Source organism: Helianthus annuus, chromosome 5, assembly GCF_002127325.2.
Source record: "Helianthus annuus cultivar XRQ/B chromosome 5, HanXRQr2.0-SUNRISE, whole genome shotgun sequence".
Taxonomy (NCBI): domain Eukaryota; kingdom Viridiplantae; phylum Streptophyta; class Magnoliopsida; order Asterales; family Asteraceae; genus Helianthus; species Helianthus annuus.
This window is the reverse complement of record NC_035437.2, coordinates 12121912-12192980: the sequence shown is the minus strand read 5'-3', so window position 1 is coordinate 12192980 and position 71069 is coordinate 12121912. Positions and strand designations below refer to the sequence as shown.

Below are 71069 nucleotides of genomic sequence, written 5' to 3'. Positions count from 1 at the left end.
AACAAAATGTCGCCTTTTACGAAAAGTAGACCCAGTTAAACGCATTTTGATGCATGTCTTTGTGAAACAACAATTACCTATTGTTTATCATTTGCCTTGTCCAACTTTTCTCTAAGTCTAATACTAACATTTTATATTCATATTAGCAAACAGAAGAAATATAAACATACATAATACAAAAGATTATTAGTTGAAGTGAAATTCATAGCGTCTTTGTATCAACATGTGGTAACAAAAGAAATTCCAAAAAAAAGCCAAATCATAGAAGTTTCGCAATATCAACATGTGGTAACAAAAGAAATCACAAAAGTTTGCAAAATAAAACCCATGTGGGTAAAAAATAGATCATAAAAAGTTCATAACAGTCCGTATAACCATAACAAATAATATAATAGTAAACAAGAAGGGTTAAGATATAGGAAAAAAAATTCATAAGGCACTTTTTTACAGTGGGCAATATAATAGTAAACAAGAAGGGTTAAGATATAGGAAAAAAAATTCATAAGGCACTTTTTTACAGTAGGCAGTTAAATTCAAACTTATCCGCTACAGTGATTTACACCATCATAAATGAAACTTACACATTGAAAAAAAAAACGGCTCGCAAATTTTTCTTTAGATTTTTTTTCACAGACGTCTCTGTCAGGTGTTACTTTACCTTTGTGTAAAATTTGGTTGAAAACTCACACGAGAAATCATGTTCTCATAAATTCTCTCAACTCAAGGATGGTTTGCATTTGAAAGTACGATAGTATATATGTCCTAGAAAATAGTAAATTTATAATGCCTTTACACAATTATTGTTCTAATTAGCGTATGTAGTATTTTCTTATTGGTTGTATTTGAATATATATTTTTTTATAGTGGATAAAAAGTCAATGTACAAACATGAGAAAATCACAAAAATAACCTAGACCAATGTGACCGAAAAGAAATTACAATTTGGTAGAGGTTAGATGTAGTGGCTTCAAGCTGAAAGATGCTACATAGGCTTTTCCTCATTCTTTTTTCTCACAATTTTTAAATGGCTATAATTTTTTAATACGATAATTAATATTTAAAAAAAATTACACAAAATTAAAGAAAATAAACTGGTCTTTAATTTGGTGCAAATTTTTAAATAATATTACCATATTGAAAAAACTTATGCCTATTCAAAATTCGTAAGAGAAAAAAAGAAAAAAAAACGTCTATGTAGCCTCTACCTCTAGGGAAACGTCTATATAGCCTATACATATGTGCAGAGTGCAGACGTTTCCAAAAGGTAGAGGCCACATAAACTTGAAGAAATCTTGAAGATCTTCAAAGAACTGGCACAAACTTGAAGAACACTTAAAGAAATCTTGAAGATTTGAAGTTTCGAAGAAGAAACGAGAGAGAAATCGATGGGAAGTGTTTTTTGCCGATTAGTCTTCACCTATTTATACCCATCGCATTTAATGCGATGGGTAACCGTGCCGAGCAACGTGCGCGCGTGTCCAACCACAGGACTACATGTTAGGCGGGGAAACCAAAGCGACAGTCACCACGCGCGCGTGGGCATCACTCTCCTGACAGCAGACGAAACGGCGCGCCTGACACAGTGACAATGTGTTAGCGGTCCCCTCAGCAGTCGCTTTCGCCACCAACCTGTCAGAAGTCTACTTTTTCACATTTCAAGAATTTTCCCGTGCAAATAAGCGAGATGACTTCAGAAGCAAACTAAATATCTGCGCCGTGTAAATTGTGACACAAAACACGTGCGCCACTTTATTTAGCACAAAAGATGCCTTCCTGAACACCAGAGCAAGCGCAAAGACTTAATTTTTATTTTCTAGTCCAGAGCTCCAAGCACTTGCCTCACGCATGGAAGCAGCACTGGACTGGGAGGACTTGAAGGGGGTATGGTCCTAAATCCCGCCCCGGCCATACGAGTCAACCTCAAGTCGCGCACGAGACCATACCCAATTAAACTGAATTGCTAAATTCCCCGACCTCGCGTCGGCTAAACAGACGTGTCCCAAGTCGCCCGCGAGGTCAAGACCAAGACTTCTTCAAACTCTCTAAAATAATCAAACAATGAATTCTTCGTCTTCGTGGTGTTCGTCGTCTTTGGGTGAAGCCGTACATTTTTTTTGTAAAGGCTGTAATGCAGACGACACAAATAATCATTGCGGAGGAAGGAAAAGAAGAAACCACGTCACAACCACGAACTACGCAAACGGCCATAAACAGAGACCTAGAATGTTAGTTTATATTTGTATTTATAGATTTTATATCGCTATTACATTTTGTATTAACAATTTATTTTTATTATAACTTATTATATCGTTATTATATTTTTATTTGTAACGTACGTGTAGGTGCCCACGATAGATTGGTGATTGATTACTTTGCCGACGAACCCTTGTACACGTACTCGGTGTTTAGACATCGGTTCCGAATGAGTCGCCGTCTGTTCTTAAGTATCGCCGATGATGTGTCGAGTTTTGACCAATTTTTTACATCACAATTCGATGCTAGAGGCAAAAGTGGGTTCACCACCTTACAAAAATGCACAGCGGCAATCCGCCAACTAGCTTACGTGACGACAACCGATGTGTGATACGAGTTTTTAAAGATGTCCGAACGAATTGCACGAGAATGTTTGTACAAGTTTTGAAAATGTGTGGTGAAGCTGTATAGCAAGAAATATTTGCAAAAACCAAACGCCAACAAGGTCCAAAAATTGTATCAATTCCACAAAGTAAGGCCTGGTTTTGTAGGAATGATCAGAAGCATCGATTGCATGCATTGGCCGTAGTGGAATTGCCCTAATGCATGGCAAGGTCAATTTATGCAAGGCGATCATGGACACCCAACAATAATGCTAGAGGCTGTTGCGTCACAAGATCTGTGGATTTGACATGCTTTCTTTCTTTGATGTTTCCGGTTCGAATAACGACCTTAACGTCATCCATTAATCAGAGATCTTCAATGATGCCATAAAAGGAACTGGTCCAGATACTAGCTTTACGGTTTCGGGGGTGGAATACAGGCGTGGGTATTATCTTGCTAATCAAATATACCCATCCTACTCTACAGTTGTTAAAACTATTTCGCACCCGTCAGACGAAAAAGGAAGGAAATTTGCCAAGCATCAAGAGGCCGCGAGAAAGGAGATTTAACAGTGTTTTGGGGCTCTACAACAATAATGTCACATCGTTGAAAACCTCGAACGTGCTTTTACACCAAAAAAAAAGTTGTGATACTGTATGTATGCTTGTATCTTGTTGCATAACATGATCATCGAAGACGAAAGTAAAGCGATTTGTGAATTGTGAGTACGGAGAAAATGCGGTTAACGAGAATTATGTTCCGGTAAGCGAAGAATAATAAGATTTAAACACGTTCTCATTATAGCACGACTACATACATGAAAACCTTAAAGCGGATTTGGTGGAATACACATTTGGAACTTCGCACAAAACGAACCCAAAGCCGACTAGTGTTTTGTTTAGTTAAGTTTTTTTATGTTTAGGTTTTATTTCTTTAATTTAAAATAATGTATGCTATATTATTAATTTTAGTATTTAATTTAATTTCACTTTTATATATATATATATATATATATATATATTATTTAACAAAAGATATATTTTTTTTAAATGGAGGCTCATCACCCACATCCGAGATCCATCACTTGGGTGAGGTGATGGCCCTCCGATGACGTGGCGATCTAAGTGATGTAAGTGGACCATCTCTATACCCATAGCCTTTAACATATATGTCGATTTCCATGAACGAACACCAAGTCAGTTTGCTATCGTGATTATTAAGCCGCTTGCCCACTTCGATCAGCTATAGAATAGTTTGCTACAGTGATTATTAAGCCACTTCAGATATTGAATTTAATGTAGTTGACTTGCTATAGTTCATTAAGCGATAATACATTAGTTAGTAGCTTTGACTCCAATTAACTAACTAGTCATGTCTCCTTATCCCTATTCAAATAGCTTGTGACTCGCTTATAATTAGTTTGAATCACAGATTTGTTGATGTCTCTTTGTCTGCTTTAATGTTTTATTTTTCTAAAAGCGAGCTGCCTCACGTTATAACCAATCCGAGTATAAGCCCGAATTTGGCTCTTCCAGACATTTCAAGCCGAGCAAAGTTAACTTTGTATGACTATGAGCTTAATCTTGACTTGTCGTAAACAACCCTACCTCGTGACAGGGGCGGAACCAATGTAGACTTAGCCGTAGCACGGGCTATGGCTCAAGCCCGTATTCGCATTCGCAGTGTAATTTTTTTCGGTTTTATACATAAGACACCCCTAAACATATACGAGGATACCCTAAGATTTTGAAACATGATATTATTCATTAAGCCCAAAACCTTTAGTAACTAAGCCAAAATAATTAGTTTTATATTAGTAATAATTAAGCCCAAATTCTAATAACTAATAAAACCCAAATAACAAAATAATCTATTTGAACAATGGTTTGTGTGGTCGAAAATAATTTTTTCATAAGGTAAAAGATGACGATGTGATGGAGCGATTTCAAGCTATATAAAAAAGAAGAGAATAAATCTATTAGATATTTGCTTTACTTTATTTTTTTATTGTCGTTTTTCTAATATTGTATGATTGCACGGTAAATTTTTTTTAAGATACCCCTGATTTAATAGGTTAGTTCCACCACTCTCGTGAAGTTTCTAATAAAAGCTATTACTTGTTGCCCAGGCAAATCTAAGTAATCATATATACTTTAATATTTACTACGTATATATCTACACATCCTCACGACCTAAAACTTCAAAACTGAAATTCTAAACCTAACCTGTTATAACAGAAATAATAACAATAAAAAAAATACATAAACAAATGAATTTACACAACTTCATATAGCAATTCCCGCCGTTCCCGTAGTCCGACTCCAAATCCTGAGTTCATTCTGAAACGGTGTCAAATTCAAATCCAAACACAACCCTCTCCTGCCACCATCAACCTCCTTCACCTCCGCTTTCGCCGGAATATTCTTTTCCAGCTGAGTATCACCACGGTGCCGCCTCATGTGACCTCCCAAAGCCTGCCCAAGCTCAAACTCCAATCCACAGATGGAGCATTCATGTGTCTTCGCCCTCGCAGGCGACTCTTCCATCGTTTTAATCTTCTTGTGGCTCGTACGGTGCCCGCCCAATGCTTGAAACGACGAAAACTGCTTGTTGCAAGTCTTGCAATGGAAAACCCGTCCGGATCTCTGAGATCCGGACGGGTTGACACGGTTGAGGAGCATTAAGCAGTTTGCCATAGCTAAGTTTTCGATCTCTCGATCGTCTTGCCAACTTCTCTTCATGTTTTGTTGGTTGAATTGACTAGAAAAGATTGGAGTTTAATTAATTGTTTGGTACGTTGATTGACTTAGGTTGCTGTTTGTAAGCGCATATATATAGTATCATGATCCGAGGAACACGCACTTATATTCGTGTTCGCATATGAAAAGGTGGGTCGGTAGAGTGACGGCTTCACTCGTCAGCTATGACGTTAGTTTGATTTTTGTTTCTAGAATTTGAAATCATTGACTTGTTGTTGGGTCAAAATCTGGGTTAATAGTTTAAACTTAAAAACCCTAATTTTAGAAAGTCCGCCTAGCATCATGCATTTATGACTAGAACACACAAAAAGTATAGGTTTGGGTCCGTTAACACCACATATTTTGTTAAGCATGTCGACCTAAAACACGATTTATATTTAATAAACCAGTTATTTGAATACGACCTATTTAATAAGTGGGTTAACTGATACCCTGATAATATTTAAAATTTTCTTTTAACTCTTAACTTTCAAAAGTGATTTTTTTTTCTTTTTAAGCATTTCGTTAACTCTTCCCTTTTAAGATTTTCAGTGTTTCAATTTTTTAATTTTAAGTATTTGTTTTAACTTTTTCAATAGCATTTTCTTCATTATTCAATTTGTTTTTTTTTTCTAATAATTTGTGTACGTTAATTTTTAAAACATCCAACTTTGCAACTATGTTTATTTTTTTTCAACATTACGATATAAATTTTATTGAAAATGTTTATATTTATCGTTTTTGCTTTCGATAATTTGGAGCCCTATAGCTACCATACTATATATTGTACCGTATGAACAACATCAATACCGATATTCATTATTATGGTTTCCAATTTCGATAACTTTTCATTTATACAACTTTGTTTGCGACGATAAATGAATACGGGTACCAGTACCAGTACCGTGACGATCTGAATCGAGATAAATGCCGTTCAAACATTGGTGTCGGTACCGATGTTCGTTTTTACCGGGTTCAATTCGTCGATGTAAAATACGATTTGATTTTTATATCGAGTGCATGTATCGAACCGAATCAATACCAATCAAATGCCTGCGGTAATGTACCGTCACAATATGCATCTTTTAAGTCGGAATGATTAATTGCTTAAATTTTCATAAGTCATTCGTTATTACTCATGTTAACCAACAAACATCGAACAAGTCAACATGAACATGTCCCAAACCTGACACAAATAGATACACATGTTGGGTTAGTTTTGAAGAATTCAACTCGCCAATTTGAAGCCCATAAATCTGTCAACCTAACACGATTGACACCCTTAGCAAAATCTCACTTAAGTGGTTAACTTTTTATGTATTTGTTAAAATTTAATTTAAATATAAATATATTGTCTTTTGGCCAAAAGAAAACAATAGTAGAGAATTTTATATTGAAGCCTTTTATTTTACTTTAATTTTTTCATTATATGGTTATGGTATTTTAGTAGTTGGATTGGTCGGAGCCAAAGTTAAGTTAGTTGGTGGCATGGATTTGTGTTCTAGATGGGGTACATATCACGCCATTTCAAGTTCTAGATGTGGTTATATATTATATATAAATAAATTAATTGCGGACAGTAATCAAATGAGTGCACTGAGCACCTTACGTTGTATTTGGAATTTATTGCAGATAATAATCACGTGATCTAACAATTTGTGTTTTTTTTTAACGAAACGAACAGCACACATTGACACACACATAGTAGAAACCTTCCAGTGACTCTTCTGCTCTTACATACAATTTAGATTCAACTGAACATACATTATTTATTGTTGCCAAAATGCACTCATATCACTACCGGAAAACACAGACTATTCACGACGGAACAAACTACAATCTATTGATGATCACAACATAACAAATAATAACCTAAAGAAAGAAAAAAAATAATATTTTATATAGGGTCTACATATTCACACACCTAACTGCCTATTTCGACACCCTTCAAGATGTCTCGTATAGGCATATACGAGGCGTCTAGGGTTACTTTATCCGACCAACCACTGAACCTCGTACCACGTCACATCAGTCACATCAGACGGGGCGTCTAGGCCTGTACGAGGAAGCAATACGAAGAGACCAAGACGCCTCGTATAGCCCTATACGAGGCGTCTTGAAGACTGATGTGACTATGTGTCTGGCATGCGACATAAAGCAATATGGGGCGTCCAGGGCTATACGAGACGTCTATGTTTCATATAAACAAGAACTTAGAGTGCATTGTTGGTCCACCCGAGCATTCCTACTGTTTCTTCTATTTCTTCGAAATATATCCCCTTGTTTGCATTAGTGTTCTTATCACTTTGAAGAGTTGAAATGTCATCATACTGGGACGGCAACTATGTCTTTGGAAAGTATTCTAGCGACGCATGGGTATCCGAAAACGTTCCGGTAACAGTTATTAGTTTAACTGTTTTAATTACTTGTTGTTTTAGTTAATTATTTACTAATGATGATACCATTTTTTGAAGGAGTCTGGCGTTCCCGATTCTAACGAGCAAGAGGAGGTTGTGTCTAGTGTACAAGGAAAACAAAACAGACCGTTTTGTAGATGTTTTCCTTGTACACTAGACACAACCTCCTCTTGCTCGTTAGAATCGGGAACGCCAGACTCCTCCAGAAAACGTTTTCATCATTAGTAAATAATTAACTAAAACAACAAGTAATTAAAACAGTTAAGCTAATAACTGTTACCGGAACGTTTTCGGGCACCCATGCGTCGCTAGAATACTGCCCAAAGACATAGTTGTCGTCCCAGTATGATGACATTTCAACTCTTCAAAGTGATAAGAACCTGGCCCGACTTTGTGGGCTGGGCAGCCCGGGCAGACGCCAAGGCCCAAAAGGTTTATAGGGCCCAACAAAAATTTAGGGTCAAGATTTTAAATGAGCATTGTTATCTTAAATGTTTAATAAATGACTTTAGTAGCAAAAATGAAGCTAGTTTAATGGTTAAGATACTTAAATTTGAAAACCAAGGTCATGAGTTCTAAACCCTTCCTTTACATTCTTATTTCCTAAACAATTTTCAGTTAATCCCATGCATTTTTTATTTCCTGAGATGTTTTAAACTATCAATTCACTTAATTAATTGACTTTTCGATCTTGTTAACAAGATGATTATATGATTAATTAGTTAAGGTTTTGGGTTATAATCTTGAGGTCATGAGTTCAAACCCCATGATTAGCATGTCGTATTGTGGTTTCTTGATATATATTTGATGAGTTTATATTATACCAATTTTTTGTTTCGCCCGGGGCCCAGATTTTTTTTATTATTCTCGGAGACGGCCCTGATAAGAACACTAATGCAAACAAGGGGATATATTTCGAAGAAATAGAAGAAACAAATGGAATGATCGGGTGGACCAACAATGCATTCTAAGTTCCTGTTTATATGAAACATAGACGCCTCGTACAGCCCTAGACGTCCCATATTGCTTTATGTCGCATGCCAGACACATAGTCACATCAGTCTTCAAGACGCCTCGTATAGGGCTATACGAGGCGTCTTGGTCCCCTCGTATTGCTTCCTCGTACAGGCCTAGACGCCCTGTCTGATGTGACTGATGTGACGTGGTACGAGGTTCAGTGGTTGGTCGGATAAAGTAACCCTAGACGCCTCGTATAGGCCTATACGAGGCATTTTGAAGGGTGTGAAAATATACAGTTGGATGTGTGAATATGTAGATCCTTTTATTTTCTGATAGTTTGATAAATGATGAACCTCACTTAAGGCCTCAATTTATTGCAAGGGTGTGGTCACCAACTCTCTAGAAGGATCTGATAGTCTAAATATGCAACGCTTTTGTGTATATTTTATTGAGACAAAATAATATGATCAAACTAAATGAAGACAACATCTCCACCGCAGAAACTAGGGCTGGCAATAGATATCTGTATAAAACACGATTAGATCTGTTTACTGAAAAAGTACACAACATGATTTTTTTACTTTTTAAAAATAAATATAATTATGAGGTTAGGATCCATCATTTATTCTTCTTGGTACATAAAACGTAAAACTGTGTTATAAACATGAGATATAAAGTAGTTAAACGAGTTGTATTAATGTTTAATACTTGTGTTACACGCGTCGTTAGAGACCTGTTAAACCCGATAAGACACGATTTGCCAGACGTAGCAGAAACAACTAATTCTTAATAATGATACGGTAAAATATATATCTGACACAAATAATGTATTTTTCTGATGTAAAACTTCACAAACCTGAGCGGATGACCGGAAAGAGAAATAAATATCCAACGGAGATCTTTCAGCCAGGAAAGAAACAGCAATGGACCCGACTTGAAAGAGTGACAGGAAGAGGGAGGCTGAGAGTAATACCAACTACCCATGGAAAAAATTAACCGAGGAGGGGGAGGGGTTGAGTGGTGGTGGGGACTTGAGGAAGCAGTCACCACCTACACATAGACGTATTGTTTTCACAAGTATTATGTTATGCATCTTATAAAAGAATGGTACATTGATTAACTGACTCAAACGCGAAGATTGATTACATATTTTCGAAAGGTTGATGGGTGTGGTTCGGTATTACTATACTACTAAACAGTCATCATCATTCTTCACCTCAGCATCACGTCAGCAACCCTTTCATCGTCTTTCGCTTCTACTATCCAGGGTGTGGTCACCATCCCCTTCACTATCCATCCGTTCCCCTCCTCTCTCCTCCACAAGCTCGTGAAGATTGTTCAGGGGAGGGTTTCATTTATTGGTGACCCATTGTACAGGTACGTACGTTTATTACAGTAATTATTGTGATTATGTGTATTGTTTATTAATTTCTGTTTCTGTATTTCGCTAACATTATCTGCAGGTATATGCACCATATGCTCGTTACTTCTATTACAGGTCGAGGTTACAGCCGTGAGTGGTGTACGACCACAGATCTTTTTTTTCTTTTATTGTTTGTTGTATAGGAGGCCGTGCGCACTAGCACACGGTCTATCCCAGTACTTCGCCTCCGCCCATCACCGGCAGAAGCACGGATTTTTGTATGGCGGCGCGTACATGACCATCATTGCCCGTTCATTGGGCCTCGTACCGGAGCAGGACCCACATTTACGGGCGCCCGTCATGCCGACGCGAATGGGTTTTCAGTCGTTGTGGGGGATGGGACTGATTAAGAGGTTCGACGTCATTGGCATGCGGTTTAAAAACTGCGATGTCACACCCTGACTTTTGCGGAAGCGTGATTATGTGTGACTTGCTTAATATCATTGCATTCAACCATAACAAACAACTATATGATAAAGCCAAGATGTTCATCCATAGATAGTCTTAAAAACATTACATGCAACATTGTTTTAAATCCCAAAACACAGAGTTCGCGTTCAGAATACAACACCAACAAGTTTTAAGTTCCATAAGGACTTCACAAAAGACACTAATGAAAAGTAGGCTTTGGAATATGCATCCTATCCAGGATAGGATACACACGCCAAACCATTTGACACTGGATGACATCTTTTATTCCAAACAACACTTGAAAAGTTCAACGCCCGCCAGATCCGTACTTAGTTTCCTGAAATACATGTAGTTTGAAAACATCAACAAAAGTTGAGCGAGTTCATGTGTTTAGTGTGTGAGCTCGAATAAACCTTGGAATCATTATAAGTAAGTAAGTATGCATGTTTGTAAATCCCGGTATGAAAGCAACAAGGAAAACAGATCATTAATGGTTTGCAAGGCCATTAATATGTGTGACGTGATGCAGGAAGACTCAAACCTAGCAAATTTTGTCTCCGGCAATAAGACATAGTCACCTCGTGGGCCAAACCCCGGTCCACATGGGTGTGAGCTCGCTACACCCAAAATAGATCTACCACTCATGTCGCTCGGTCCTACAACGAGGATTAATGGTCTTAAGCGTTGTACCCACCACTCACATGATCTAGCAGTACCCTTCCTTAGCTAACCATACCACATATAAACGTTTGTAAACAGTTTGTAACATGTACTTCACCCCCGAAGTTATAAAACTGAAAACAGTTAAAAGAAAAAGGGGACATGAACTCTCAGTTTTGCGTTCTTCGTAATCAACTGTAACTCAAAGCTGATACTCGTGTGCACGACTACCTACAACGTACTATGATCTATTAGACGAGCGGGTCGTGCCTTGACTTAGTATTACTTAGTGTCTTTGAGTTACGTTTCATTGTGTCCTTAATATTATTCCAAATTATATAATTATTTGTTAAAATAATAAATATTTTAACTTAAATTATATTTATTTCATTTTGGAATAATTGTTAAAATAATATATATTTTAACTCGTTATCTTTATGAATTTATACATGTATGTCCTTCCCAAGGATGGGTGTATTTGTATTCGTATTCTTATACTTGTATATTTTTGCCATGTATTAGTGTCGTATTCCAGAGTGTATTTATACGTACGAGAATACGTATTTTCTTGTAATTGTTAAGTATTCTTATACCTAATTTTGTATTAATTTTTCCGGAATAATATTTCTAGTAAAAATACATCAATATTTCCAAAATATATATTTTGAGAATTATTGGTTAGAAAAATTATTTATACTTTTTCCCTTGGCTAAAATATTTACAAATCTCATACAAGTCTCAAAAATAATATATCTTCAAGTCTAACTTAGAAAATATATATAAACTTACTTTTCACTCAAAAATAATATATTTCAAGTTTATTTAAGAGAATACATTTTCTCTCAAAAACAATGTATTTCATATTTGTTTGAGAAAATATATATTTCTTCCAAAAATAATACATCTTCCAATAATTCCAAGAAAAATATATATATTTTTATTTGCCAAAAATAATATATTTTCTCCTTGTCAAAGATATGATATATTTTGTAATAATTGTAAAAATCATATTTTTGTTCTCTTGGTGTCCAAAATATTATTTACCAAAAATATACTTGTGAATAAATTTTTTGGAATATTTTTGGTGAGTTATATTCCTTTGTTCGGTTCCACCAATAATTTTGAGTATTCTTTGTATATTTATTCCTTGGAATTTTGGTAATATTTTGGATTGTAATTTTTGGTATTTTGATGAGCTATATTATTTCAAGTCCTAAAATAATATAACTAATACACATAATATACAAATAATCACACACATGGTGACATCTAAATATATATTTTCCTAAATACATATTTAGTCACTTTTATTTATAAAAACCAACCTCCAATATTTATAATTTTGTAACAAAATTTATGGCAAACTTTATGTGAAAATCCACGGTTTGAAATATACTTGTAAATATTTGTTTAGAAATATTTTTCTAAGTGTTTTAATTTTTAGAAAAATTTTGCCATAGTTTCCCTTAAAAATGGAGGTTTCCATGCCTTCAAGGCATATCATTTTCTTTTGTAAATCAACACAACCAATCAACAAATCAGTTTATACTTTCCATCTTGCCAAAAACAAGCAATAACTACTACTTCATGAACTTGAAAATTTATAAAAATGTGTAGTAACTTACTAGTGTATTTAGTAAGTCTTGTTACCCTTTAAAGTGTGGTTGTTTCTTTAAAAACACAATTTTTATAGAAAATGGTTCTTTACAACTTGTGATCACATTTTCTAAAAAAGTTTCTTCTTGGATTTTTCTTGTTAAATACATGATCCTACACTTGTTTAACGTTTAAAAACATGGTTGATTTCTTTAAGAACCAATATTAAGTAAACTTTGTATTTTTAACTTGATTTCTTGAGAAATCATCCTTGAAATCTTAGATCTACAAGACTTACATCTTACTTTAATCATCATTTAACAAGAAAACAATTTATTCTTTCAAGTTCATGACTTATGTGAGGATGATTATGTTTTTAATCATCATCTAGCAAGATCATATGATGATCTACATCATTAACATAAACAATCAATCATCAAGTAGCACATTCATCACTAAACAACATGATTTCTTAAGATATTAAGCTTATGTTCATGTTTCATGTTCTTGTTTCTTAGTGTTCTTTATGATTATCATCATGCATCTTCTTTTAACCACTTAAACAAGATGTAAAATGAAGAGTATAGTGTTCTTACCACTAGCTCAAGGCTAGGGATGATCAAAAAAAGAAAAGAAGTGGATAAAAGCAAATGGTAAAGGTCCTTCAACTTCCGAAAGCTTCAAGCTTCCTTGTGCACCTTCTAACACCTTTGTATGTATGTAGAATGGTTGATTGATGATTGATGATGATGGATGGGTCTGTGTTGTTCTTGGCCGTGAGGTAAGGGGAAAGGAAGAAGGAGAAGTGAAGTGTGGTGAATGTTTGAGAATGAATGGTCTTGAACTTGTGTTTTAACTTATAACACTACAACACACATTTACCTATTGTATAAAATGCTCATAAAGAGGGAACATAATCTAATATTAAATGTAAATAAAATCTTGACTGGGCCCTTGTGTTGGCCGTGAGCTAGGTGGGGGTTGGGGGGGGGGGGTCTAGACTAGGGGTTAACTAGATAGTTAGGTTATATAATTAAAAATCAAGTATTAGTTAGGTTTATTAGTTACTAGATGTTACATGATGTGTTATGATGTTCGGGGACCATAACTGGCTTGGTAATGTTAAAACATTGCTTCTAGTGAAAATTTGGTGTTTCGGGTAGTGTCCGGTTGTTCGGTTGGTTACCGGTTCGTTAAGGTGCTAAACTATGCAGTTTAGTGAGCTTTATGTTACCTTTTGTGAGAGTTTTGATTCCCGACACTTAGGAAAACATTCAGGACCATTTAATCATATTTCTGCATGATATTAGATTGTTTAAATGCTGAATTTGCTGACTTTCTGCAGAATTCTGCAGTTTACGTGAGTTTTAGGCACTTTCCGGCACTTAAACTATCTCTAGGAAGGCAGTTTTGTGATCTTTACTTTCCTACACACTATACTAGTGTAATACTCGGTTTCTGGCTCATTCTGTGCCTCAATACAATGTCTGTCTATTTGCTGAACTCCGTCAGCATTTTTTTTTTCTGATTGGTCTGACAATTGTGTTGCCGGTGCTTCGTGCATCATTCGAATTAACAAAGTTTGCATGCAGTAATGATATGTCATTTGTAATACATGATGCACATGTATGTATATGGCAATAATTGGAAAGCAATTCAAGTCATTAATTGTAATTCAGCACAGTCATTAAGCACTAATCATTGTTTAGTAATTGTACGGATACTGGAATTTTGACAGTTGTCACACGCGAAGGGGGCTTATGGGTAGAGGAGCCCTTACCAGAGCAGTTCGATCTAGTCTATCCTCCGCCAGATCCTGCTGCAGTGCTCGTGCCGGGCCCTCCGATGAATTTAGACGGTCCAGTGATGCCACAACCACCACAACCTCCCGGGGTGCCTCAGTTTCCACGTCACGTTATTCCAGGTCATGCCCCGGGAGCTGCAGTAGATCCGCAGATATGAGCTGAGCTTGCCAGGCTCAACGATTTGATAGGTTGGTTGGTTCGGGAGGCGCAGGTGAGACGAGAGAGAGAGAGGTTACCCCTGATACCGCTCCCACCACCTCGAGCACCACATCAGCAACAGCCGCAGCAGCCAGATCCAGATCCAAATTCGGAGCCTGAGGCATAGACCAGTTGTAGTTTTTATTTTTGTTATGGATGTACAAACTTATCTTATATATTTTTGTTATGGATGTACAAAAGTTATCTTATACATGTCATATTTACGTTTGTTTTCAGTCATTTGGTTACTTAATGAGTGTTGTCTTAAATTGATATAATACGGAAACAATATATGTTTTGAATATAATACGGAAATAATATTTAAACGAGATAAAATTTTAATCGGAAGAATAATATTTAAAAAAGTAAAATGTTAAAAACGATATAATATTTAATCGATCGAATATATTTAAAGAGCCGATTAGTGTAAAAAATAAAACTTTTTTTTAAAAACAGAAAAAAATTCTTTAAAAAAACCTCCAAAAACTATCAAAATACCCCACCAAAACACCCATTCTTTCAACAAAAAAAAAACCAACACCTAGACGTCTCGTATAGGCCTGTACGAGGCGTCTAGGGTTTCTTAAACTTTGTGCCTGACATTCCCTGCAGACCCCCTTGAATTCTGGTGCCTAGACGCCTCATATAGCCCTATACGAGACGTCTAGACACCAAAAGTGTCCAAATAGCTGCAGAGGGTGTCTGGATAATTTATGCCTTTATATATCGTTGGTGACAATCTACCCACTACCCATCAGTAACAAGAAAGAATGAGGGTTTTTTTGGTTCGTAAAAACTAATGAAATTAAAAGTGGAAGCTGAGTTAATTCCGTTAAAAATTGTGTTTGGTAAATTAAGTTTGGAATTTATTCCACTCATTTCTCTCATTCAAGGGAAAGTTACTTTCCTTCGTATGTATGTGATGGAATTTTAAACTTGCCACTAGAATATATCGATTCTGGATCAAATGTGTGTTCTGTGCGGCGAGTATGTCGAGACGTGTGATCACATTTTCGTGTCATGTCATCATGCACAAAGGGCTTGGCAGAATATTGCGGCTTGGTGTAACTTACCGCCCGTTATTGCTTTTGGAATCAATGACCTATTGACACTTCATGAAGTTAGCTCGGACGCGATTGTTTTGGTTGCAATATGGAGTATATGGAAAATGAGAAATGATACCGTTTTTAGACAGAGAGTTCCAAATGCTATGAAGATGTTAGACGAGATTAAATCTATAGCGTACCTTTGGGTCAAGAATCGTTCAAAAGAGTTGACGTTAACATGGGAAGATTGGAGTAGATTTCGGTTTCGTGACTAGTTTCTTAATGTAATTATATACTAATAAAATTAGAAGTGAATGAATAGTGCTACTTATTTACGATATTGCCATTTGATATATTAATTAAATAAATAGTGATTTCAACATATATTAATTAAAACAAATGTATTAATTAAAACAAACTAAATCAATAGTGATCTAGGAAATATAATAATATGGGGTATGGGGCGGGGGTTGTGACGTGGGTTGGGTATAAACGCCCAAGTCATCACCTCGGGTGAGCTTGGGTTTCGGCGTGGCCCCTTAGGCGGGGGTTTCAGCCCGGGCGTTGGGCGGGGCTATCAAGATGACATGGCGTGATCTCATTGGCCAAGACAAGTAGCCGTTTGGGCTAGCCGTTTGCCAACGGCTATGTGTTTAAAAAAATCTAGGAAATATTAGAATATGTGGTATGGGGCGGGGGTTGTGTCGTGGGTTGGGTACAAACGCCCAAGTCACCACCCCGGGTGAGCTTGGGTTTCGGCGTGGCCCCTTGGGCGGGGGTTTCAGCCCGGGCGTTGGGCGGAGCTATCAAAATGACATGGTTGGATCTCATTGGCCAAGACAAGTAGCCGTTTGGGCTAGCCGTTTGCCAACAGCTATGTGTTTAAAAAAAAGATTTAGGAAATATTAGAATATGGGGTATGGGGTATGGGGCGGGGGTTGTGGCGTGGGTTGGGTACAAACGCCCAATTCACCACCCCGGGTGGGTTGGGTTTCGGCGTGGCCCCTTGGGCGGGGGTTTCAGCCCGGGCGTTGAGCGGGGCTATCAAGATGACATTGCGGGATCTCATTGGCCATGACAAGTAGCCGTTTAGGCTAGCTGTTGGCCAATGGCTATGTGTTTAAAAAAAAAGATCTAGGAAATATTAGAATATGGGGTACGGGGCGGGGGTTGTGGCGTGGGTTGGGTACGAACGCCCAAGTCACCACCCCAGGTGGGCTTGGGTTTCGGCGTGGCCCCTTAGGCGGGGGGTTTCAGCCCGAGCGTTGGGCGGGGCTATCAAGATGACATGGCGGGATCTCATTGGCCAAGACAAGTAGCCGTTTGTGCTAGCCGTTTGCCAACGGCTATGTGTTTAAAAAAAATCTAGGAAATATTAGAATATGGGGTATGGGGCTGGGGTTGTGTCGTGGGTTGGGTACAAACGCTCAAGTCACCACCCCGGGTGGGCTTGAGTTTCGGCGTGGCCCCTTGGGCGGGGGTTGTATTTGAGGGTAAAAATCGGTGAATACCGGTGCCGAACCGGTACCGAAAATACGTGACGTTTTAGTTTGAGTTACTTTTTGTTATTTGACATGTTTTGTCATTCTTATAGAACGATTTGGTTTAGCGCGCCGCAACGCGCGCGCATAGTAAACAACTAGTTGTTATAGATTCGGTGATGAAACGTGTATATACATTTAGTGGGTAGCATCTTGCTACAATGAATAATATATTTTGTCGGCCGTTAAAAAAAAAAAACTAGAATTCATAAAGGTTACCAGAAGCCCCTGATATTAAATATTTAAGAATAAATGTTTTTCCTTTTGAAGGACATTTTGTCTTTTTTTTTTTACTTTTCAACTCTTTTAATAGATTTACCGACCAAAGGCGGACTCGGAAATTATTTTCTGGGGGTACGAATGAGAGGTTCAACCAAGCTTTCAAAGGAGGCGGTCGGGATTTTAGCCTATAAAACACACTAAATTTTTTTTTAGAGGGGCGTCCGCCCACCCAAACCCACACTTAGATCCGCCCCTGTTACCAACAAACATGCATATAATTTTGGATGTAATTAATTCTAATTCCATCAAATATCAATTCCTTTGATACATCCTAATACCGTTTAAAAAAATCACAAACCAAACGACCCCTAAGGGTATCCGGTGTGGGAGTCGGCAAAGGTCGGCAAAGTGAGTTTACCACTCGGTAAACACCACCACCAACACTAATTTACCGCTCAAACTTTACCAAATCGGTGGTGGGTTGTCGATGCGGTGAAGAGTGTGTGTGTGTGTGTGTGTGGTGGGGTGGGGTCCATGCAATCTCTCAACCAATCACACCCTTTTCCTTTTAAAAAAAAATTTACCACTTCAGCAAGTGTCTAAACCATTGTCAACACTTTTCAGCAAAGTTTAAACACTTTTCACTGATTGACGTGGCGCACTCTGATCGGTTGATTTTTTAGTTTGCCACTCTCAAGTGTTTAACCACCCCTTAGACCCTAAGTTTTAAGGTAGTTGTTTATGATCTGTCAGAAATTAGTCAATTACTGAGATTACATTTTTCAAACATTAATTGATAAAATAGAGAGGTGGGGGTTAGCTCCAATTGACAAAGTCATTTGAGTTAACATGTTGCTCCCCTTGAGGTTAAGGGTTCGAAACCCGTCGAAGATGGATTTGAGGTAATTTAAGCCGTTTAAAAAATTAATAGAATATAAGATTGGGAAAGAAGAAAATCTATTAGCTAGTAGCGAGCTTGGTTTTAAAAAGCGCGCCTGAGGCGCAACTTCTGGGGCTTTTTCGCTTAGCGTCTAGTGTAATTACAAGAAGTGCAAAAAAGACGCAGATTTTAGGGTTTTTGTGGGGCTTTTTGGCCTGAGGCGCGCGCCTTAAATATAGGCATTGCAGCTTCGTACGAACCCACATAGGGTCTCTTCTGTCACACCCCCAAAATCTACATGCGGAGTACCATCCGCTTGAGGGCGTGACTGACCAGGATCCAGCCACCAATTATACTGAGCAATTTAATTAATAGCAAAAGTAGTATTCACCAATCACAGGGTTAGCAAATATCATAATCAAGTTCAAAAGTTTTAAGTTCAATAGTAACATAAGTAGCGGAAGCATAGACAAAACAGTTTAAACAAAGTTCATAGTCCGAGTTTATTTAGAACCCAACACATGGGTTAGACGACCACTACACATCCCCAAGTAGCAAGCTCCTGAGTCACTGGGTACCTGCAAAGCATGCAGTAGGGTATCAACAAAAATGTTGGCGAGTCCACGAGTTATCCAGTTTTTAATTACCAAAAACTTGTTTCACCAGTTAATTTATCCGTTTATACATGCCATGGGGAGCTACCCCATAAGTAAGCGACTAAACTGTTTTTCCAATACCGAATACTAATTAACCCCACGTTTCCGCAGTGCCCCGTTTGTCAATGTTCTATCATCATTGACGGTTGTCAGAGTCTATTAGTTCACGCCCGTTCCCAGTAACAAGGGTCGGTGTGAGGCTGGTTAGACCTAAATAGCGCTATCAACTAATAACCCGTTCGCCAGACCCCGGCGACTAATCGGTATAATGTAGTAGGGACTTAAGTGATAGAGTTTCGTTTAGTGTTGCTTGTTGCATTCCGTATAAACCGTAATTAACCAAGAGTTCCCAGTAACAAGGGAAGAAAAGTAAGTTTGTTCCCAGTAACAAGGGAAGTAAGTTTGAATCCCTCACAGGGGGGGGGGGATAGTGTTGTTTTTAGTTTTGTTTCCCAATCCACCGGGAATGCATGCTTTAAGTTGTGAACTCACCTTGGGTTGCTCGGCAGATTAGCTTACTTGGTCAAGCTTGCTGGTCACCACGTCCTAACATGGTTACCAGTATAGGTCAGGTTTGGGGTACAAGTAATCACGTATATCCTACATGTATCTAACACATAGAATGCATGCAGTTATCTATTAAGTTATTGGGCCTGCTCTAATAATTACACGGTTAAACAGCAACAGTTAACACATAGTCCAGTAAAACACATAGTCCAAACATAACAATTGTGGCCCAATAACCAAGGTAGGCAGCCCAGTCGAGACAAGGTGGTCTCGACTCGAGAACGTGCGGTCTCGAGTCGTAACCATGAGATCTCGAGTAATGCCGGCATGAGTCGCAACCTTGGGAGTCTCGAGCTTAGTCTCGAGTCTAGATCATGAAGTCTCAAGTCGAGACCTTGCCGGTCTCGAGTCCTTGAAGTCTGTCTCGAGTTGTCACGTTTTGATCTCGAGTCGCAACCGAAGGTCTCGACTCGCAACCACGGTTGCGTGCACATGAAATCCTTCTAGAACCTGTCCAACTCGTACTATCCAATAGTATTTCAATTTCATGAGATTGTGTACTATCCAATAGAATTCCATAAACATGTTTTCTTGTCTAATTCTATTACAACATGGATCAAACACAGCATATTCAAATATTTATATGATCTTCAAACGGTTCCTTCTACACATTCATCATGTTCATCATTTTGCAAGCATGTTCATTCAAGCCGGTTATGAATCCAATTCAAAATGCAACTCAGTCAACATCAATGGCCTTATTTCTAACACATCATTTATGGTTCAACATTAGGTCTATGTGTTTTTATGCACTTTTCATAAGAAAGACTATGCACATCATGTTTAAACAACAATCTACATCATCTAATTACTCTTATCCTATTAGACCATACAATCATATGCAAATAATACTTGCCATGTATAACATCTTTTAATCCACATCTTTATCATACAAAACCATGCAAGTAGACATCTAAACTAAACATGTGTTTTATTCATCAAGCACACACCTTCACCAAATGTTTTGCAAAGAACATAGATTAAAACATGAAACTAACCGGTTAGAGGTGTTAAGGGTGTGAAAACGAGTAGGTTCGATGAAAGGAGATCCTCGAGTGAAGAACACGAGCCGATCCGAGAGCCCTTGATGTTTTTGGTTGTATCCGAGAGATGGGGAGTGTTGAGGTTTAGGGTTTTTAGAGAGAGATAGAGAGAGAGAGAGAGTAGAGGAGAGTATGTGTGAGAGTGAGTGTGAGTTGTCCAAAGAAATGGCAAGGTTGGCTAGGAGCATGAGTTATATATTAGCCCTAAGTCGGTTCACCCTAGTGGGTTTTCGAGTGGGATAAGGAGAAGCATGGCCCAACCGGCCCAACTGTTTGTTGTTCACTCGAGACCGGGTGGTCTCGAGTCGTGGTTTCGGTTCACAAGTATTTCATACACATAGATATATATTACATACACGTTATCAACACATTGCACATCAAGATAGAACGAAATTTTTCATTTAATAATATATATACACAATGCCATTACACGATATTGGCTCGGGAAAACCTAGAGTGTCACATTATCCCCAAGTTTTAAGAACTTTCGTCCCAAAAGTTAAGGCAGCCACTGACAAGCTAGTATGAGTGAGAGTGTTTCAACGGGGTGTCACATCATCCCCCCGTTAGTTTGGAATTTTGTCCTGAAATTCGGTCGTAGCTTCAGTGCTGGGGGTTTCATTTAGGAACAACTGGGGATACTTGTGCTTCATCTTGTCTTCCCGCTCCCAGGTAAACTCTGGGCCACGTCGCGAGTTTCAGCGGACTCGCACAAGAGGTATCTAGCTACGTTTGAGGATTTTGATCTCTCGATCCGTGATCTCAATCGGTTCCTCAGTAAAGTGTAGCTGTTCGTCAATAGTGAGTTCCTTGAAAGGAATTACGAGCGTTTCATCTGACAGACACTTCTTCAGATTAGATACGTGAAATACGTTGTGCACCGCACTCAGTTCTTCAGGCAGATTCAATCTATAAGCCACCTTACCGATTTTCTCGGTAATTTCGAATGGTCCGACATACCGCGGATTAAGCTTGCCCCGTTTACCAAAACGAACCACACCCTTCCAGGGTAAGACTTTAAGTAGAACCCGGTCACCGACCTGGAATTCTAGTGGTTTCCTACGCTTATCTGCGTAACTTTTCTGACGGTCACGAGCTGCCGTCATGCGTTGTCTGATCTGGGCAATCTTTTCCATTGTGTCTACCACCAGTTCTGGGCCTGTGATCTGGCTGTCACCAACTTCCGCCCAGCAAAGAGGTGATCGGCATTTACGACCGTACAATGCCTCAAAAGGTGATGCCTGAATGCTAGTGTGGTAGCTGTTATTATACGAGAATTCTACTAGCGGTAGGTGCTTTTCCCAATTCTTGCCAAAATCGATCACACATGCCCTAAGCATGTCTTCTAGGGTTTGGATAGTGCGTTCCGACTGTCCATCCGTTTGTGGATGATAAGCGGTGCTCATGTCTAAACGTGAGCCAAAGGATTTGTGCATAGCTTGCCACAACTCTGAAGTAAAACGAGCATCTCGGTCGGAAATAATGGAGGTTGGCACCCCGTGCCTCGAAACCACTTCCTTTAAGTACACGTCTGCCAAGGTAGAAAACTTATCTGTTTCCTTAATAGCCAAAAAGTGTGCCGACTTGGTCAATCGGTCTACTATCACCCAAGTAGTGTCGTTCCCGCGTTGGGACCTAGGTAGGCCAGTGACGAAATCCATGGAAATTTGCTCCCATTTCTATTTCGGGATTTCTGGTTGTTGGAGTAGGCCTGTTGGTTTCTGATACTCTGTCTTGACTCTTGCGCAAGTCAAACATTTGCTGACATATGTTGCTATGTGGGCTTTCATGCCAGGCCACCAATATGTAGTCCTTAAGTCGTGGTACATCTTATCCGATCCAGGATGTACCGAGTAACGGGACTTATGGGCTTCGTCCATCACAAGTTCACGTAGATCTCCATAGAGTGGAACCCAAATGCGCCCTGTCACATAGTAAGCGACGTCTTCTTTTCGTTCTAGCCGCTGCCTCGATCCTCGCAGGGACTCAGCCCTGATGTTCCCCGGTTTCAATGCTTCAACCTGAGCATTTCGAGTCTGAGTAGGGAGGTTAGACTGGATGGTAAGCTGTAACGCTCGCACGCGCTTGGGCGGAATGTCCTTTCGACTGAGGGCGTCTGCCACGACATTAGCTTTGCCCGGATGGTACTTGATTGCGCACTCGTAATCATTCAAGAGTTCGACCCACCGACGTTGTCGCATGTTTAATTCCTTTTGCTTGAAGATATGCTCGAGACTCCTGTGATCGGTGTAAATGGTGCACCGGGTACCGTACAGGTAATGTCTCCATATCTTAAGAGCAAAAACCACTGCTCCCAGTTCCAAGTCGTGCGTAGTGTAGTTTCTTTCGTGAGTCTTAAGTTGTCGAGAAGCGTAAGCAATAACTTTCTCGCGTTGCATCAGCACGCAACCAAGTCCATGGATAGACGCATCGCAGTAAACCACGAAGTCGTCGGTACCTTCAGGTAACGAGAGAATAGGAGCACTACAGAGGTTATCCTTTAGCTTTTGAAAAGCGGACTCCTGAGCTTCATTCCACTTGTAAGCAATACCCTTCTGGGTGAGTGTCGTGAGGGGTTGAGCAATCTTCGAGAATCCCTTGATGAATCTGCGATAGTATCCTGCCAATCCCAAGAATTGACGAACTTCGGTCGGAGTCTTAGGTGTAGGCCAATTCTTTATAGAGTCGATCTTAGCTGGGTCGACGTGAATTCCGTCCTTATTGACCACGTGTCCAAGAAAATGGACTTCTCGAAGCCAGAAGTCACATTTCGAGAACTTGGCGTACAATTGCTCATTGCGAAGGAGTTCAAGAATAAGACGCAGGTGTTGCTCATGCTCCTCTTGACTTTTCGAGTAGATTAGGATGTCGTCGATAAACACAATCACGAACTTGTCGAGGTAAGGCTTGCACACTCGGTTCACGAGATCCATGAATACCGCAGGCGCGTTGGTCATTCCAAAGGGCATGACGAGGAATTCATAATGACCATAACAAGTTCTGAAGGCAGTTTTGGAGATGTCTTCATCACGGACTCTCAGCTGATGATAGCCTGATCGCAGGTCAATCTTAGAGTAGTAGCTCGATCCTTGCAACTGATCGAACAGATCGTCGATGCGCGGGAGGGGGTAGCGATTCTTGATGGTGACCTTGTTCAGCTCACGATAGTCGATGCACATTCGGAAGGTGCCATCCTTTTTCTTAACAAAGAGCACTGGTGCTCCCCAGGGCGACGAACTAGGACGGATAAACCCTTTATCTAGTAGTTCTTGTAGTTGCGTAGAAAGTTCCTTTAGTTCTACGGGGGCTAGTCGATAAGGCGCTCGAGCTATGGGTGCTACCCCGGGGGTTAGCTCGATTTGGAATTCGACCTGACGATGAGGAGGGAGTCCAGGTAGTTCTTCAGGAAATACCTCGGGGTAGTCACGTACCACTGGAAAATCTTCAATCCTCTTTTCCTTCTCATGTTTGTCGGTGACAAGTGCTAAGACGGCGGTGTGCCCTTTTCGTAAACACTTCTGGGCTTTTAAGAATGAGATGATGCCTGTGACTTCTCCGCCTTTGTCGCCTTGAACGATGAGGGGTTTGCCAGAACGACGGGGGATGCGAACCCTTTTCTCTTGACAGAGGATTTCAGCGCGATGTTTGGATAACCAATCCATACCAATGCCGACGTCGAAGCTTCCAAGATCGATAGGGAAAAGATCGATGCTAAACGCCTGACCAGACAATACTAGCTTGCAGTCGTTGATCACATGTGCGGCCTCGATGTTTCTACCATTAGCTAACTCGATGATATGCTTAGAACTTAATAACGCAGGCGGGTGCTTAAGCTTCTTACTAATACGTAGGGATACATAACTAGCATCGGCTCCAGAATCAAATAATACAGAAACATAACGATCATCAAGTAGGAACTTACCCGCTACGGCGTTGGGGTCATTCCTTGCTTCTCCAGCTCCAATAACAAAAGCCCTTCCTCTTGCACCATTCCCAGCATTGTTGTTGTTTTGATCGTTGTTTCCAGCTCCCTGGTTGTTGTTGTTGCGGTTCTAGTTCAGTTCAGGACAATCCCTTCGCATGTGCCACGTTGGTCCACACTTATAGCATACACGATTGTTTCCTGGCTGCTGCTGTTGTTGTTGGTTCTGTCTAGCCGGAAACTGGCTCCTGCAGTCTTTGGCTTCATGCCCCATTTTGTTGCACCGTTGACACTGACCTTTATTACATGCCCCATTGTGGTGTCGGTTACACTTGTTACACTTGGGGTGGTTCCCTCGATAGCCACCCTGTTGCTGAGGGCCTTTGTTGTTTTCAGTTTTCCTTTGCTGAGTTGGGGCCTGAGTGGGGTTAGCATCCTTACTTTGGTTTCCTTCCCACTTACGCTTGTTATCACCAGAAGTTCCATCAGTAGCACTGATCCTTTTGGGCAACTTGGCCTGTTCCACAGCCTGATCAGTGAGTTTGTGAGCAAGACGGACGACTGGCTGGATGGTGTTAAGGTTGGCTGAGGTCACATGGCTTCGAATTTCTGGGGCCAAACCCTTGATGTACGATTCGATCCTTCGGTACATAGGTCGAGACATGTTTGGGCAAAGAGCAGCATAGTCGTTGGACAGTTTGGTGTAGGTCTCAATCTCTGACCCAACCATCTTAAGCTCAAAGTACTCGTTCTCGAGTTTGTGGATGTCATCCCTGTGACAGTACTCCTCTTTGATCATATCCTTGAAATCTTCCCATGCAGTAGCATTGGCAGTTTCCAAACCAAGCATTTGAATCTGTGCTTTCCACCATGAAAGCGCGTTTCCTTCAAACGTACCAGTAGCAAACTTTACCCAATTAGCAGGGGGACACTCGCAGACAGCAAAGACAGCTTCGACCTTCTTGATCCAGTGCAGAAGGCCTATGGCACCCTCAGTGCCATTGAAAGGGAGAGGCTTGCAATCCATGAAGGTCTTGAAAGTACAAACACGTGGTTGCACAGGCGCATGCTGACCTGTTGTGAGAAGTGAAGCAAAATAGGTTTACGGGTGAAAAGACGATGCGGCGGTAGGATCTAAACATCCTAAGATAACGAGTTTACCTCCAGGGTGAGCTGCGAAAGCTGCAGCCACTGTGTTGATCAGGTTAGTGAACTGAGCCTGAGTCATGTTAACATTTCCTCTTCCGCGTCCACTCATTGTCTTCATAACCAGAAAACATAGTATGAGTGTGATGTCGTAATGTAGCGAGAATGAGATAGAAGAGGGAGGCGTATCTATCTAACTAGGCACACTAGTACGTATAGCAGAACAGAAAGCATAAAGTAAGCAAGCAAGTAAACACTAGTCCGAGCTATGAGGTCTAATGTGTTGAGTCTTGCACTTAGAGTGTAGTGTCGTCGTGAGTCACGGGTTATAGTCTGGTTTTTCTCAAAAAGGTTCCCTTTTTAAAACCAAGTTCACTATAACCAATGGCTCTGATGCCAATCTGTCACACCCCCAAAATCCACATGCGGAGTACCATCCGCTTGAGGGCGTGACTGACCAGGATCCAGCCACCAATTATACTGAGCAATTTAATTAATAGCAAAAGTAGTATTCACCAACCACAGGGTTAGCAAATATCATAATCAAGTTCAAAAGTTTTAAGTTCAATAGTAACATAAGTAGCGGAAGCATAGACAAAACAGTTTAAACAAAGTTCATAGTCCGAGTTTATTTAGAACCCAACACATGGGTTAGACGACCACTACACATCCCCAAGTAGCAAGCTCCTGAGTCACTGGGTACATGCAAAGCATGCAGTAGGGTATCAACAAAAATGTTGGCGAGTCCACGAGTTATCCAGTTTTTAATTACCAAAAACTTGTTTCACCAGTTAATTTATCCGTTTATACATGCCATGGGGAGCTACCCCATAAGTAAGCGACTAAACTGTTTTTCCAATACCGAATACTAATTAACCCCACGTTTCCGCAGTGCCCCATTTGTCAATGTTCTATCATCATTGACGGTTGTCAGAGTCTATTAGTTCACGCCCGTTCCCAGTAACAAGGGTCGGTGTGAGGCTGGTTAGACCTAAATAGCGCTATCAACTAATAACCCGTTCGCCAGACCCCGGCGACTAATCGGTATAATGTAGTAGGGACTTAAGTGATAGAGTTTCGTTTAGTGTTGCTTGTTGCATTCCGTATAAACCGTAATTAACCAAGAGTTCCCAGTAACAAGGGAAGAAAAGTAAGTTTGTTCCCAGTAACAAGGGAAGTAAGTTTGAATCCCTCACAGGGGGGGGGGGGGGGGGATAGTGTTGTTTTTAGTTCTGTTTCCCAATCCACCGGGAATGCATGCTTTAAGTTGTGAACTCACCTTGGGTTGCTCGGCAGATTAGCTTACTTGGTCAAGCTTGCTGGTCACCACGTCCTAACATGGTTACCAGTATAGGTCAGGTTTGGGGTACAAGTAATCACGTATATCCTACATGTATCTAACACATAGAATGCATGTAGTTATCTATTAAGTTATTGGGCCTGCTCTAATAATTACACGGTTAAACAGCAACAGTTAACACATAGTCCAGTAAAACACATAGTCCAAACATAACACATTGTGGCCCAATAACGAAGGTAGGCAGCCCAGTCGAGACAAGGTGGTCTCGACTCGAGAACGTGCGGTCTCGAGTCGCAACCATGAGATCTCGAGTAATGCCGGCATGAGTCGCAACCTTGGGAGTCTCGAGCTTAGTCTCGAGTCGAGATCATGAAGTCTCAAGTCGAGACCTTGCCGGTCTCGAGTCCTTGAAGTCTGTCTCGAGTTGTCACGTTTTGATCTTGAGTCGCAACCGAAGGTCTCGACTCGCAACCACGGTTGCGTGCACATGAAATCCTTCTAGAACCTGTCCAACTCGTACTATCCAATAGTATTTCAATTTCATGAGATTGTGTACTATCCAATAGAATTCCATAAACATGTTTTCTTGTCTAATTCTATTACAACATGGATCAAACACAGCATATTCAAATATTTATATGATCTTCAAACGGTTCCTTCTACACATTCATCATGTTCATCATTTTGCAAGCATGTTCATTCAAGCCGGTTATGAATCCAATTCAAAATGCAACTCAGTCAACATCAATGGCCTTATTTCTAACACATCATTTACGGTTCAACATTAGGTCTATGTGTTTTTATGCACTTTTCATAAGAAAGACTATGCACATCATGTTTAAACAACAATCTACATCATCTAATTACTCTTATCCTATTAGACCATACAATCATATGCAAATAATACTTGCCATGTATAACATCTTTTAATCCACATCTTTAGCATACAAAATCATGCAAGTAGACATCTAAACTAAACATGTGTTTTATTCATCAAGCACACACCTTCACCAAATGTTTTGCAAAGAACATAGATTAAAACATGAAACTAACCGGTTAGAGGTGTTAAGGGTGTGAAAACGAGTAGGTTCGATGAAAGGAGATCCTCGAGTGAAGAACACGAGCCGATCCGAGAGCCCTTGATGTTTTCGATTGTATTCGAGAGATGGGGAGTGTTGAGGTTTAGGGTTTTTAGAGAGAGAGAGAGAGAGAGAGTGTAGAGGATAGTATGTGTGAGAGTGAGTGTGAGTTGTCCAAAGAAATGGCAAGGTTGGCTAGGAGCATGAGTTATATATTAGCCCTAAGTCGGTTCACCCTAGTGGGTTTTCGAGTGGGATAAGGAGAAGCATGGCCCAACCGGCCCAACTGTTTGTTGTTCACTCGAGACCGGGTGGTCTCGAGTCGTGGTTTCGGTTCACAAGTATTTCATACACATACATATATATTACATACACGTTATCAACACATAGCACATCAAGATAGAACGAAATTTTTCATTTAATAATATATATACACAATGCCATTACACGATATTGGCTCGAGAAAACCTAGAGTGTCACATCTTCGTACGAAGCGCCTTGGTCTTGTGCATCAGTTACGAACCTACTCATTTGTCCGTTCGTACGAAGGGACTCCCTTCGTACGAAGGAGCTTATACATCACAATACCTTTGATTCGTAACAGATTTTACTCTATTCTATACAATATTCAACACACTCTCTATCTACCATATTCGCATAGTGATAGACATACAAAATATGCACCAACATAGCATTTGTAGAAAAATATTATATTTACAAAGTTGCCGTTCAAAATAAATAAATAAATAAATAAAAAATAATAATTGAATTGCTAATTGATTGAAGAAAAGAGATTATTGGGAGGGCCGTTCAACAAAAAAAAGAGAGAATATGGGAGGTCACTACAAAATTTAATCTCATGTTGCATCAATTGACTATTAAATAATCTCTTATCTATGACATATTACCCACAATCTAAATAAAAAGATTTTTAATACAGTTGAAGCATTTACTTCTAACACCAGAAAGAAAGAAAAAAAAAAAAAAAAAAAAAAAAAAAAAAAAAAAAAAAAACCAGATTTGAAACCTTTCCTGATCACAAATTTAACCCACATAACAGCAACCTCAAATACAATACGCTCTATAGAAATATATGTATAACAAAAACAACCTAATATCTGAAACTCTTAAGCATTTTACCAAGTAATATACAAATTCTTGAACCAAATGTATGAAAAAAAATAAAAAATCAAACAGCCAGTCTTCCAGACAAATAAAGAGCCAACTTATCTCTCGAGATTGATGCGTTCGTATCCGCCATATCACAAAACTCGGGGCGATACCCCGAGTCATGTTGATTAGTCAAAGTCAGCTCATCTAACGCGTCGTCTTCCATGTCAATCATGATGTTATGAAGGATACAACACGCGAGAATAACTCTAGGCAGCCTGTTCTTGTCGGGCCGCCACATAACTCCATGGATCACCCTCCAGACATCTTTCAAGCGGGCCAAAGCACGCTGGGCCACCAACTTTGTTGCAAAATGGCGTTTGTTGAATTCGGTTTTTGTTTCGGGGAGATCCCGGCCTTGATATGGAGTTAGGAGCCATGGTAGTAATGGAAAACCCGAGTCTCCAACTATGTATTCTCGAATTTCGGTTCCTTCCGGTAGCTTTAGTTTCTTCCCGTTTAGCCTCTCTCCTTTCTCTGATAAATCATGAAAACTAGATTTTTGAAGCACGGATGCATCGTCCATTTTCCCGGGATATCCTGTAACTACATCACGGAATCTCATGTCGGGGTCAACAATCACCTGTCACATAAAGCAGAATACTTTAGTGTTCATTAAAGTAAACGAGTAAAGTACACGGATGATCCTTGGTTTACAAAAATTTTGGATTTGATCCCTAACTTTCTAAAAGTAAATATATAGTCCCTGTAGTTTACACTTTGTAACACATTTAGTCCTCGACTTTTTCCAAAAGTACATGGATGATCCCTGTGGTTTGCACTTTGTAACGCATTTAGTCCCTAAGGCCACTGGGGGTGGCAGCGTTAAACTTCCGTGATAGCCTTTATCACGCGTGGAAAAAACAAGATTCCCACCGCCAGTCATTTGTTCAACGAGTGATAGCAGCCACGTGATGGATTTCCGTTATTTTTTTCACGCGTGAAAAATGATGGATGTGAGGGGGTGTGGGGGTTTATTGTTAGGTGTTGTGAGTGATGACCATTGCCACTAAAAAAGGATGTGAGTGATAGAATAGTGGCTGATGACATGGCAGGAGTTAATTGGATGCTTGTGAGTGATAGAATTCTATCACTAGTGACCACCCCCTAACTTGGACATGCTTAAACTTTTAGATTTGTTGGCTGGGGACTAAATGCGTTACAAAGTGCAAACCGTAGGGACCATCTGTGTACTTTTGGAAAACCAAGGACCAAATCAAAAATTTGGTAAACCACAGGGGACCATTCGTGTACTTTACTCTTATATTTATATATAAAGTTGTATTGCCGTTGAGAAAAATACATTTCTAAACTTTTAATATAAAAAATATATTAATTCACTACTAATCTAATTCTTTGAACAAAAAGATTTAGGAGTATACCGCAATTTACTCATTCATAAGTAAATGGATTGAAATTGTCACCTCAAAAAAAAAAAAAAAAAAAAAAAAAAAAAAAAAAAAAAAAAAACATACATTTTACATACCTGCAACATCATACTGTGGTTGTCCTTACGGTCAAGCCAAACATCAATTGTCCGATCCGATGCCGACAGCAACATCATGATATGAGAGGTATCAATAGCACCACAACAATTAGGAAGGCCTCTGATGTTCTCAAATTTGGATTTTATCTGTGTGAATTCCTCTTCGGTTGTCGGCCATTGGAGGTGGTGGAGCCCACGTTCTTCAATTGCCTCCACGAACCGCCAGGTCACCTGAGAGACGGTTGAGTGGTTTGTACCAAAAAAGTTGCCTACGCCTATTAATGAGTCACCGGAACTTAATCTTCTTAAAGCCAAAGCTACTTGATCGTTAAGAGACATTGATTGGCCGTTTAAGTACATGAAGTTTGATGTTTTGGACGTCATGGGCTCGTTTACAAGTGAGCATATGTAGTTGAATGTTTTTCTTGATACCTTGAAAACCGACTCGAATTGGTCTAGACCTTTTGACGGAGATAGCGAACCTGCAAAGAGTTGGAAACGGATTGAGATAATTTCTTCAAAGGATTTGCAAAGAACAAAAAAAAAAAAAAAAAAAAAAGCAATAAGCATTACAGAAGAATAGTTTGCACAAAAAGAATAAGAAAAGAAACTTGTAATGATGCTAAGAAAATCGGGATTCATGTCCAATAGAGTCTAAATGGAAATCCGTTCTTCACCAAACGTAATCAGTTTTTAAACAATTACCACACTTACATTAGTTTAAAAAAGCGCGCTTTAAGCGAGCTTAAAGCGCTAAGCGCTGAAGCGTTTGGCAAAACGCTTTATTTGGTCTGAATCGTCAAAACACGTGAAGCGTTTTGAGGCGAGCTTTAAGCGCGAAGCGGCCATGGTTTGAGGCGACGCCTCGACCCAATCAGGTGCAAAAAACGACGCTTCAGTTCAGCATAGGTTTTAGGTTGTTTCAACATTAAAAAAAAAAAGAACAGTGCAAAAAAACGCCTCACGCGGGCCCGGGTTTTCGGAGCTGCATTCGTGTGGGCACGAGCAACCAAATTCCAGCTCAGAAACCCATTTTTTGATGATTATTGATTAAAGACTGTTTTTGTGTTTATGTTTTAAGTGTGTTTCGACTTTAATTTATGTTTTAACTATGTTTTTTATGTGTTAAGTGTGTTTTTTAATCATGTTTTTGTGTTTATTATTGATTAACAAGTAGAATAGGTCATATTGATGTGTATAATATATATATATTTTTTTTGAGCGCTTCGAATACGTGAAGCTCTCGCTTCGCGCTTGAAGCTTTTGGAACCAAAACGCTTCGGAGCGCCTCGCGCTTTTTTAAACATATGAACACAATCATATGTCCATCTTAGTCTAAGCAATTAATGCGGTAAAAAACGAATACCGGTCAAGGACCGATATTTGAGATATCGGTTATCGCGGTGGGATATTGGTAATTTTAATATCATGCTGAATTTATATATATAGCAATTTAACACTAACATTTCAGTATACTCTTCTAAGTTCTACCATTAACAAATTAACCTTTTGCAAGCAACTTGCAAAACACTAACAATTGTAGCAAGTAGGAACTGATTAAGACTTAAAACACTAACATTTCACACTAACAATTAAGACTTAAAACACTAAAAGCAGCAACAGGAAGAAAGACGAATGGTAGAATTTAGAAGGGCACTGATATCGGGAAAATCGGTGATATATCGGTCAAATATCGTTTAATATCGTCGATGTTATCGGTACCGATGTTCACTGATATTTTGCACCGATATCTCACCAGGAGACCGATAACCGATATACCGGCGAAATTAACTGCATAGATCTTAGCAAATGCACTCTATTCAACCTACTTCATCAATTCCAAAAAATATCACATTTGACTCAGCGATGTGTTTGAAATTTAGTCGAGTGACATAAGTACCCTTTTAGCAATGAAGATGCACAAGGAATCTTGTAAACCAAATCCTAACAGTAACAATGGTCAATGGCTATATAAGGTCATTGATTCTAAACTTTTGACCAAAATGAAGCAAACATTGCAATGAACATGAGACATTTGAAAATCCGGTCCCGTTTGTTAGTCCCTTTATGATCTCCAAAATTTTCATAAGGTTGGTCATTTAACTACAAACGTAATACGATGCGTCGACACTCTAATACGTCTTGAAATGTTAACCCCTTCATGTTTTAAGTTTTAACTTGTGATTTATGTTAAGCCATTTAGTTAATCTAGATTCTAGGCACATCTTCACAATCCTTTTCGTTAATCATAAAATGCCTCTTTATCTATATTTTTCCTCTCTACCTTACAAACACATTAACGTGGTAAGGTTTTAAAAGAATTAACGTGAACAGCCGGATCTGTAATCTCTAAAGCAGTAAATTAGAACCTTAAAGGGCCACCTTTTTTGAACTCATGGTAACATTTTTTTTTTGAACGGTCAACGAATCCTCCAAATGGGCTACTGGCGAAATTCACCACATCGGGATACACTCGCCTTCCGAACCGGGGAAAACCCTCACCTAGGGCCGAAGCCCGTGAACACTCGCCCGAAGGCACGACAGTGCGGTGAGGTAAAACCCGCTCAGTTCAAGGATTGAACTAGCGATCGCCGCCTACTCACCTAGTCTCCCGTCATCACCAGATGCCGCAGAAACTAAATGCTAGGGGTAGGAATTGAACTTGGGTCACTTGGAACACAAGGTCTCTCCCTTACCACTCCACCACTAGCTCATTGGCACTCATGGTAGCATTTATCCATTACTATTGGTAAGTATGGGTCACAAAGATGCTAAATTGACAGGTTAAACCACCATTGCAAACTTCTTGGCCAACACAAGTTGACCAATCAAGATAACTATTTTGATTGATTCGTACTTTACAGATCGCCTTTCAACTTAAAGTTTTTCATAGGTTATTCAATGCTGAGATCAAAACAAATTAAAACTACAGGAACTATGTAAAGGTAGGGGATTTCTAAACTTAAGTATGTATATTAAGTTCAAGAGTCTGACTTTCAAACGTCATATGTCGATCGTTCACTCTTAATCGAAAACTGAAGAATCATACTTAGTAACCAAGTCTGACCAACCCAGCGCGGGCCGGTTAAGACAACGTAGTCTGGGCAGATCTTTGCTAGGGCCGCCGTTTAGGCGGTGTGACACTGGGTCACACAACATAAAATTAGAACTGTTTACATTACCCTAAAATAAAGCCACCCAACAAAAGTCAAACACAGTTTCATCCAACAATCAAACTTTTAGGTCAAGAACATTAACATGAACATGCCCAAAAATCAGCAGATTAGGGATCCATTCTTGCAACAACCAAAATGCATTTGCAATTAACAACACATAAATCCTTAAAACACACCAAACCCACAAATCATACACGTATTCCAAACCAAAATTATCGATTAAAAAGGCAAAAACAGCAAAACGGAAAGTGTTTAATAAATAATAATATTTCAAGATAAAAAAAAAAATTACCAACAATCCGCTTGGAGAACTCACTCCACCAATCATTAGAGCCGTCTTCAGAAGACCCAGAAGCCAAACCATTTTCACTATCGATTTTCCTCTTCTTTTTGCTTCCTCTTATAGGACCCATGAGCAAGAACAGGACCCGATTGAAATGACCCACAAGTATTGCAATCTTGAAAAGACAAAAAGCAAGTATTTTTAGTTAAAATTAGTGAAAAATAGAGACACCCATTTTGGTAAATCACTCAAAAAGTTTGTGAATAGATCGTAAACAAGTAATGGCAAGAAAGAGCATGCAAAGAATGTTTATAAAAGTGGTGTGGGTTTAGTGTGTGTTCTTGGTGTATGTGTGTGTTGTTTTGGGGTGATTGAAGCATGCAAAAAAGAAGGGTTTGTTTGATATACTTGGCGAACGAAGATGGATAGAAGAGATATTGAAAATCTAAATGGCAAAATGAGATATATTGTAGGGTGGGTTGGTGTTGCCTAAAGAGAGTGTGACAAGGAGATGAAATAAAGATTTAACGAGAAAAAGAATAGAGCACATAAAAACGTTCAACTAGACACATATTGTACATATATTGTGTCATGTTAACTCGCAAAATTTTAAACGAAACGTAAGAACGTTGAACCATATACGAACGTTACGCCCTTTTTACTCGCAAAAGTTACAACAAAACATAAAACGAAAATTTTGCGAAATATGAAAAAGTACAGGGGACCTGAAAGTAAAAATTTGTGAGATTAAATTGGAAAAGATGAAAACATTTAGGTTAAAAGTAAAAAAAAAAATCACGTAATTTTAGATTAAAAGTGTAATATCATTTTTTTAAACCTCTCTGAGCGTAGGGTACAACCCTTCTATGCAACAATTCTTTAACAATTATTATATATAAGTACTATTGATTGATAGTAAATCACACTCTTTATATGAACATATACTTACAATAGTTATATTTAACTTTTTTTACTAGCTGGTATATACATCCTTTTGATCCCTCTTCTAAATTTATATATTTTGTCCTTTACGAGACTTAACCTTATAAGAAAAGACACATTTTCTCCACATCGTGATACCACTAGGCTAGAAATCCGTTGGTATTTTGTCCGTGTATTTAGCACTAACTATAAACTTTTTGTTGGTGTATCATGACAAGTTTTGAAAGCATGTGTTTTTTTTACCACCGTGATGAAAATTTGATTTATGTTGGATTTTACTGTTTAGTCTAAGTTTACAACTTTTATTTGTAGAAGCAATTTCGTCTATTCTTGTAAATTTGTATAGTATAGAAAAATATATAATCACATATACACGTTCAAAATGCTCTAATTATTTTACAAACTCATCAATATATCTTACTATACAACCTAACCCCTGTAACATTCTACTTCACATCACAAAACACACGTTAGTCGTAACCTAAACCCTAAAGATAAAGCAAATGGAAATCCAAAACAATCGCCAAAATCAGTCATCCCCACCACTTCAAGTTATATTCTGGTAACAGGGATCACAATTTTTTTATTTGGGGAGGTGAACAAAAGGATACAATTACAACGGCATGATGAAAATAACTATAGTTAATTAATGATATAATTTTTCATTGTGCAAATACAATATCCTGTACGTTTTAAAAGTCGATGACATAAATCTTGAGTTGTTTCATTAAGATAAACTAATAGTTTGGTGTGACAAAGCGGTTTGGACACATTTAACATTTTTTTACACAATAAAATAAACTAGAGGAGAACCCATACGATGTGTCATAGAACAAAATAATTAGGTTGATCCAGCTAAACTTGAATTTTAGTTGTATTGTGCTCAACCCGTATAGACCGCTTAGCTCGAATTCAAAGTGAGTTGGTTTAGCTCGAGCTCAAAATCGAGCTATTTTGAAACTTGAGCTCAACCCAAATAAATTCCGAGTAAACTCAACTTGGCTTGATTTAGCTTGATTCAGTTATGAGCCATAACCATAACCATAACCAAAACCAAAAGTTTGTCTGATACGAACCCAAATAATGCAGCAGTCGTGATTTTGTCGCCCGTTGCAAGCCACACTAACGTTTGGGCCCTCCATTATAAATGCTCTAATAAGGCCAGGGGTGTGGCATAATGCCACCCCGCCACGTCAGATACTATAGCGCCTCTGGGCGCTATGGACCACACCGCAAAAATTAAATGCAGGCGTTATGGAGTCATCGTCAACACGCTAACGAGCAATTTTGGGGGGATCGAGGTGAGAATGGTCAAAATGATCGTTGTTGAACGGTAAGATTTACAAAAAAAAAAAATAATTTTAAAATTTTTAAATTACCTATCAATACCCTACCTTTTTCTATAATTTTCATCCATTCTTCCTCTACTCTTTATACCAAATCTCTACACTTTTTTTTCATAATCACACAATGTTTCCCAACAACAAAAAAGTGTGGGATCAGAACCATCCGTTTTGGCAAAGTGCACCAAACAATCCCAACAACGAGCAAGAAGACCGTTATCGAAGAGACCCGCGGACGGGTGAGCTTGGATATTATCCGATGCCACCTAGCACCCCAACTTCTTCTCATCCGACCACTACCGATTTCCGGATATTATTCTCAACCTCCATTTTTCCAATAACATACCCCAAACCCAAAACATACCCCAAACCCAAAACACACCCGAGACTAAATCCGTACCCGAAACCCAAAACACACCTGAACCCACTTCCTCAAAAGGTGGACGATCGAGAAGGCATCGTAAGAAGGGTGAGACCGAAACACGTAGTTCTAAGACGGTCGAAAAGTGGACTCCTAGAGAAGAACTTGCGTTGTCACAAGCATGGCTCGACGTATCGGAAGATGAGATTGTTGGTAAATTTTCTCTCCATAAACCTTTTTTACATACTTTTATAAATATACTTTTGTAAATATATTTTTATAATTAAACATTTTTATAGGAAACGACCAAGATATAAAAGTATTTTGGAGGCGTACGCGTGAGAAGTTTTTCGCCGCAATGGGTCGTGGTGAATATCGTACAGCCGACTCTTTTTCGGGCAAGTGGACCGCAATGCGGACGAAGATTACCGATTTCAACAACTTACATAATCATTACGCCAACATTATTAGAAGAAGAAGCGGTTCGAGCGACGTGGATGTTATGACCTCAGCACACAACGACTATAGATTGCATCATGGGCATCCATTTACGATGATACCTTTGTGGGAGCTTCTTTGCAAATCTCCCAAGTGGCATTTTGTACCGTCGTTTAACCCAACCGCCCATAGGCCAAGACGATCCAAATCAACATCCACTACCGAACCATCCGAGTCCGATGCTCGTACTACTATTAATCTAAACGACGACTTCGATGAATTTGAACAACCGCAAGAGCTGCCACGACCAAAGGGTAGGGATAGAAGTAAGGTAGCTGCACGAGACACGTCTTTTTCAACGCCATCGGATGGCCCGTCAAAGTTGAACAAGTTCGACAATAGACTTAACAAGCTTCTCTCGACGAAGGAAAAGGAGCAAGAACTAAAAATGGAGAAACAAATCCAAAAAGACATGGAATTTCTCGCGAAAGACTTTTCACATCTAGCAGAGGAGGACCGAGTCATTTTGGAGGCTCGTAAGGCATAATTCGAGCGAAATATATGTAGCTTTATTTTCTAGTATTTTTTTTTTTAATTTTACATTTTTAGGACTTTGTAATGTTTCATTTTATTTTAATGAAATTATGCTTTTTTAAATTTTCTATTTATTAAAATTGGCATATAAATTATAAAAATAAAATATATAAATAAAAAATAAATAATTAGGCAATGATGATGGGGGCTTTAAACCATTGCATGCAAGTTAAAGAAAAGTGTTTTAAAATCTCATGTATGACGTAGCAGTGAGGTGACGCTGAAGTGGCGTGATAAAGCCCCTAGGAGCTTTACCACACCCTGTAGCCTAAGCACCATAGCACTAGACTATTTGCTAAAAACAACTTTGAATTGAAAAACCATATCTTCTATCAGCTTGGTTGAGCCACTATCAACGGGGTTGTTTATCATCTAGTTCAGCACAATTTTGTCATAAATTTTGGGGTTATTGGATTTTAATAATCCTGAGTTTTATATGTTTGCAAATAATAATCTCAACTTTAAAAATTCTCTCAAACGATCTCAACTTGTAAAAGATTAGTCCCCATTGATCCTTTTCTAACATATAAGAATTTGGACTCCTCAAAAGACTCAAGTGCACCTTTAGACTCCTTAATTGATTTAGTGCACTTATGTTTGAAAATGACCAATAGATGCCAAATTTTTACAAGTTGGGATCGTTGAAGGGAATTTTTAAAATTGAGATTATTATCAGCCAACAAGTGAAACTTAGGATTATTAAAATTTAATAACCCTAAATTTTGAGTTGAATCTTTAATTATGGTTTTGAACCGATTGGGTTGTTTGGGTCAGCTGGACCAACCAAAGAGATTTGAACTTAAATTAAAAAATATATATATTCAATTCATAAATGGGTTTGTGGCGGGGCAAGTGGTACTGAAAGCAGAGTCAAAGAAGGTGGAAAAGTACGCGAAAGCTTGTGAGGATAATCAGCATGTCTTTGTCCCCCTGGCGTTTGACACGTTCGGCTCCTTGGCGCCAGAGTCAGTTCGATTCTTGTCTAGAGTTCAGCGTGTGGTCCACAACAACTTTTCGACCCCTCAGGGGCGAGGCTTTGTTTTTAGTAGATTAGGGTTTTCTATTCAGAAAGGGATGGCGGCGCAGTTTGTTGCTCGTCTACCTGCTATCCTTATGTAAATTGCTCAAATTATTGGAATGAAATATATTTTGAACTTAAAAAAATTCATAAATGACAAATATATATATATATATATATATATATATATATATATATCATCTATACTATATAATAAAAGAAACCACTTTGAGGACACATGTCACTCATTAAAGTCATCTATTTTTTAGCCTATTAAAATTAAATAATTATTTATGAGATATACGTAGAGATATATTATTTAATATATATAATTATGAGATATACGTAGAGATATAATATAGATTAAAAACTTATTTAGAAAATAGACTATTAATATTAAATTATGATTTCCATAATATATTTCCTTAGATATAGGAAGAGGTTACATTATAGTTTTATTATTTTTTTTATTTTAGAGAGATTTTATTTTAATATTTACGTTTATACTTTTACATCCAAATTTAGATAAATAATTATTTATGAGATATACGTAGAGATATACTATTTAATATATATATAATTATGAGATATACGTAGAGATATGGTATAGATTAAAAACTTATTTAGAAAATATACTATTAATATTAAATTATTATTTTTATAATATATTTCCTTAGATATAGGAATAGGTTACATTATAGTTTTATTATATCGTAGAGAGATTTTATTTTAATATTTACGTTTATACTTTTACATCCAAATTTAGGTAACATATTTAAATTGTCTATGACTCTTTATAATCAGTAATATGTTTTAAATATATTTAACTTTTTATAAGCAGTAAATGTTTTAAATATATTTATTTTAAATAAAATATTATATATTTTTTAAATATGTTTTATAAAAATAAGAATATGACTTAAGATGTAATTTTAAGGAGAGAAAAATTATTATTATTTAATAGGAGAGAAAATGCAGGAAATCAAAATCTGAAATTAATCAGAACTCAACTCGTGTATTACACGAGGTTTTTTAAAGATATAAGTTTTGTTATTTACTATATAAAATTACATTTATTCAACCCGTGTAACACACAGGGTTTTTTAAGATACAACTTTTTTTTTTATTATTTACTATACAAAATTACATTTATCCAACCCGTGTAATACATGAGGTATTTAAAAATATAATTTTTTATTATTTGATATATAAATTCAACCCGTGTAATACACGGGGTTTTTTAAAGATATAACTTTTTTTTATAAATTACTATACAAAATTACATTTATACAACCTGTGTAATACATGAAATTTTAAAAATATAACTTTTTTTATTATTTGATATATAAAATTAGATTTATTCAACTCGTACAATACACGGGGTTTTTTAAATATATAAATAATTTATTATTTAGTATTTTTTTTCATTATTTGATGTATAAAATTATATTTATTCAACCTGTACAACAATACAAGGGGTTTCTTAAGATATAACTTTTTATTTTTTTAGTATATAAAATTATATGTATTCAATCCATGTAAATGTAATAAACAAAGTTTTAAAGATATATTATTTTATTATTTAGTATATAAATTCATATTTATTCAGCCCGTGTAATATACGGGGTTCTAATCTAGTATATGTATAACTGATTTTCCACAAATAATAAAAAATAAAGGTAAATAACTTGTTAGGTTCACACGAAATGTTACAAATCGTGAATTAAGTGTAAACCTGGATTTTCAAACTATGAACCGGGCCATGTAAACTTCTAACCGGCAGAATTAACTGATTTATGGTTCGATACGTTTGCCTATCCGATCATGTATGAAAGAAAATTCTTACTACCCAGTTTTTGGTTTTATTAACAAAACTTCATAAAATTTATGTTTACCCTGGTTTTATTAACGAAAATACAAAAAAAAAATATGTTTACCCTTAAGAAATAATTTTAAAAAAATATATATCTAAAAGAAATTCTTCATGTATTTTGAGGTAAAGTAAATCTACCCGGCTACCCGAGTAATATGGGTGATAAGTCCAGCAAAAGCTGATTCCAAAACGAAGCCTACTTTTGTTTTCCAAGCCCAGCCCAACTTAAAGCACAAACTTAATTTGGCCTATGGGTCTTATGATACTCAACTTTTACGTATATTTTACTCAGTCACCCTTCACTAGAGATGCACAAACCAGGTTTTTTCAATACCTGGTTCCGGTTATGGAACCGATTCCGGATGTGGCCGGGTATCACTTATACTGGGTATTGCAAGAACCGGTTCTGGTTCCGGTTTCAGTTCCGATTCCTATCATAAAAAACGAGGTTTTTCAATACCCGGTTCCGGTTATGGAACCGGTTCCGGGTATGGTCAGGTATCACTTATACCGTGTATTGAAAGAACCGGTTCTAGTTCCTAGCATAAAAAGCCATACCGAGTATACGCAGTTCCAGGTCGGGTATTGAACTGGTTCTTCAAAAACCAGGTATAATAATAAACCGGGCATTTCAGGTATTGGAAAAACTCCTTTGAAGTGGGTTTATGGCTAAACTTTAATATAATGTTGTAGACAAATCATGCTTCTAAGATTGCTAAACTTTTATTTTTATTGCAAGCAAAGCATGCTTGTAAGATGCTCAAACGATAAACAAACAATATGGATGGGAATTATGGATTTTATTTTAAGGTTAAGACTTAAAAATATGGATATGTTTGTTATTTTGAGTTAGCTCACAGGTTAAAATTTAAAAATATGGACATGTATGTTATTTTGAGTTAGCTCACGATAAAGAAAAGTAGTGCATTATAGATTCACACTTTAACGCATCACATATTCACAATCATAGATTCACAGTTTAATGCATCAAGTATCCGCAATTTGCTTTTATGTTATATCATAAGGAATATATTAGTTCTCTAACAAATAAAATCACAACATTTCATTATTAAACTATAAAAAGAAAAACATATAAAAATTAAAATAAACAGATATTCGGTATTCGGAAAACCTGGTTCCGGATATAAAAAAGCGGGTACGGGTACAACCCGGTTCTGGGTATTAAAAAAACCCGGGTATAAACGGGTATAATTCGGGTACAGTTCTAGGTACGGTTTTTTACATAGAAATCTATACCCTATGCGTACCTGGTGGGTAGGGTCGGGTACGGTTCCGGGAATTAAAAAACCGGTTTTTTTAATACCCGGGTCCGGTTCCAGTTTTTTTGTGCACCTCTACCCTTCACTGCATTATATTTTTGGGCTAATTTCATATATATATCTTTGTAAAATTGACAAATTATATATATATATATATATATATATTAAACAAACGCAATACGATTACAAATTAATGACAGGTAGACGAGCAAAAAGCTGCGCCGCTACCCCTTTCTGAATAGCAAACCCTACCCTGCTATCATACGCATACTCAACTCAAATGAGTTTTTACATAATAATCATTTTACCCCTTTCCATTAAATCTGAATTAAATATGTTTATACCCTAACTAGGTTAAAACCCGTGTGTTACACGGGATTGTACAAAGAAATTAAAAAAAAAACAGCTATACTTTAACAACTGTTTGAAATATATGTCTATAGATACACCATATTGAAATGAGTGTTTGTGGGTCCGATTCAACCCACCCATTTTGGCATCCGGATTAGCATTGGAAAGTTGCATCCAACATTGATTATGCTATTACCACTCTTTTTTTCCATTTTAGCAAAGGGAGGCACTTGTTTCATACTTTTCCTGAATAACCCAAAATTTTAAAATTAAATATTCAGTTTTGTTTTTTCTAAATTAGTAAATATATAAATAAAAATTCACTTGGGGCACTTTAGTCGCGTATCTCTGGGCTGCATCATCTTGCTCAGCATATCTGTGAGCATCTTCTGATACCTTTTAGCAGGGCTGGCAATTTGGTACCTGTTAAGACACGATTAGACCTGTTTGACTGAAAAATACACCCTTTGACTTTTTTAGTTTTTAAAATAATTAAAATTACAATGTTAGGATCTATCATTTATTCATCTTTGTACATAAAACATAAAACTGTTTTATAAACATGAGGTAGAAAGTAGTTAAACGAGTCGTAATCATGTTTGAAACCTATGTTGTGCGCGCCGTCAGAAACCTGTTAAGACACGATTTGTCAGCCTTACCTTTTGCTCTACTCGCATCAAAACCTTAAGAAATAATATTATGAAATTACCGTTAAAACTTGTAAGCAAACAAACGCTAAAAGCCTTAATTAAATCATGAAGCATGCCAATCTTTGGTTCCTGCTTGTAGGTCAGAGATGTTTCTTTCTGATTGCTCAACCTAATGAAATATTAAAATCATTATGTGTGATATTAGGGTAAGAATCTAAAAATATGGTTGGAACAATAAGAGAATCACATATGTTGATTCATTTAGATAGATATCAGATTCTTATTTAACATACAGGAAATAAATATAGTTTCTAAAAATCATCAGGAAATAGATGTAGTTTCTAAAAATCATAGCTATGTTAATGGGTAAAAACTAAAACAGAAGGCATGTGTATAATTGACCGAAAGAAAAGAAAAAAAAACAAATGACAAGAATACAAATCGCACGACATAGCGATATTTTGGTGTTGTTATACTTAAATTTTGTCCCAGAACCTACAATATAATTGCTTTTAATTTAGTTTCGTAATACTTGACATTTAGTAACGGTGGTAATTTTAATCTGTTTACTTAGAATGGGTGAAAATGCATAAACCCCCTAAATTATTATTATATTAAAAACACATTTTCTAAATAGTTTGACAAGGCTTGAATGACTAAAACTTGGTTTATTTTTTGTAATTTTGAATATGTTGGGTCATATTATGTTTTGACTTTACCCGTTACCTTTATCACCCATTTGCCACTTCTAGAAAGAATGTGTTTGCAAATAAAACAAAATGAGAGTGCATGGTTTTAATACCCATGAATTGGGGAAGCCATCAGGTGGGGTTGAACTCTCGTATAAGCATGTTTTCATGATTCACAACAATTAAGATAAATGGTTGTTAATTGTACTGCTGAAAACAATAGAAATGCCCCCAAATTATATAGCAAAAAGGTATCTAAATATAGTAATGTGGGTTGGGTTAGGCAAATACATGTGCAAGATCCCCTTTGTATCTACCATTTTTCACACAAGGCCAGGCAACCACAGATAACCCCATTGAAACTGATTCGGATAGAGAATAAATGTGGAACGTCAGAGACACTGGAACAACCACCACCCGACTTGAATATATATTGCATGCCTAAAAATATAAATATGTATTTGTGCATATAAGAAACAATCAAAACTTGTGACAATAACCCACAAAAGAAATCTAATTTCCAATAAACACAATTCTATGTATATACACGGAAGAGAAAGCATGCAAGGGAGATGTAGTACCCGACGACCATTGTTACGTGCTTCTCAAGTCTCACATCCACTCTCACATTTATTGTACCCATAGCTTTTGAGTTTTTGTGCAATCTTCTTGATCTCCTTCATTACCTTGGGTGCATTCTTCTTGAATGTGCTATAACACAAAAATTAATAATCAAACTTTTGTTGGAAGATGCAAACTGAAAAATGTCACAGTTGATTTGATGATATATTATAGATAACTCATATAATGATTGATCTTGTAAGATTGGGAAACAAAAATCAGAGTTATAGTGAAAAGTGAAGAACATAAAGCAAATGAGTTACCATCCATGGGAGGCTTTTGTGGAGGTGAATGGTGTATTCTCTAGTCACAACCTCCTTTTTTTATCCTTTCTTTTATCCACCATATTAATCTTTCAACCACACCTTACCTGTAACAACGCAATGAAAATGTTAAACAACTACAGTCAACTCTGGACAATTTCATGGTAAACCATATTAATCATCACCTCATGACAAATGCAAAGTAGTAGTATTTTCACTCTTTTGGTTTACACCTAATCAAGAAAGGAACATAGGCATATCGTGGAAAAAAAGTATTTTATAAATGTGTGATACGATTACGGTAATTTATTCACTGGTTCATCTTTTCTATATTTTTCTATAGACACTGGACTAGTTCATACTTGAAATTACAAAATAAGACTCGAAAATCAAACAACAAAAATCCTCACTTCTTATTGATCAAAATTCCCCTCTTGAAAAGTCTACATGCTATGAAACACCAAAAGCTTTTTTTTTTTTTTTTTTTTTTTTTTTGCAAATAGTACGATTAGTTAGTTATATAGGTAGTTCAGAAATTATGATTCTATAAGGTAGCTTCCTAAAAAATTTGCCTTCATAAAAAAGAATCTTGCCTACTCCAAGGTTATTGTGAAAGATTAAGGTGCTGTTTGTTTTTTCTGCACGAAAATCTCTTCTGCTGCAGGCCACATCTGCAGACATCTGCAGGAGAAGAGGTGGACCAAATGTCTGCAGTCTGCAAGGAGAAGAGGGTTTGTTTTTTTTATATAAAACCTCTTCACCAACACACACACACAACACACTGATCTCTCTCTACTCTTTCTCTACTCTCTCTCTCTACAATCTGCACCACCGCCATCATCATCACCGCCACCACTTCACCACCGCCACCACTTCACCACCGTCATCATCACCACCGCCATCATCACCACCACTCTCTCTCTACTCTCTCTCTAACAGATCTGTCTCTACTCTCTCTCTAACAGATCTGTCTCGGCGGAGGTGGGGGTTTCGGAGGTGGAGGTGGGGGTTTCGGAGGTGGAGGCGGAGGTGGGGGTTTCGTTTCTGATCGTTTTGGGGTGTTTCGATTTAGGGTTTCGGCGGAGGTGGGGGTTTCGGAGGTGGAGGCGGAGGTGGGGGTTTCGGAGGTGGTGGCGGAGCAGTGGTGGTGGTGGCGGAGCAGGGGTGGTGATGATGATGATGATGGTGGCGGAGCAGGGGTGGTGGTGGCAGAGCAGTGGTGGTGGTGGCAGAGCAGGGATGGTGATGATGATGATGATGGTGGTGGAGCAGTGGTGGTGGTGGCGGAGCAGGGGCGGAGCAGGGGTGGAGCAGGGGTGGAGGTGGAGGTGGTGCCAAGAAGAGGTAAACCTCTGCTTGGAGAAGCTTACCTCTCATCTCTTCCCCAAAAAGAGGTTGGGGAGAGGTTAAAAGCACTTCTCGAAAAAAAAAAACAAACACTCTTCTGAGGCTAAACCTCTTCCCGCGTCTGCACGGTGCAGACAGAAGAGGCCAGGAAGCTCTTCTTCCAAAAAACAAACACCACCTAAATATGTTATGATGTTGTATTTAATCTAGTAGTCATTATAATGATTTACATTATATAGATCAAAATATATAACAACCTATTAAATAATTAGTTGGTAATTGTTGATGGACCATATTACCCTTATTAACTAATTAGGTTTCCTCTTGGGTGCATATATAAGGAGACTTATATAGAGGTTAAAAGGTTACACAACCTAATTACTCTTATAACATCATTCGAAACCTCTCTCTCCATACCGATTACCCTTTATCGGTTTTCATCATCACCATCACTAGATTGCACCCTAAGGAGGAATCAGATCACATTGACAAACATGTCGAACTCGATGGCATCATCCCTAACTGGATTCTCTACTGGCCTGTCTGCAATCACTGGTATGTTTTCATGTTTTCCATTATGCTTAAAACATAACTAATCAACATATTGCATAAAATTGCTGATATGTACAATGAAAGATTAAAAAAAGCCCAAACATAAACATCTAAAACAATTTCTAATGGAATATGAAAGGATTTAAGATTAGTAACCTGTTCTACAATCGACATAATTAAACTTCTGATCCCTATCAGCCAATGCAGGCTCCATGTATAATTAATTCACAAAATTAAGATATCAAACAATGCAGCAAATTAATAACTAATGCTTATGTGTGAGATTAGATACCAATCCATATACCTATTTATGTTAATTTAAAACCTAAAAAATTCGAGAAATAAATACGTATTGAACAAGAGAGATCAATCAAACCCTCAATCTTTCATCTTTGGTTTTGGGCTGAGATAAGTGAAACCCCAATTTTGTGTTAGGTTAACAAAAATCAAATAGAAAATAATATACCTTACAAAAAACTTACCAATAACGTATGGTTAAAATCGGAGAGAAGGCATATCAAACAATATGTTAAGCGAAGATCAGATGCGGGAAATATCATGTGATCGACATTAGGGTTTTGGAATGAAGAAGAGTAAAGTAAAACGTAAAGTTTGTTGCAAATAAATGGGTCACTAAAACCCAGATACGGGAGAAAAACTTGTTCCATTAAACTGGGCGGGAAACCCATCAAATAGGTGTCTTGAGAATATAACACGTGTCCTCAATTAAGTTTCTTTTATTATATGTATAGATTTTTATTTGCATTTGGATTATGATGGACATCAAGAAACCGAATCATCGGCCTTTTCTCAAGTATTCTTCATGGCATGACATAACCAGATAATCAAACTCGAATCAGATAATCGAACAAGGTTTCTTGCATTACATAATGGATTTAGATCGGAATCGTTTTTGTTCGAAAAACTTGGGACTTTGACATAGTTTTTGTTGGATTTTTTAGTTGTGGTTATGTTTTCTCAGTTACCAAGAAATATGGTGCTTTAAATCTTTTGTTTCTCAATTTTGCTAATTTGGTGTTTCATCTTCTCTGCTTACGATATGCGCATATAATGTATATATGTGTGGGCGCTCGGAGGGCAAAAGCGAATTTTTAACGTTATTTTACTAATTTCGTGAAAATAACGTTAAAAGAGGGGATGGTTAATCATGCATCATGTGATGGCGTTGATAGCTGAAAGACAAGGGAGTACATGCACTAATCGGCCTTTGTCTTAATTGTTGAGTGTTATGTGTCTTATGTCCAAGGCTTGATGCAAAACTACTATCGAGCCGGGGGTCTCACTGGAAGCAGCCTCTCTGTTCCTACGGGGTAGAGGTAAGGTTGTCTACATCTTACCCTCCTCAGACACTACCTTAGCTTTGCTATTGGTGGGATTTACTGAGTATGATGATGATGATGATGATGATGATGATGATGATGATCTTTTTTGTTTATTGGTTTGGAATAATCTTCCAATACTTTTAATTTTTAAATAGTATACAACTAGGGTAGAACTCCGTTTATTACATGGGTTGCATAAATATAAGTGATATTTATATACTAATACTAAGTAATAATAAAAGAAGCTGTATCTTAAAAAACGATCCGTGTATTTGTGTGTGTTAAATAAATATAATGTGATCCGTTAACACATACAATCATCAAGATATGTGTTTAAAAAATGAACTTTGATATGTTATTTACTTAGTATAAAATTTTATTTTATTTTTATATCATTTATTATTAGTTTAGGTAGGTTAGGATATAATAGGAAGTTTTTTATGCTAGAAAGTAATCTTAACCATCAATTGATTTAATCAAGTGCTAAGATTAAATGAGTGAAATTGAAGAGAAGAAAAGAGATGCGTGGGTTTGTGTAAGGGCATTCTAGTCAATTCAGGACAATAGTTTCTCTCTCCTCCAATTCCCTCACATTTTTTAAACGTTAATAACTTTTTCATACGACATTATTTTTTTTTTAAATTGCACAAAAAAACGAGCGTTTTTTATCTTTAAAACGAGTATACTATTGCTATATTTTTGAAATTTTTTTTCGAAAACCCAGTTGCGTAAAACGAAATGGAAAAAAAACGTAAAAAATGACTTTTTGTCTAAAACGCAATGCACCAAAACACAAAGAAATTTCTTATTTGTAAAACAAAATGCACCAAACACACAAATAAATGTATTTTTTCTAAAACGCAATGGCCTAAATACACAAAAGAAGTGTACTTTCTAAAACGTAATTGACTGAAAACACATAAAAATATGTTACCTAAAACGCAATACACCAAAAACACAAAGAAATGTCTTATTTATAAAACGCAATGGCCAGAAAACACTTAAAAATGTCTTTTTTCCAAAACGCAATAAACTGAAAACATATATAAATGTGTTTTACCTAAAACGCAATGGACTAAAAACATTTCAAAAATGTGTTTTTCTAAAACGTAATGGCTAGAAAACACATAAAAATGTCTTATTTTTAAAACGCAATGACTTAAAAACACAAAGAAAGTGTTCTCTCTAAAACGCAATGGACTGAAAACACATAAAAATGTGTTTTATCTAAAACGCAATGACTAAAAACACTTCAAAAATGTGTTTTTCTAAAACGTAATGGCCAGAAAATTTCTAATGCAGTTTCCCAGAGGCGTAAAACGCAATGGAAAAAAAACCCAGTTGCGTAAAACGCAATGGCCAGGGGCTGCCGCCCCTTGAACCCTGCTCCCATGGGCGCTGCCCCCGGACCCCCGCCAAGATCGTAAAACGCAATGACTCAATTCAAAACCCGGATCGTAAAAATGCAATTCAAAAAATTCTTACATAGATCGAAGCTGATTTCTTCAGATTTCTTCACCGATTGACGAAATTTGAATGTTAGAAACACTTATCAGCGATCGAATCGAGTGATTCGCTTCAAAATCACAGGGGAAAAATGAGATATTGTATGAAATTAAACTGTGTTTCTTCAAAAAAGTTGAAGAACACGTTGATTGGGTGCACTACGTCAAAACTGGGCTTTAGCCACATTTTTTCCAAAACCGCCCTGCCACACATTTGAAAAAATGTGTGGCTAAAGGTCATTTATAATATTTTAAAACACGTTTAGCCACACAAATTATTATTAATGTGGCCATTGTATACCAATTCAAAACCTTTAGTCACACTTTTCGAAAAAAAAAGTGACATTTTCTAGCTAATCTAGCCACAGCTCGAAAAGTGTGGCCAAATATGATTTATTGCCACAATATTTGTTTGATTTTCTAATTGATGTGACGATAACACATCTTGTCGAAACCTTTAGTCACATTTTCAGTTAAAAATGTGTCAATCATTAGTCATAGAAAAAAATGTGACTGAATGTTAACACAATAGATTCATAATGATGTGACTAAAAAAATAATACATCTAGCTACTTATTAATTTATGTAGCCAAAGAATATTGTAATTAGCCACTTATAAATTTGTATCTAACGCTGAAAGTTATCAATTGTGATGATAAAACAAAATACGTGACTACAAGTAGTATTTTATCACACTTCAATTCATTTACGTGACCATCCCTTTTGTTGGCTCTTATCCCCTTCTTTTCTTTCATCCCCAACCATCTTCTTTGCTTCCACCACGCTACTAAATCTCTTTCGCCAAAAAACCCTAATCCCCAATTCCCATGTTCACCCAAAATTCAACATAATAAACCACTTATTCGATACGCTAGAACAATGTCTAAACGATAGGTAAGTCCAGCACTCCATCAGAGAAAAGGAAGCTTAAATCAATTCAACATAATAAACCGTTTATTCGAGATCCATTTCGAGGTGTTGGAATGGTGGTAATCCGGTTGTTATTGTTTCTTGTGGTGGTGATATTCCAACTAAGGTTGTATTGAATGGTGATTTGAGGAGGAGGCGGTCTATTTCGGTTGCTTGGCATCAGATTAGTGACTCCGAGGTATAATTTGATACTTAACTAATTAACTGTATGATGTTGTTGTATTTGTAGAGTGTTTACATGAGGTGTTAGTGAAGTGAAGTGTATTTGTTTAGTGCTTTTGGTTTATTGGTTAAGAATAATGCTTACTTATAGAAGGATTAGTAAGATACTGGATTTTCCATTAGAATTTCAGGATTAGGGTTTTGCTTTTGTTTGGTACTTTGTTTCCAGTTTCAATCAAGGTTAGGTTTTTATGTTGTTATTGAAGTTTTTATGGTTGAGTTATGTTCTGACCTGTATTAAAATTTGTATGTTCTGACCCGAAACCATCTTGATTATCAATTCCACTCAATTTGCCACTTGTACTATATGACAATTTGCAGCTTTACCTGGATAAAAGATAGATATCATTTCATAATCTCCAAAAAGGGTTCTATTTAAAGATACTCTTTCGCGCCAAAATCTTTTGGAAGTGAGTTTAGCAGTGAAATTATCAATATTTTCTCCCAATGGTACCAAGTTTACATCGATGGCTGTTCTTACTTGATTTTCATCGTCAGCGCTGGCACCCATAATTACCACTTGACTCTGTGTTAGATATGTTCCTGTTGCAATCTCAATTTCTAGCTCTTTCACAACTCTAAAACAGCATACACAGAAACTTCTAGATGAAGTATGACTTTCATTGGAAAAACACAGCCACAAGGTGAATTGTTAGGAGTTGCATTGCTGTAAGTGGTTCCACGCATCCACAACCTGCCAGGCATCATAGTTTTAGAATAATGGATCAAAGACGTCGGAAGTCGCACAAAGCTGTGTTATTTATGCATAAAACCTCATAAACCATTTTATTCGGAGAATTATATTATTATTAAAATATAATATTTTTCGAAATAAAAACTGGACAAAAAGTGTTGGTCAATCCAGCTCGACCCATGTTGAGTGCCGGCCATAATAAAAAGTTACATTTTGACCCGAACCCATATAACTCTATAAAAGTTACAAACTTGTATCTAAAACGCTCAAGCTCATAGGAAAATGAGACTTTTATAAGGATTTGCAATTATATCGCATATTCTCATTTTTTTGTGTTCATGTAGACATGCTATGTGCCTATGGTAAAAAGAGTGAGAATGAACGGGTTGACAGCAGAAAACTGGGGAAGATTTGAAGAGCTTGGCATCGGTTAACATGGGGTATTAGTCTTATTGTTTCCTTGTTTGTTTGCTGCACTTTTTGTTTGTTCTGTATGTTTTATGTCGTGTGTTTGTTGCCTTCCTTTAGCTTCTTACTAAGGGAGGCTGCTGATTGTTTTTGTGGTAATAAGATACCCTTTGCTGGCAAAAACAAAATGTATCACTTATTATTCTTTTTTGTGTGTTTGTGGAGATTATTGATGTAGGATAATTAAGCTTGTGCTCAAAACTTTGTTTTCAAGTGTAGGGCCTGCAGTTTTTTTTCGCTCTCTTCATTACTTGAAACTAACTTGCACACGTGTAATATTCTAGGGATGCAAACGAACCCGAGTCGAGCCTGACCAGGCTCGATCTCCAGCTCGATTAACTTATGAGAGCTCTATCTCAGCTCATTTGTAGTATTTCAAGCTCGAGCTCCGCTCGAGCTCGGCTTGTTTATTATCTATTAATTAATAAATTAAATAAAAAATTATATAAATAATAGACTCGTGTAGGCTCGCTAGCTCGATAAGTGAAGCTCGTGCTTAGGTTCGTTTACTTAACAAGCTTATTTTTAGGTTCAGGCTCGGCTCGTAAACAAGTTTAAATAAGCTCGGCTCGGCTTCGCTACCGGAGCTCGATAAATTAGCGAGCTTTATTTTAATCCGGGCTTGATAAGGCTCGTCTCGTTTTGAGGTTTTTCTCGAGCCGATCTTGAGCAGCTTGTGAACCATTCGGCTCGTTTGCACCCCTACGTGTAAGCCATGCATCATTTTTAAATTTTGGTTGTTTTAGATTATTTTTTCCGGTGTAATAGGTCAGCTTCTTGCTAAGTCAGATTGTTTTATGAATTAGTAAGCCTTGCCATTTCAAAAAAAAAAAAAAAAAAAAAAAAACCTCTCTTATTTGGTTTCTGATAATGTTTACAGGTGATATGATCTTGCAATTGAATCAAGTCTAACTTTAGTACCCAGTGAAGAGTTTTTGGATCGGAGTTCAAGTGCGATGAGCGTTCAGCAGAATTGAGTGCAAATCCATCTTTATTTTTTCTAATTTTAAGTGAAATTTGCAGATAGTTGAGGTTGTTTTTTGCAAGGTGGCTCTTCTCCAAAAAGAAATGTATACTCACTTTATTCCGGGCATTATTCTTCCGATATGTTCTTCATATCTGTAGTTGATATGGACGGATTTTATGATGGAAATCAACTTGCAATCGTCTAAGTATGTTGAAGATCTTTATGCTTACTTTAGAAGGATGGAGGTATATCATATGGCCTCTTTAACCTTTTTAAGTCAACACATGCTAATTACTTGACTTTCTTTCTACTAATATTTGAATGTTTTAATTTACGTAAAATGATTTTGGAGAGAATGTTAACTGAACTTTAGGTTAATTTCATTGCATTATAAAAATAATTAAAAAAATTTAGCCAATGTGACTTTTGTACAAAGGTCAAACTATGTGAATTGATTTGACTTTCTTGCTGCTTAAAAGGGAAGTTATACTGTAATCAAATTGAATGACTATGAGTTAAATACTTTTTTATTGCAGAATTGAATGACTATAGCGAGCCATACGAATTGACTGACTCATTCAGGTAAGTTTTTCGGTCAATTGGATTATAAAGTTTTAATTTTTATAGTTTAACCAATATGTGAGTTAAGAATATCAATCATGAGATCATTCCCGTCAATGATTTTCAGATCAATGTTCATATTGGTTCGCGAGTGCTGCTATTATGAAGTTGAAATTTGGATGCATTTTGATGACGAGAGATGCTTCTGCTTTGAATGTTGGTTTTTAAGTGAAACAAGCAATCGTTGAAGATGAACAAACAAAAGCATTGGCTCATATAACTGCCCTGAAGAAGCTCTGTAATTGTTATTGGAATGGCTGGAGTACTTGATTATTTATTTAGAGTAAACTGCCATTTTGGTCCTTGTGGTTTGGCCAGTTTTGCCACTTTAGTCCAAATCTCAAACTTATTACATCTGGGTCCCTGTGGTTTGCATTTGTTGCCATTTTAGTCCAAAATTCAAAAACCCCATTTTTTTACTGTTACAACATCCTATTTTGTCCTTTAGTGCAGGGGCATTTTGGTCCATGTTAATTTATTATAACATTTCAATAATTAATAAATTCATCTTCAAGAACATCATCAAACTTCATCATCAAAACCCAGAAAATCAAGAACATCATCTTCAAGAAAATCAAGAACCCAGAACAAAACCAGAAACCATCACAAAAATCAAAATACAGACAACAACAAATCAAAACAAAAACCGATTTGTAAAAAGAAACGAGGCTCAGATCTGTATCTTCAAGAACGTCATCATCAAAACCCAGAAAATCCAGAAAATCAAGAACATCATCTTCAAGAAAATCAAAAACCGATTTGTAAAAAGAAACGAGGCTCAGATCTGTATCTTCAAGAACATCATCAAACATCATCATCAAAACCCAGAAAATCCAGAAAATCAAGAACATCATCTTCAAGAAAATCAAAAACCGATTTGTAAAAAGAAACGAGGCTCCAACAACAAATCAAAACCGCCATGGTTGCAAACAGAGGTTGCAAGCGCACTTGCCCTCCTCCGATTCTGCCACGCCAAGCTGCGGAAAATCTCAAATGTTGACCCAATTTTGACTCGGATTAGGTGAAATCATCACAGCCTCGTGGTGAATAAAAGGAACTAACAAAATCAGAGATCATCATCCATCACAAAAACTAACAAAATCACATATCATCACAAAATCACAGATCATCATCCGTCTCCTCTTCACCACCGTACACCCTCCACCACCGTCTCCCCTCCACCACTGTCTCCCCTCCACCACCGTCACCGTAAACCCTCCACCACCACCGTCTCTGACCACACTGTAAAAGCAGATTATTTACCTGGTTTTCAACAATACTTTTGCTACACCATCGTAGATCGAACATAGAGGGTTCCAGATCTGCTAAACTTCCGGCGGTTTAGGGTTTCAGTATCGTCTTTGATGGTGACAGCGGTGGTGGCGCTTTAGGGTTTCAGTGGTGGCGGTGGTGGAGTTCACGGTGGTGGTGGTGGGAAGGGGGTGGAGGCGGTGGTGGTGGTGGTGCTATATAGAGAGAGAGAAGAGAGAGAGAGGGAGGAGGTGGCGATTGTGGTGCTATAGAGAGAGAGAGAGAGAAGAGAGAGAGAACTGATTATGATCATCATTATCCCCAACATCATCATCCTCAATATATATTAAAAAAAACTAAAACAAATGAAATTTAAAAATGACCAAAATGTCCCTGCACTAAAGGACAAAATAGGAGGTTGTAACAGTAAAAAAATAGGGTTTTTGAATTTTGGACTAAAATGGCAACAAAATGCAAACCACAGGGACCCAGATGTAATAAGTTTGAGATTTGGACTAAAGTGGCAAAACTGGCCAAACCACAGGGACCAAAATGGCAGTTTACTCATTTATTTATATATAACATCATGTTTTCATATAATTGCTCACTAGTTTGTTCGCATGCCAACTTGTGGGAGATATCACCACTTTTGATGCGGGGCTTTGTTTATACACGCCCAATTACTAAACTTTGGGTCTTAGTTTTTTTTTTGTTTTCATTGTATTTATAGAATATATCTAATCATTTCTATATTTTGTGTCTTTGATCCCATATAAGATTCATAGATGATACACATGTAATCTCTTCTTTTTTCATGGTTGTAAAAGTCGCTAGTTGGTAATCGGATTGGGATTTTTATATGTAATTTTCAGTTTTTACAGATATATACACATAATTATAGGTAAATATACTAAGTATATATGTTTTAACCCCTTCTCGACCCAATTTTTAAAGTATATAGGATTAATCGACGGAGTCTACATGGTTTGGTTGGAAACTGGCCAAAATTTACAGGTTTTGGTCGGAATCGCTGATTTTTTGACAGATGACTAAGGCGGATTAGGGCTGACTATCGATTAAAGAAAAATTAATCAATGCCCGACTGACTAGTGATTAGTCGCCGACTAGTCTCGATTTTTACAACAATGCTTTTTTAATTTGTTTTTATTTCAGTTCGGTTCTTATCCTAAAACTTTCACTTTAATTGATACTCTCAATTCAAAAAATCAGCTATTTAAACTAAAGATACAAAAAAAATCTTACTACAAGAGGTCATATATGTCATCATATGGTACCAATACCATAAGAAACCGAATCGATGTCGATGGAAGACCGCAACAAAGCTCAAAAAACCACTAGTTTATTAAAATTTTAGAAAATGATTTCCCCCTTTTAACACTTTCACACCCAAAATTTTCCCTCCCAACCCAATCCCGCTTCCAATTTCAACTCCCCCTAAAAATGTCTTCACTAGTATTCCTCTGTACCATTTTCTTCTCTAAATTAATCCTAAATTGATTTCCTCTCCAACCTTCATCTCTCAACTGAATCTTTTTTATGGTAATGAAGAACAAGCAGCTGGATATCTTCTACCTCTGGAAAAGCGCATGAATCTGCTGTTTTTGTTTTAGTATTTCCTGGTGCTGCATTTTGGATTAATTTGCCATTGGTCGTTTACACCTAAATTGTGCAATGCATGAAGTAGCTACCGCTGAAACTTAGGATATGATAGTTTATACAGTTTGTTATTGGCCATTTATCTTTGATTCTTTATCTACTTCACTTCATTTCTGGGTTCTTTGATTTTCAGGATCCTTGCCACCATTGGCCCAACTTTTGATTCTGAGCCTGAATTGACAAACATTTGTTTATCCTACAAGTTGTTCCAAAATTTGATTTGGATATTAACTAAGATGATGTGGAAGGCGGGTGTTCCAGCTATGGACAGATCAAGCATATATATGTTGACAAGTATGTGTGTAAGTTCTTTATCTCAGTCTACTAGGATGAGCATGTGTTAGATGTGCAAATTACCATAACATGGTGTAACAACTGCCACTAAAATCCATAATTAGGATGGTAATTAGCCATTAAGAAAACCCTAATTGAGAAACCCAAGTAATTCTGCACTAACCCTAAAATTTCCAGAACAATCAGAATCAGGATCAGGGCCCCTAAAACTCAGGGGGAGGCAAAACCCTAGTTACGATTATCTAAATAACTTGATTATCAACTCAGCTAAGTTACTTAGACACGAAGCTACCTATAGAAAATAGGTGACCACTCGCGTAGCGCGACACCTATAGGGGTTACCCCTCGCGCTACGCTACAGGGACAAAATTCGCATAACATAGGTTACCACTCGCGTAGCGCGACGCCTATAGTGATACCCCTCGCGCTACGCTACAGGGAGCAGATATTGAGTAGCCTAGCCTTAGTTAGGCATGGACTGATCACCTATGCTTAAACAAGGCAGCACTAACCAATATCCAACCATAATAATAACCATTTAATGTATATAAATTAAGTTATCATACTTATTTATTCCAACAGTCAAAAAGAACATTGTAAGCATTTGCATGCACTCTTAACTTTGTTAAGAAAAAGAAAAATTGTACGCCAAGATCTCGAAGTATGAATTCTGGCTACAGGAAGTGCAATTCTTAGGTCATGTAAAAAAATCACAAAGGTATCCATGTGAATCCTTCTAAACCAGAAACAATTACTAAATAGAGGGTTCCGCAAACAGCCATAAAAATTCGAAGTTTTCTAGGTTTAACTGGATACTATAGACAATTTATTTAAGATTGTTCCAAGATAACTAAACCCTTAACTAAGCTAAACCTGTAAAATAGTTAAGTTTGAGTGAGGACCTAGACAAGAAGAAGCTCTTAAGATATTAAATCAAAGGTTAACAAGTGCTTTAATTTTAGCATTGCCAAAAGAAACTGAAGTATATGGTGATACTTCAAAATTAGGAATAGAATGTGTGTTGATGCAACGCAACAAGGTAATTGCGTATGCCTTCAGGCACTTAAAAGCACGAGGAAAATTTTAACTCATGATTGAGAACTAGGAACTATAATTTTGCCCTTAAGATTTAGAGACATTATCTGTAAATACAGATCACAAAAAGATAAAGATAATTATTTGGGCAAAACAAACTAAACATTAGGCAAAGAAGATGGATGGAAATCCTAAATGAGTACAACTGTGATATCCAGTATCACGAAGAAAAGCAAATGTAGTTGCAGATGCTTTAAGTCATAAGTATCATGAAAAGCAAGAGTGAGTCCCTACTCTTAGATTAAGATCTACGGTTAGATTTAATGAAGCAACTAAAGAAAGTTCAAGAAACAGTAATCGAAGACAATGCTGAAGGAATGAAAGGACAAGCCAAAGAATTAAAACAAGGAAGTGATAAGAATTTGGAGATTCCCTAAGAAAACAATTGAGTACCTAAGCAGGGTAAATTAAGAAATAAGATTCTAGATAGATCTAGGTATACCATGTACCCAAGTAACAATCAGATATACCAAGATTTAAGAAATAACTTTTGGTGGATAGGAATAAAAATGGACATAGCCAGTCATATATCTAAGTGTCTCACCTGTTCACAAGTTTAGGCAGAGCACTAGAAACCTTTAGGATTACTCCAACAATTAGAAATGCCTATATGAAAATAGGAACTCTTAACAATAGATTTTGTTACTAAGTTACCCAAAACCAGAAAAGGTAATAAAACAATTTGAGTAATCATGGATCGATTTACCCAAATCAGCTCATCTTCTAAACTATGAAAGAAACCTTTAGCACAGAAAGGTTAACCCAGTTGTACATAGATAAAACAGTATCCTTACATAGAGTTCCACTCTCCGTTGTATCGGACAGAGATAGTCGTTTCACTTTTCATTTCTGAAACAAGTTTCCAAATAGCAATGAAAACACGACTAAATTTAAGTATAGCTTATCATCCCCAAACAGACGGACAAAGTAAAAGAACCATTCAAAACCTTGGAAGACATGCTGCGAGCATGTGTGATAACCATTCAAATAGGATAACCACTTACCCTTAATTAGAATTCTCCTATAGAAATAATTATCATTCAAGTATCGAAACTGTCCCATTCGAAGCACTGTACAGACGCAAGTGCAAAACCCCAGTTTGTTAAGCAGAAATAGGAGAAAGTTAATTATCAGATCCTAAAATTTTACAAGAAACCCCTGACAAAATAACTCAAATCAAAGAAAGACTGAAAACAGCTCGAGATCGTCAGAAGAACTATGCAGATAATCGTCGTAAACCTTTAGAATTTCATATAGGAGATAAGGTACTTTTAAAAGTTTCTCCTTGGAAAGGTATAGTACAATTTGGTAAGAAATGAAAGCTAAGTCCGAGATACGTTGGACCATTCCCTGTGATTCAACGAATAGGACCAGTAGCTTACCAGTTACAACTACCAGAAGAATTGGCTAGAATACATGATATATTTCATATATCCCATCTCAAGAAATGTCTATCAGACAAATCCCTGGTAGTACCTCTTCAAAATATAGAGATAAATAAAAAAAAATTAAAATTCATAGAGAAACCATTTGGCTATCGAAGATCGAAAAGTCAAATTCCTCAAACATAAACGACTGGGTTGGTCAAAGTCAAGTGGAATTCAAAGAAAGAGCCAGAATACACTTGGGAGCTGGAGTCCGAAATAAAGCGAAAATATCCACATCCCTTCCAGTAAATCTCGAGGACGAGATTTTTCTTAAGGTGGGGAGGATGTAACAACTGCCACTAAAATCCATAATTAGGATGGTAATTAGCCATTAAGAAAACCCTAATTGAGAAACCCAAGTAATTCTGCACTAACCCTAAAATTTCCAGAACAATCAGAATCAGGATCAGGGCCCCTAAAACTCAGGGGGAGGCAAAACCCTAGTTACGATTATCTAAATAACTTGATTATCAACTCAGCTAAGTTACTTAGACACGAAGCTACCTATAGAAAATAGGTGACCACTCGCGTAGCGCGACACCTATAGGGGTTACCCCTCGCGCTACGCTACAGGGACAAAATTCGCATAACATAGGTTACCACTCGCGTAGCGCGACGCCTATAGTGATACCCCTCGCGCTACGCGACAGGGTCAAATTTCAGGTATAAATAGAGGAGTCTGGGACTTGATTTCTGGCACAAAAACGACGAAGAAATTCGTTGTACACGCTAAGTTATAGCCAAAATACTACACAAACACACACTAATCTCGAAACGCTGCCGCAATCAGGGTAATAACTCGATCGCTATTACGATTCAACGTCCGACCGATTATAACTATCCAACGATAGTCCAGTTGCTGCTCAATTGAGCTTGTACTTTGATTATTCGTCGTGATTTCGACTTGAATATTAGAGTGCTGTTCGAATTCGGACTATGCTCTGTTATTCGCTGTGAATCCGATTGAATTATCGAGTATTGCACTGATTAATCGCTGTGAAGGTTTAATCTCGTGAATTGACGTAACTGCGGTATTAAGTTACCTACCTAGTTGTGTGCACTAGATTACAAAGCTAACTCAATAGGCTAAGCTCTACCTGTATAAATCTGCAATATATCAAGGCTTATCTGTAGACTAAACTTTGGCCGTATGAATCTGCATGATTATATTGTGAGTCATTCCCCTTTTATAAACTCTTTTCTCACAGTTTGTGAGTCATTCTCCTTTTTAAACTGTTTTCTCACAGTTTGTGAGTAAGTATTACAATACCTCAAATTATTTTCAAAGGTTATAATTACAGGGATTAAGTCTTTGTAATCACCAAATTACAGCTGGTATGTGGGGTATTGTGCACATTACTGTTATTATCACTCTATGTGAGTGAATATTACTCTATGTGAGTTATTATTACTCTGTGTGAGTACACCGTCACTATTTGGGCAACGGGACCCAATAGTGGTATGACCACAGTCACTGAAATGAATCGAGTGACAAATACCCATTCTTGATAATTGGTTGATAGAAACATTGTAATCGCTCTTAATACTGTAAATTATAACTAACGGGTCGTTTTAGAAAAACAGAATGATTCACTCAGTATTTCCCGCTGACAAAACCTTTTTAACGCGTTTCAGGTAATTACAGTATATTGGAGTAAGAATTGGATTCGGCACTAAAAGACTTCAAGAAGTGGCTTATTTTATCAGATTAAGAAATATTGTTTTTATTAAAAGCTACCTTTGAAACAATGGAATTTATTCCATCTATTTAAATAAAATCCGGTGTTTCTAAACTCTGATATTTTTCCTAACTCACGGTCCTGATGAAATTTCCGCTGCAATGTTTTTCAAAATAAAAATAATCACCGGTACCACTGGACTGCTCACGGCACCCGATTCCGTCCAGGGTGGGTCGGGGGTCGTGACAGAAGGTGGTATCAGAGCCAAGCCACTGCTTTAAGCCTATAAGTGTTGTGATAATAATACCTAAGCCTAAATAAAAAGAGTTAGGAGATTTCTATTAAATGGTAGCACAACTGATAGCAGTTAGACTGGAACATAAGAAAAGATGCCTTAGTATAAGCTAAGCCACTGGTTTACACAATTAGGTGTTATGATAATACCTAAGTGAAACGGAGAATTAGAAACTTAATATTATTTGATTGCACTCCGGATGGTATTTAGACTTGAACTTAAGAATTTTGCCTTAAAATAAACTTTAAGGTAAATTACTTATATAAGTATAATGTAATGGATACTGGTATAACGGTTAGCAGGCAATAGCACTTACTTGCTATTTATTCTTGCTTATTAATATTATTTGGTCTAGAATAAGATATGTTATGGGAATACAAATTTCCTTGATAAAAGCCCTAATAAAAGAGGCACTTCTTGAAAAGATACTATTTATGGGAAATAGAAAATTTTCTCCGGCAAAACTGGGTATAGAGTAGCAGACTCTCCAGCTTGACCGGACATATTGAGATTACCGCTCCGGCGCGAACCGGATAAGACGGGGTAAATGATATGTCAAATCAGTGACAAGATTTCCCTAAATAGTATCATGACCAAATACCTGAGTGGTTCTTGGAAATATGAATCTGTTAAATACATTGACCTGATAAATGGTATGTTTATTTCAGCATGTGAAATATGTGATTATATAGATAGGAATATCTATAAGCAAATTCCAAAAAACCCATATGGATTGACAAATTGAAATAAAGTACAAGCATCCATCAGGAATCTCTTTTCCAATATCAAACATTATTTTGTTTGATCATTTACCTCGTAACTCATACAATGAGAACCCTTTAAAGAAGAGATATCATCGGAAGTATAAAAATTTACAATGCACAAGTAAGAAACATATAAAGTTGTGCTAACGCACAAGAAAACACATGAAACTTAAAATATACGTCCACAGACGTTGAAATATATCACACACGACTTTCCAAGGCAAGAACTTTGAAAAATATAAATTGGGCACGATGACACCAATACTAATTCTGTCAGTAGAAAACTACTAATTAGGAAGAAACACTCTTGCCATATGATTCTACCAACGACACAGATCTCGCTAAGGCACGTTCCATAATCACACTGCAAAAAGGAATCACATACCTTTGTAAATTCTCTATTTTTTTTCGACATTCCATAATAACATCACACTAGTATCACACGGAAATCCAAGTAAAGTTTTTATTAAAACTCTGACTTCTGCCTATAGTAAGTTAACTCTCGTGTTTCTACTCCTTCTCATAGGCATCATACCATGAGGATTTCCTTTATAGTAGCAAATTTTTACATTTCTTGGTAAATCCACATGTTCATTATACTTATGGTTCATTCAAATTAGGAAGACCATAGGAGGACATTATACCAATTGTTGTTTAATGAAAAGTTCAAATATCATTTCACTATAGTTGATCTTTGCATAGTAAAACCTCGTTTTACAAAGCAATGACTCTTTAATATCAAATCAATGAATTTCTTGAAAAACTCGATTTTCCATGGTTTCTGTTATAAAGATGTCCGAACTTCCTTATTACCACTCGTTTTGTTCAAACCCAGTTAAATTGCTCAAAATTCATATTCAATTCCAGGTCCTATATGATGTTTTAAGCCATCATATTCAAATTCAAAATAATCCCAATAAGCACTTTGATTCTCTTGAAACTATAACATGTTTTTGGCCTTCGATTTCACTAAAATATTTCTTTAATCACAATCACCCTCTGGTGACATCTCCACAAAATCTGAAGATTTCGCTAACCATTTAATGTATATAAATTAAGTTATCATACTTATTTATTCCAACAGTCAAAAAGAACATTGTAAGCATTTGCATGCACTCTTAACTTTGTTAAGAAAAAGAAAAATTGTACGCCAAGATCTCGAAGTATGAATTCTGGCTACAGGAAGTGCAATTCTTAGGTCATGTAAAAAAATCACAAAGGTATCCATGTGAATCCTTCTAAACCAGAAACAATTACTAAATAGAGGGTTCCGCAAACAGCCATAAAAATTCGAAGTTTTCTAGGTTTAACTGGATACTATAGACAATTTATTTAAGATTGTTCCAAGATAACTAAACCCTTAACTAAGCTAAACCTGTAAAATAGTTAAGTTTGAGTGAGGACCTAGACAAGAAGAAGCTCTTAAGATATTAAATCAAAGGTTAACAAGTGCTTTAATTTTAGCATTGCCAAAAGAAACTGAAGTATATGGTGATACTTCAAAATTAGGAATAGAATGTGTGTTGATGCAACGCAACAAGGTATATTAAATTTGCCTTATTAATTTATTCAATAAAAATAATCTTAAAACAATCATATACTCAGATAATGATACACAAATTCACCTCCTATTCCGATTTAGGTTTATGATAATATATCAGTATTTTAATACCCTGGTTATTGTCAGGAGCAGATATTGAGTAGCCTAGCCTTAGTTAGGCATGGACTGATCACCTATGCTTAAACAAGGCAGCACTAACCAATATCCAACCATAATAATAACCATTTAATGTATATAAATTAAGTTATCATACTTATTTATTCCAACAGTCAAAAAGAACATTGTAAGCATTTGCATGCACTCTTAACTTTGTTAAGAAAAAGAAAAATTGTACGCCAAGATCTCGAAGTATGAATTCTGGCTACAGGAAGTGCAATTCTTAGGTCATGTAAAAAAATCACAAAGGTATCCATGTGAATCCTTCTAAACCAGAAACAATTACTAAATAGAGGGTTCCGCAAACAGCCATAAAAATTCGAAGTTTTCTAGGTTTAACTGGATACTATAGACAATTTATTTAAGATTGTTCCAAGATAACTAAACCCTTAACTAAGCTAAACCTGTAAAATAGTTAAGTTTGAGTGAGGACCTAGACAAGAAGAAGCTCTTAAGATATTAAATCAAAGGTTAACAAGTGCTTTAATTTTAGCATTGCCAAAAGAAACTGAAGTATATGGTGATACTTCAAAATTAGGAATAGAATGTGTGTTGATGCAACGCAACAAGGTAATTGCGTATGCCTTCAGGCACTTAAAAGCACGAGGAAAATTTTAACTCATGATTGAGAACTAGGAACTATAATTTTGCCCTTAAGATTTAGAGACATTATCTGTAAATACAGATCACAAAAAGATAAAGATAATTATTTGGGCAAAACAAACTAAACATTAGGCAAAGAAGATGGATGGAAATCCTAAATGAGTACAACTGTGATATCCAGTATCACGAAGAAAAGCAAATGTAGTTGCAGATGCTTTAAGTCATAAGTATCATGAAAAGCAAGAGTGAGTCCCTACTCTTAGATTAAGATCTACGGTTAGATTTAATGAAGCAACTAAAGAAAGTTCAAGAAACAGTAATCGAAGACAATGCTGAAGGAATGAAAGGACAAGCCAAAGAATTAAAACAAGGAAGTGATAAGAATTTGGAGATTCCCTAAGAAAACAATTGAGTACCTAAGCAGGGTAAATTAAGAAATAAGATTCTAGATAGATCTAGGTATACCATGTACCCAAGTAACAATCAGATATACCAAGATTTAAGAAATAACTTTTGGTGGATAGGAATAAAAATGGACATAGCCAGTCATATATCTAAGTGTCTCACCTGTTCACAAGTTTAGGCAGAGCACTAGAAACCTTTAGGATTACTCCAACAATTAGAAATGCCTATATGAAAATAGGAACTCTTAACAATAGATTTTGTTACTAAGTTACCCAAAACCAGAAAAGGTAATAAAACAATTTGAGTAATCATGGATCGATTTACCCAAATCAGCTCATCTTCTAAACTATGAAAGAAACCTTTAGCACAGAAAGGTTAACCCAGTTGTACATAGATAAAACAGTATCCTTACATAGAGTTCCACTCTCCGTTGTATCGGACAGAGATAGTCGTTTCACTTTTCATTTCTGAAACAAGTTTCCAAATAGCAATGAAAACACGACTAAATTTAAGTATAGCTTATCATCCCCAAACAGACGGACAAAGTAAAAGAACCATTCAAAACCTTGGAAGACATGCTGCGAGCATGTGTGATAACCATTCAAATAGGATAACCACTTACCCTTAATTAGAATTCTCCTATAGAAATAATTATCATTCAAGTATCGAAACTGTCCCATTCGAAGCACTGTACAGACGCAAGTGCAAAACCCCAGTTTGTTAAGCAGAAATAGGAGAAAGTTAATTATCAGATCCTAAAATTTTACAAGAAACCCCTGACAAAATAACTCAAATCAAAGAAAGACTGAAAACAGCTCGAGATCGTCAGAAGAACTATGCAGATAATCGTCGTAAACCTTTAGAATTTCATATAGGAGATAAGGTACTTTTAAAAGTTTCTCCTTGGAAAGGTATAGTACAATTTGGTAAGAAATGAAAGCTAAGTCCGAGATACGTTGGACCATTCCCTGTGATTCAACGAATAGGACCAGTAGCTTACCAGTTACAACTACCAGAAGAATTGGCTAGAATACATGATATATTTCATATATCCCATCTCAAGAAATGTCTATCAGACAAATCCCTGGTAGTACCTCTTCAAAATATAGAGATAAATAAAAAAAAATTAAAATTCATAGAGAAACCATTTGGCTATCGAAGATCGAAAAGTCAAATTCCTCAAACATAAACGACTGGGTTGGTCAAAGTCAAGTGGAATTCAAAGAAAGAGCCAGAATACACTTGGGAGCTGGAGTCCGAAATAAAGCGAAAATATCCACATCCCTTCCAGTAAATCTCGAGGACGAGATTTTTCTTAAGGTGGGGAGGATGTAACAACTGCCACTAAAATCCATAATTAGGATGGTAATTAGCCATTAAGAAAACCCTAATTGAGAAACCCAAGTAATTCTGCACTAACCCTAAAATTTCCAGAACAATCAGAATCAGGATCAGGGCCCCTAAAACTCAGGGGGAGGCAAAACCCTAGTTACGATTATCTAAATAACTTGATTATCAACTCAGCTAAGTTACTTAGACACGAAGCTACCTATAGAAAATAGGTGACCACTCGCGTAGCGCGACACCTATAGGGGTTACCCCTCGCGCTACGCTACAGGGACAAAATTCGCATAACATAGGTTACCACTCGCGTAGCGCGACGCCTATAGTGATACCCCTCGCGCTACGCGACAGGGTCAAATTTCAGGTATAAATAGAGGAGTCTGGGACTTGATTTCTGGCACAAAAACGACGAAGAAATTCGTTGTACACGCTAAGTTATAGCCAAAATACTACACAAACACACACTAATCTCGAAACGCTGCCGCAATCAGGGTAATAACTCGATCGCTATTACGATTCAACGTCCGACCGATTATAACTATCCAACGATAGTCCAGTTGCTGCTCAATTGAGCTTGTACTTTGATTATTCGTCGTGATTTCGACTTGAATATTAGAGTGCTGTTCGAATTCGGACTATGCTCTGTTATTCGCTGTGAATCCGATTGAATTATCGAGTATTGCACTGATTAATCGCTGTGAAGGTTTAATCTCGTGAATTGACGTAACTGCGGTATTAAGTTACCTACCTAGTTGTGTGCACTAGATTACAAAGCTAACTCAATAGGCTAAGCTCTACCTGTATAAATCTGCAATATATCAAGGCTTATCTGTAGACTAAACTTTGGCCGTATGAATCTGCATGATTATATTGTGAGTCATTCCCCTTTTATAAACTCTTTTCTCACAGTTTGTGAGTCATTCTCCTTTTTAAACTGTTTTCTCACAGTTTGTGAGTAAGTATTACAATACCTCAAATTATTTTCAAAGGTTATAATTACAGGGATTAAGTCTTTGTAATCACCAAATTACAGCTGGTATGTGGGGTATTGTGCACATTACTGTTATTATCACTCTATGTGAGTGAATATTACTCTATGTGAGTTATTATTACTCTGTGTGAGTACACCGTCACTATTTGGGCAACGGGACCCAATAGTGGTATGACCACAGTCACTGAAATGAATCGAGTGACAAATACCCATTCTTGATAATTGGTTGATAGAAACATTGTAATCGCTCTTAATACTGTAAATTATAACTAACGGGTCGTTTTAGAAAAACAGAATGATTCACTCAGTATTTCCCGCTGACAAAACCTTTTTAACGCGTTTCAGGTAATTACAGTATATTGGAGTAAGAATTGGATTCGGCACTAAAAGACTTCAAGAAGTGGCTTATTTTATCAGATTAAGAAATATTGTTTTTATTAAAAGCTACCTTTGAAACAATGGAATTTATTCCATCTATTTAAATAAAATCCGGTGTTTCTAAACTCTGATATTTTTCCTAACTCACGGTCCTGATGAAATTTCCGCTGCAATGTTTTTCAAAATAAAAATAATCACCGGTACCACTGGACTGCTCACGGCACCCGATTCCGTCCAGGGTGGGTCGGGGGTCGTGACACATGGGGTTTACAAGTAGCATGAATAAAACAATTGGAGGATCATACAACATCAGAACTGGCCACAAGTTACAAGTTTACTCCCCACCACAACAGCAGTAATGTGGCCACGAACCCATGGATGCAAATTTACAGCATTTTTAGGTCTAAAACAATGAGTATGCGGACTTGAAAAAAACAGTCTGGAAGTAGTTCTTAGTTTATGTGTAAAGTCATTTTCCTTTGCAAGTTTTGTAGGTAGGTTAGTGTTGGTATTTAAATTGAATACTTATGTATGGATTTTGGGTTATTATTATTAATAGCATTTGGTTTTTAATTTTCTCATGTTCACTGTAGTTTTTATTTGACAAGAAGGTAATTATACGAAAATGGTCACATAGAACCACAAAAAAATGTGTGACTAAAGGTTAGATAACAACCACAAGTGGAATTACAAAATTTCGTGTGACTATAAATAACTATTAGCCATACCATTATCACTTTGTTTCTTGTTTCTGTGACGGAATGAAACCAAACGTCATGGAAAAAAGTTATGTGTGATCAAAGATTAGACAACAACCACACTTAAAATTACAAAATGTCGTGTGACTATAAATAAGAACTAGCCACACCATAGTTACTTTGCTTTTTATTGTGTGACGGAATGATACCAAACGTTATGGGAAAATAAAATTACGTGTGACCAAATGTTAGACAATTGCCACATTTGAAATTACAAAATTTCATGTGGCTATAAATAACCACTAGCCACACCATAGTTACTTTATTTCTTGTTTGTGTGACGGAATGATACCAAACGTCACGAGAAAAGAAAATTATGTGTGACCAAAGGTTAGACGATAGCCACACTTAAAATTATAAAATTTCGTGTGGCTTTAAATAACCACTAGCCACGCCATAGTTACTTTGCTTTTTTTGTTGTGTGACGGAATGATACCAAACATCATGAGAAAAGAAAGTTATTTGTGACCAAATATTAGAGAATAGCCACATGTATAATTACAAAATTTAATGTGGCTATACATAACCCTTAGCCACACTTTCATCCCTTTGTTTTTGTTTATGTGACAGAATGATAGCAGATGTCATGGAAAAAACACATATGTGTGACCAAATGTTAGACAATAGCCACACCATCATTACTTTGCTTTTATCGTGTGACGAACTGATAACAAATGTCATAGGAAAAATAAATATGTATGACCAAAAGTTAGAAAATAGCCACACTTAAAATCCCAGTAGTGTTTTGTGTGTCTAGTAAAAGTTTTTAGCCACACTTATAATAAATTCATGTGACTGTATAATAGAACCGACCACACTTACAGTAAATTCATGTGGTCGTTAATACCTTTTAGCCATACTTAATAGACAAAATGTTTGATTACAACAACCCTTTTTGTCACACTTTTTTTCAAATTGATGTGGCTAAAACATACTTTTTAGTAAATATATGTGACTATATAATAGAAACGGTCACACTTAAATTAAATTCATGTGGTTGTTGCAACCCTTTAGCCACACTTAATGGAGGAAATGCTAGATTTTAACAAAAAAATGTTGGTACCTTTTAGCCACATTTTTAAGTTCTAAGGCCACTAAAAAGTGTGTGTGGCCGTATGATACCTACGATGACTCGAGCTTTGGTCACATTTGATATGAAAAAATGTGGCGAAAGACATATGGTCACACTTTTTTTGTGTGGCTGTGTCCCTATTTTGGCGTAGTGGTGTTTGAATCGTTGATTTGATTGATGACGAAAATCGCACTATAATGTAGTGATTAGTGTGATAGAAAGTGAAGAAAATGTTGAAGATGATGTGTTTTGAAAATGATGGGTTTTGAAATTACAGAGAGAAGAAGAAGGAAGAAAATAGTGTAAAATTGACTAAAATACCCCTTCTCTTTATTTTAAATTTTGCCACATGTCATAATCCCATTGCTTTCTATCTTTCTTAACCAAAAAAAACTTTCTATTTGATTCTCTCCTTAAATTAGAAACATATGTATTACACAGAAGTGAACCAATGAAATATTAGACGGTTATTAATAACCTGAAAAAATGAATGTAATAGCTTCGCAAAAACTATGAATATATGAAAGTGGATGACACATCCTAGTTAATCCAAGATATTGTGGCCGTCATTGTTCGATGATGTGAGGTGATGTAATCCTCTTTGGTAGCACTAACTTATTTGGGAATTCTTTTTTGCTTTTTTTTATTTGTATAATTTTGAAGGAATTATTTTTACTTTTTTTAATTTCACACGTATATACATGTATAGTTAAAGTGAAAAATACAATATCTTTTAACGTATAATACGTACGATATTGTGAAATCTCACGTTATAAAAAAGCATGTTTGAAATCGCATGTTGATTTTTTTATGAAATCGCATGTTTTTTTTTAGCAATTTCGCATGTTGGTAGATATCATGAAATCACAAGTTGGTATATAAAGCAATTTCGCATGTTGGTTTTTCAGCAAAAATCGCATGTTCAAAAGTGAACTCGCACCAGATCGGACGGCTGAGATGATCGCGTACATATTGTACGATAAGGGCATTTGTACGTTAATCTAACCCTACATGTATATATCCGTTATGTTGTTTAAAAAGGAAATGAAAAACGTACCATATAACATCGACATCTTTTATTGGTGTCATTTTTATTTGATATGAATAGTCCTTTTGAATTTTTTTTGAACGGCAAAACTTCCTTTATCAAAATAAAGGAAACGGGCTAACAAGAAACTGAGACCTGACAATTACACGATTACATCTCGAATATTGAAATCGTTCTATCTATCCCACTCCTTTTGATGATAAAGGAGGATTTTTACCCACGCTTCGTGGTGTGTGTCAATGTTCGATCAACTAAGTATTAAAAAAACTAAAAAAAATCACTATTAAGGAAATAAAATTCATGGTGTGTGCCAATGTTCGATCAACTAAGTATTAAGAAAACTAAAAAAATCATTATTAAGGAATAGTGCATTTGATATGTTAAATATATTGTAAAATTCAATTTAAAATGCTAAAAAATATTTTTTTTCAAAATAATCATTTCGTAATTTTCCACCTTTTTAACTATTTTTAAGCATTTTTTAAATTTTTTAGTGAATTGCATATTTTGCCCTTAATCCATATACTTAATTTCAGACAATGTCCTTTGTCTTTAAAATTGATGAGGTTTATACATATTGTTTCAAAACCTTGCATATATCCTTTGGCCTTAACCCAGTTAAATTTTATCATTAAATCAGATCATGTGTAACACACATGAGAATATAATTGTCTTTTTACCACCACCACTATCCGAACCTCCTTCCAACACCACTACCACCACATTCTCTCTCTCTCTAAAACACCATCTTCCACCCATCTCTACTAGTTCACCATCATTTATCCATGTCATCCACACCTTCAACAAAACCATCGTAAAAGTAAAAAAAAAAAAAACAAAAATTGAAATGTAAACCCCCACCTCTGGTGAACTGACAACCAAACTCTCTCCAACCAA

At 36.8% G+C, this 71069-nt stretch overlaps 3 protein-coding genes and 2 long non-coding RNA genes across 5 annotated transcripts; 2 read left to right on the top strand and 3 right to left on the bottom strand.

The window, feature by feature from the left end:
• Positions 1-4697: 4697 nt before the first annotated feature.
• On the bottom strand, positions 4698-5392 carry LOC110939979 (zinc finger protein ZAT11). The gene has a single exon (XM_022181543.2). The coding sequence runs from the start codon at positions 5316-5318 to the stop codon at positions 4863-4865; it is 456 nt and encodes a 151-aa protein (XP_022037235.1). The 5' UTR covers positions 5319-5392; the 3' UTR covers positions 4698-4862.
• A 23854-nt stretch (positions 5393-29246) lies between these two features.
• LOC110939978 (protein ALP1-like) lies at positions 29247-34763 on the bottom strand. Its single transcript, XM_022181542.2, has 3 exons — positions 34312-34763; positions 30844-31325; positions 29247-29940 (listed from the first exon to the last, which is right to left on the bottom strand). The coding sequence occupies exons 1-3, from the start codon at positions 34430-34432 to the stop codon at positions 29377-29379; spliced, it is 1167 nt and encodes a 388-aa protein (XP_022037234.1). The 5' UTR covers positions 34433-34763; the 3' UTR covers positions 29247-29376.
• Positions 34764-36487: 1724 nt separating this feature from the next.
• Positions 36488-37933, top strand: LOC110942679. The gene is made up of 2 exons (XM_022184450.2): positions 36488-36545; positions 37248-37933. The coding sequence occupies exons 1-2, from the start codon at positions 36488-36490 to the stop codon at positions 37931-37933; spliced, it is 744 nt and encodes a 247-aa protein (XP_022040142.2).
• A 6350-nt stretch (positions 37934-44283) lies between these two features.
• Positions 44284-47253, bottom strand: LOC110938559. Its single transcript, XR_002591485.2, has 4 exons — positions 47107-47253; positions 46781-47027; positions 44726-44832; positions 44284-44552 (listed from the first exon to the last, which is right to left on the bottom strand). It is a non-coding gene; the product is annotated as an uncharacterized LOC110938559 (long non-coding RNA).
• Positions 47254-50169: 2916 nt separating this feature from the next.
• Positions 50170-53726, top strand: LOC110939977. Its single transcript, XR_002592668.2, has 5 exons — positions 50170-50580; positions 51663-51758; positions 52667-52998; positions 53290-53335; positions 53442-53726. It is a non-coding gene; the product is annotated as an uncharacterized LOC110939977 (long non-coding RNA).
• Positions 53727-71069: the final 17343 nt, after the last annotated feature.

Excerpts from the sequence above, each read along its gene's own strand:
- LOC110939979 (XM_022181543.2), bottom strand. The coding sequence starts at position 5,318 with ATGAAGAGAAGTTGGCAAGACGATCGAGAGATCGAAAACTTAGCTATG.
- LOC110939978 (XM_022181542.2), bottom strand. The coding sequence starts at position 34,432 with ATGGGTCCTATAAGAGGAAGCAAAAAGAAGAGGAAAATCGATAGTGAA. Across the intron at positions 31,326-34,311 it reads GTTCTCCAAGCGGATTGTTG|GTTCGCTATCTCCGTCAAAA; the intron begins GTAATTTTTTTT and ends AACTCTTTGCAG. Across the intron at positions 29,941-30,843 it reads ACCACAGTATGATGTTGCAG|GTGATTGTTGACCCCGACAT; the intron begins GTATGTAAAATG and ends TTTATGTGACAG.
- LOC110942679 (XM_022184450.2), top strand. The coding sequence starts at position 36,488 with ATGCAGGCGTTATGGAGTCATCGTCAACACGCTAACGAGCAATTTTGG. Across the intron at positions 36,546-37,247 it reads GCAATTTTGGGGGGATCGAG|GAAACGACCAAGATATAAAA; the intron begins GTGAGAATGGTC and ends ACATTTTTATAG.